General features: G+C 41.1%; 6 protein-coding genes across 9 annotated transcripts in view; 5 read left to right on the top strand and 1 right to left on the bottom strand.

Annotated features, from left to right (window-relative positions):
• Nucleotides 1–9619, top strand: part of zmp:0000001301 (rab9 effector protein with kelch motifs) — a 21826-nt gene extending 12207 nt beyond the window's left edge. Inside the window, exons 16-19 of the mRNA XM_068652817.1 lie at nt 6119–6219; nt 6427–6511; nt 6676–6780; nt 8324–9619. Coding sequence (XP_068508918.1) covers nt 6119–6219; nt 6427–6511; nt 6676–6780; nt 8324–8428 — 396 coding nt within the window. The 3' untranslated portion in view covers nt 8429–9619. The remainder of the gene's footprint in view (nt 1–6118; nt 6220–6426; nt 6512–6675; nt 6781–8323) is intronic.
• A 3342-nt stretch (nt 9620–12961) lies between these two features.
• LOC125979223 (spindlin-Z) lies at nt 12962–26875 on the top strand. Of its 3 annotated transcripts, none has more exons than XM_049737234.1 (9): nt 12962–13112; nt 13212–13332; nt 19808–19888; nt 20620–20717; nt 20944–20992; nt 21082–21217; nt 21775–21892; nt 22820–23053; nt 24531–26875. In XM_049737234.1, exons 4-9 carry the CDS (start codon nt 20678–20680, stop codon nt 24728–24730), a joined length of 777 nt encoding a protein of 258 aa, XP_049593191.1. In that variant the 5' UTR covers nt 12962–13112; nt 13212–13332; nt 19808–19888; nt 20620–20677; the 3' UTR covers nt 24731–26875. The 3 variants fall into 3 exon arrangements, with proteins under 3 accessions (XP_049593191.1, XP_049593190.1, XP_049593192.1); XM_049737233.1 differs by having other exon boundaries at nt 13212–13336; XM_049737235.1 differs by having other exon boundaries at nt 13212–13355.
• Nucleotides 26876–27700: 825 nt separating this feature from the next.
• On the bottom strand, nt 27701–31784 carry dnajc25 (DnaJ (Hsp40) homolog, subfamily C, member 25). Of its 2 annotated transcripts, XM_049737220.1 has the most exons (6): nt 31395–31784; nt 30486–30638; nt 30202–30372; nt 30002–30117; nt 29814–29913; nt 27701–28535 (listed from the first exon to the last, which is right to left on the bottom strand). In XM_049737220.1, exons 1-6 carry the CDS (start codon nt 31713–31715, stop codon nt 28416–28418), a joined length of 981 nt encoding a protein of 326 aa, XP_049593177.1. In that variant the 5' UTR covers nt 31716–31784; the 3' UTR covers nt 27701–28415. The 2 variants fall into 2 exon arrangements, with proteins under 2 accessions (XP_049593177.1, XP_049593176.1); XM_049737219.1 differs by having other exon boundaries at nt 30002–30372.
• A 4298-nt stretch (nt 31785–36082) lies between these two features.
• Nucleotides 36083–39752, top strand: LOC137840835 (uncharacterized). Its single transcript, XM_068652670.1, has 2 exons — nt 36083–36365; nt 37568–39752. The coding sequence occupies exon 2, from the start codon at nt 38204–38206 to the stop codon at nt 39422–39424; it is 1221 nt and encodes a 406-aa protein (XP_068508771.1). The 5' UTR covers nt 36083–36365; nt 37568–38203; the 3' UTR covers nt 39425–39752.
• Nucleotides 39753–40215: 463 nt separating this feature from the next.
• Nucleotides 40216–50404, top strand: LOC125979193 (golgin subfamily A member 6-like protein 22). The gene is made up of 6 exons (XM_049737181.2): nt 40216–40470; nt 42982–43116; nt 43198–43621; nt 44410–44652; nt 44752–44966; nt 46250–50404. The coding sequence occupies exons 2-6, from the start codon at nt 42983–42985 to the stop codon at nt 48429–48431; spliced, it is 3198 nt and encodes a 1065-aa protein (XP_049593138.1). The 5' UTR covers nt 40216–40470; nt 42982; the 3' UTR covers nt 48432–50404.
• Nucleotides 50405–54845: 4441 nt separating this feature from the next.
• june (JunE proto-oncogene, AP-1 transcription factor subunit) lies at nt 54846–60201 on the top strand. Its single transcript, XM_049737221.2, has 3 exons — nt 54846–55012; nt 57477–57605; nt 58261–60201. The coding sequence occupies exon 3, from the start codon at nt 58397–58399 to the stop codon at nt 59426–59428; it is 1032 nt and encodes a 343-aa protein (XP_049593178.1). The 5' UTR covers nt 54846–55012; nt 57477–57605; nt 58261–58396; the 3' UTR covers nt 59429–60201.
• Nucleotides 60202–71400: the final 11199 nt, after the last annotated feature.

Raw genomic sequence — 71400 nt, 5'->3', positions numbered from 1 at the left:
AGAAGAATAGTAAAAATAAAAAACAAACAATGATAGCAACACTTTCCAGTGAAGATGAGGCATTACCTTAATACCCCTAGATCAAACTTATTGTGTAAGCGAAAAACCTGCCGGCCAGATGTTATTAGCAGGAAAATTCTTACACGGTCCCTTTGTCTAAGGCGACCAGAATGCTAACAATAAAAAACAAAACAAAAACACAGAAACAGTACATCATTGTATCCATCACTTGCGAAGCATTTTCGATGGTCAAATCATCAGGTTTCTGCAAAACATGCTCAACAGAACAGCATCTACGCAATCCACGTCTCATTAACATTATCACATCTGTCACGTCTAAGAAGTTGTATATGTGCTCGTGTTTTCGTCAGCTGATGATGTTCTAGTCTGTAGGTGTGGTCTGTCACCCACACTGGTGCACACACTCCTGTCCAGTTGGCAGGCAGCATCGGACAACTCTTGTGACCACAAAACCACGATCCGTTCTGAACAGGCACGTGCACTCATAGGATGCAGGTGAGGCAGTGCTTCCGAACTTCTGGACGAAGTAGGTCCTGTCCGATGGTGCAGCCATGTTGGTAGTAGAGCCCTTACACCTTGAAAACGGCTCTCTCATCCTGGCACACAGCGGCGATGTCCAAAGCTCCCATCCAGTCTCCTCTCCAGCTGGTCTCTCTGTGTAGGCCACTTGTGGTATTGTTCATCCTCTAACAGTCACATTGAGATTTGCCCAGAATAGCTGATCACAGGCACTGTCTGCAAGTCCAGGGCGGTAAGGGTCGGCATCTTTGACTGTGACAGCACGGTGTTGATATCCAACTCCTGGATGCCGTGTCCCTGTAAAACAATGCTCTAGACTTTCTTGCTACGTTTCACACAATAATAATGATGAGTAAATCATCAGATACCTCTCGTGCATACACTCCAACAAACGTTAAGCAGATGTGAGATAACTTGCATGAAGTCTACTTAACTAAACATTGAGTAAATATGGGATAACTTAAAAACTGTCCCAGTCAACAACAATTCGTAAATAGAAACTACAAGGCATAATAGATAAAGAACTTCTCTTTAGCTAGACAAAGAACAAAGGTGTTCTGTTCATAAATAGTGAGGGCCTCTCACAGATAAGACAAGGAAGGGAGTATAAGAACTCCCTAAAACCTGGCAGATGTGTTGGCCTTGAGCGAAGGTATGAGACCTCCGGTTCAGGCCGGCCAGTGGTTCTACAAAACTAATTATCCTGACATTTCCCCACTGTTTATTACATATTTGCTCAAATTCACACATCACCGTAAAAAACCCCTTTTCTCGACTCTCAGTCGTCGGATCACATTCATGAGGACAAATATGTTTACACCAAAGGATAAACGTTGCGACGTCATCATTCAGAATCCCATGGATCTGGGAAAAGTCTGGTAACACAGATGCAGGAATTTTGCCATCAACATCATCATGTTGCCGCTCAGACATTAGGTATATCTGAGCAATCTCGTCCTCCATGGGCGATATTACTGTAGTGGCGAGACAATTAAACAGAGCACGAAGACACGGTATGCAACATCCATACAAGGTGAGCATAGCAGCAACACTGCAACTGATGGTAAAATTGAGGACACAATGGCGTTATACTTCCCAAAAGCATTCATCTACTTGGAGTGCGCTTTCATCCTCGTTTTGAGGGATCGCAGGCCTCCAATCCGTCAGGCTCCCATCAGGGGCGGTGTTGTTGGGGATGAAGGTGCAGCATTGTTCTCCAAACATTGCGCAGACGCCTCCTTTCTCAGACAACAACATATCATGAGCATTGTGGTTCTGGATCGACATTAGGGAAGGCGTGGCTAGCTGTTCATGCACTGCCTCGAGCCCCGCTTGTGTCCGTTTGCCCAATTTCTGCATGTTGTAATGATGTAATTTATCCCGTCTACGTTCTTGTTCATCGTTCACCAGCAGCAAATGGAAGACTCCCATCCCGCTGCAATTTGGTCATTTAATTCTTATTGATCAGGAACTCCTCTAGGGACTCCAATTGCATCAATTTTGGTCAAATCATCGTTGCCTCTCAAATTTAAAGATATTTTGGTTTTTACCAGCTTTTTCCCCAGATCTTGGCATGTTGATGTATATACAATTTCGCTTGACTACATTCTCTGAAAGCAATGGCTTCTTTTTTTTCTTTTTTCTCTCAATGGATATTATATAGACTGCTCTGTCACACACTTCACAATCCAGTAGACGTGACAGATTTCACACAAATTGGATATGTCATATCCAATTTTTTTTTCTGTCTTTGCAGCTTGTTTTGCCATAAGCAATCAATTGTTTCTTTTTTCAGTTACTCTTATAGTTAGTTACTTGAAAAAAATTATCCACATTCATTCTAGATATTCATCCCATTCTTTAACATCTACAGAGGTTGTTGACAAAGTACACATATAAACATCATACTTTCATGGCAGTCCAGATCCGACACAGCAGATCATCCTGCAAAGGTCAAATTGATCTTTTAAATTGGAGGCATTCAGTGTTTTTGTTTTTGTTGAAACAAGCTCTACAAAAAAAAAATGTTTTGTTTTAAAAATGTTTTGAATAGGAATCAAATCCATATGTTGTATAAAGCTGACTGACCTGCCCCACTCACTATCCCTCCTCTTGAGCCATGTGACACGCACCATGGCTCAATATTGCTCACCATTTGCATAGGTTCTTTGGTGGGGTAGGTCATTTATAGATGCCATTCTCTAATCTTGCCCCTCTTTTCGTCCATAATTGAATTTCACTCTATGGACTTTGTCGCTGCACATCTTTAAAAATGTTTCAGTGATCTAATCTGCTTCTTGTGTGTATAAAATTTGAAGTGTCTTTTGCGCTGCAGCTTTGTGGTTCTGTCTGCAAGCTTGTTACCTCTTGACACCTTATCAGTCTCGTGTGCGTGTGTACTGCACACGTGCACATAGCTACTTTTCGTGGCAATTGGACTGTTTTGACAACTAGCTTAGCAAGTAAATGGATGCCCTCCCCGAATGGGGAGTGACTCAGCTAGCAAATGATTAGACATTTTCACTTTCTTGTAGTTTCTTTAGTTACTTTTCAATCGTTTTCTCCATTGTTTATCACAAGAATCTTAGAAATTTGAATACGAATCAAAACGTATGTTTTATTTTACTCAATTGTATGATTTAGAGAATCCATATGTAGTAAAGTGTTGTATTACTACGTATGATTTCATCATCATTTAATTTGACTTTCTTTCCAAAACGCTTCTTAATTTCTCAGTTCACACATCTTCTACATGTGTTACTGGTTCTCCAGTTTTTTCTCTAGTTAATTAGCAATCCAAAAGCTACGTTTTCTTTTTAGCATTCAACCTGCTCAAAATCACTCTTTCATCAAAGTCGCTCTACTAATTTTCTATAGTAGTCGCCAACGACTTCAACCATTCAACCTTTCATTGAGGCAATCATTCATCAATGCTTATCATATGCATCTCACAGTCTCCAAAAAGGAGTCTTCTTATCATATTGGTCCCATTTCATCCAAGCTCACCACACAACATTCATATATCTTTTTCAACTCAAGTTTCCTGGTAGAACAATCCACCAATTAAAAAAACTTAACTAGAACAAACAACTGGCAAATTAATCTGAATTTTTTCTTTGTTTTTAAATTTGAAGAACTCAATCTCTCAGATTTAGCTTGCATTTAGAATTTTGCATAATCTTATAACACAACCAATCAATTATTCCTATTAAATGTAGCATTGCAAAATCTTAAATTCACAATTTAGCTTCTCCCAATTCCTGAGAGCATGTTCTGTTGTTTTGTTAACTCCGAATTTCTCATGAGGGCTTGACACTAACATGCACTAGTGTGGATTAGTTTCTGTTCGCAAACAGATTTCTCTCTTTTTCTTTCATTTTTATCTGTCAAAGTTTTTTCTGTTCTGCGGTGTAAATTGAATAGACAACAGTCTAGCAAATTTCTTTATACTAAAAGTTTAGCGAATCTTCATTATTTTAACACATACGCACACACATGCACAGCTCTCGCGTGCGGAAGGTAGGTTCCAGCACCAATGATTCGTCACAGGCTGGCCATTTCCTGTGGTCGATCATGAGCTGGTTCCTCCCATGCACACGAGGACAGCACATTCTAATTTTATTTATTTATCTTCTAGAAGCAAGTTGTATTTCTTTACCACTTGATTTGCATATTTTAACTTTAGTGTAACACAATTTGATCTCTAGTCATTTGTAATTTGCCACCTCAAAAATATTATTATTATTATTATTATTATTATTATTATTATTATTATTATTATTATTATTATTATTAAACTCCTCTTGCCCCTCGCTTGAGCCGCGGCTTGAGCTGCGGCCTTGCACCTGCTCACAGGGGCCTTATTGTGTCCTGGTCTGACAAACACTTGTGACCTCATCAGTTTTCATCTTTCTAGCTTTTGTCTCTTGAATTCGTTCTCATCTCTTTGTGAAGATTTCAACCTCACTCTAGCACTTCTACCACTTCTTCCACATTTCAAATTTCCTTGTACTCCATACATTTTCTTCCACTTCAGCATGTATTGCATACAATTAAGAAATCTACTTGCCATGAACTTCTCATCTCAAAGAAGAGCAGAGCAAGAGATTTACCGTTCTTATTTCCCATCTTAATTTTAGTAGTTTAAGGTTTTACAATTTTTTTTTTTTCAAATTTTTTTCTTTGAGGATCCTCAATGCAGGTTTAATTTGACCTTTTAACAGATTACTAGCCTGTTTTATTGCCGTGGATCAACGATAGAACTGCTTTTTAGTCAATTTATCCTACCAGTCACACACTCAATCACACAAACTCCAGCGCTTTTTTTTTTTTTTAGGCCTCATAGCTCGGACAAACCAAAGCCGTATCTCATAGCTCGGACAAACCAAAGCCGTATCTCATAGCTCGGACAAACCAAAGCCGTATCTCATAGCTCGGACAAACCAAAGCCGTATCTCATAGCTCAGATAAACCGAAGCCGTATCTCTCGTGCACCTCTACATTTTACGCGTTTCACAACAACACAATCACACAACTTCAGGCCTTTAACTTACTTGTCCCCTGGTTCGTTGCACTGCCGGGTCCCGTCAATCCACCTCTGTCAGACGAAGGCAGACCTAAGATGCTGGCCCAGCAAAGAATTCTCTTCCCAGGACTTTCTCCTCCAGGTCCTCCTAATGGACGCTGGCTTGTCGACAATGCAAGCACGTCCTTCTTCGTCAGACAGATAGCGGGTATGAGGGTCCCGGGTTTCGGCACCAAAATGTTAGAGATTTGCTCACTCCAACTTATTTTGCAAGAACCACACGGGAGACAAGGAAGTTCTTTTAGACACCTGCAGGTGGAGAGTTCACTCGCTCCAGGAATGAAGTCTGAGAACCCTCCCAACTGCAAGGACATATTTATTAAGAGAAAGAGTGGCGACTGCTGTAGACTGAATAGGAAGCCCAAAACATATCAGGGGGAACTTTTACGACCTTGTGTAGGATGAGACAAGGTAGGTTATTTATTACCGGTTGCATTCCAACATAATCATACGATAAGGATAATCTGAAAAACCCTAACATATACTGTAATAACCTTTTTCTCCCAAGATGAATAATGTACAGCACAGGTGTCAAATTCAAGGCCCGGGGGCCAGATACGGCCCGCCACATCATTTTATGTGGCCTGCGAAGACAAATTGTGCATCAAATTCGTGTCATTACTAGAATTGCAAATTGTCTTCACTTTTAATAACATCTTTTTTTTTTTTTAATATTTGACCAGTTTTTACTCTGATTTGAAAACGAGTTATTTGTCAGTTTGTTTTGTAGCTTTTACTGTATATTATATGAGGTGCTCATACATTTATTTGGGTTGACAGTCATAATGGCCCTCCAAAAGAAGCTATGACTACAATGCGGCCCGCGAAAAAAATGAGTTTGACACCCCTGATGTACAGTATCGACTGAGAAACTAAGCTAAACCGAATGTAACCTAACAATAAACTTAACTCAACAATGTGTATACGTACGTTTCATTAATGTATGAAGTCTTGTGTATCGTGCAACTACACTTGTGCATTCTTCTGCATCAGATATTTGTCCATAGAGACTTCAGTGCAGTTCGAGACGAGGCCATGTCGATGATCCAGACTGCGTTCACTTTACTTGACCAGGAGTTCCAGAAGCTAGATCAGTACGTTAGTTAAGCTTTATAAAAGAGAAAAAAAAAAAAAACTTCTGTGCCAACAACAATCATTTCATTTAACTACATATCCATTTAAATACTAAGCGTAAAACAGTGATTTGTAAATTTGCTTTGACTTGTAATACAGCACAAGAAAAAAACCTTTTTTTAATCGCTTTTTTGTTCCTTATTTTAAATGTTTTTAAATTGTTTCAGGCAGAAGAGAATGTTGTCAAAATCTGCTGCTGCTCTGCAAATAGCCAGAGAAGGCCACGAGGCCCAGAAGCAACAACACCAACAGGTTTATGATTTTATAGAACTGTTTGAATCGAACACAACTTCCGTGTTTAATATGCTTCAGAATCCAAATCATCTTGTTAGTCCAATAAATGTTCAATCAATCAATCAATAATACTGTGTGGGATATGTTGCTCTTGTGTATCTCCGTGAATGTGTTTGTATTAGGAGTTGCAGGAAATGCTGGACAGACATCGTTCTCAAAACGAGGCATGGCTTCGCGCGAGAGCTGAGGAAAATGACAGAGAAAGGAGGGAGCTCTGCAGACTGCGGGTTAATACAAACACACAAATACATTGGATTGCATGCATTTCGCACAACACTGTAAGTCCTCATTGGGTCATTTTGTTTTGTCATTGGCATTTGTACACATACACATGCACACGCACACACACACGCGCAAACACAAACACTTATTTCTGTCGAGATTGGAAGGTACAAAAGGCATTTCTGTATACATAACATGTTGAAATCAGGAGTAAAGCATTTATTTGGGGTCTTCACGCTTTCATCACATGTTGAACAGTTTAAGAAAAGCTTCATTTAAAATTTAAAATAATATACACTTTTGAAAAACTAGAGAGTACATGGAGCACACTGAGGTGAATTCAAAGATAAGTAAAGCACCCAAGGACCTGTTTAATGATCTGCAAAGGAAACGATTGGGGTGGAGGTTAAAAATCAGTGGATGAAGGTACTTTAGAAGTTTTTAAAGTTGACAGAAAAGAACACGATTGAGGTGTCAGTATAGAGAGATGGAATATTTTTGATCATTTGTAAGAATAAGGAACAATGTGTGGAAAAAATATTACATTTAAAGCAAATAATAATACATTTGCATTCATTGACTTTAATTTTAAAAAAAATCTGCCTGGATCAGTAGATAAAGTGTGCATGAATTATGGTATACCATAACATTACCACACCACAACCACAGAACAGAATATATACTGCCAAATACAGTCACAGTATCTTAGTGTGAAGCAAGACGGACTGTGGAATATGCTGCGGTACTTATGGGAATGGTGCATATGATGACAAGGCAAAAAGTGCTCATAAAACATCCCAGTCTTTGATTACCGAGGAGGCCTGTAGGAAAATTCACCCGTGTTATTTTTAAGGTCACAGGGTCAAGACATAATGCAATTACCAACGTCTCCTGCGCTTTTCCAGGAGGTGATACTACCTCCATAGGGATCATAAATGTTTTACAGTCGTCAATGGAATGCAAATCTTTGTGTTTACAAAACGATTAAAATGTCCAAGGTATTACACCTGTAAAACCTCAGAGTTAAAAATAGCTGAGATAATGTTGGGCAACAAGTGCAGAAATAAAAAGCAGTTGTTAAAGAAATGCTCCAAAATATCTCAACATCAAAGTAACAAGCTGGGAACCAATATAAGAGGAATTGAGGAATACGTAGAGAAAAACAGAAAAAGAACTAGCAACTCCGTCTCGAAATCAACTGGAACACTAGAAGATTTTTTGTGAATTACAAAATTAGATTTATGAATACAATTAAGCAGTTAAAATATAGAAAAAAATAACTACTACTGCTACTGCAGTCCCAACCAAGCCGCTCACCCATCTTCTGGCTACGGTCATGTGATGTTCAAAAGCTGAGCTCATAAATTGTAACAAGTATCACACTTTGTGGGACAGAACCTTCGACATTGTTGTCCCAATCCGTCTAGAACTATTTTCCTGCAGATGTTTGCTGATTAATCCATTCATTTAAACCCCAATGAAAAACACATCTCTTCCTTAAAGTAGTCCTTGCTGTGACAGTGCAGTAATCCTATTTATTAATTTTAGGAAGAAGTGCTGCAAGAGCAAGAGAAGCTGAAGGAGGAGCACAGCAGCATCCAGAAACGGAGTGAACATCTTCTATCTATTATGCAGCAGTTTAAAGGGATGTAAATGTTTAGATATATTACAAGCAAGGTGGTATGAAAAGTGATTGTTGTTGGTAGTGAAGGAATGGGGTCAAAATACAAAAAGTCCTACCTAGATACAAAAACAGATATGCTCAAACCTCATTGAATAAAGTACATAAGCAGACAAGTATATTCACATATTAAATAAAAGAAACATTTTAAGCATATAATTATACCTACACACCAAATCAATAAAGAAGACATAACTAGACATTTTTGATAAGTGGTGATGAGAAAGGTTTTTATAACTTTATGATCTGATATATATTTCTGAGCACTTTGAAATAACAAATGACTTTGATATATTGCCTAAATAGCTTAATGACCCTTAAGGAACTGTGCAATGCATGCCTGATGTTTTTTCTCTAAATCATGGACACGGCCAGAGTCGTCTTGACCGTTCAGTACTTGATTGTATCTTATGTTTTGACTAATGCTAGACGCCAGTTTTTGATTACTACTGAACGCTCTGCACAGAGGGAAATATTTTGCCTAACAAAGAAAAGATACGGTTGGAAGCATGATTAAACTAAGAATAAGCAAAGACATGAAGTATCAAAAGAACAGCAATAGATTAATGATGTCACAGCCAAAAGCTAACATAATTTCGTACAAAATAACAAAATTGAAAGAATGAGGTACGACAGTCAGTGTATGTCCAAGATTGGAGAAGAATGTTCACAGGAAGGTCACGTGGAGATAAAACCAGCAGGTGCCAGAGGGAGCCAGCCAAGGACTCGGCCAAAGATGATCGCCAAGGCCGAAAGACAGGATGGAAGACAACAGCCCCCACACACACCGAATCGCCCATAACCAGCACCCACTCCCGTGGCGAACTTGCCCCACCCCAAAGAGTCATCACCCATCAAACTCGGCCCACACTGGCATGTGCAACTGATATAAGCTAACCAAAGAACCTTGAACGTTGCCTTTTCTGAATGGAGACTTTCCGCTCTTGAAGGGGCCAGCGCTGTATTGTACTTTCCTGAAAACAGAGCTGTCTGAACAAGAATTGTGATTGAACTCAACCAACCTGTGTAAGTCTAATTTGTGCTTCAGTGTCTTAGCATTTTCCTAAATCTGAAGAAATCAAACGAGCACGCAGTGAGTAAATTGGATAACAGGTGATTGGCAATGGCTTTTGCCATGAGGCGCAGATAACACGCTCCCTAAATTGTGGACAAAATCCAACAGTAGCTCTAGACATATTTTGCTTTGAGATACATGACTGCATTTCTGAAGCCATTTTGATAATTCTGTCTACACATTTGGCCATAAAACATTTTGGGCGCTGCTTTTTGGGTACGGCACTGATTCTGTTACTAGTTTGATACATACTTTTGAATTAATAAATGTGCTAAAATTACCTTTAATACCTTTACTTAAAATATAACTTGAATACCCTATGCAATTATTTCCCCCCCTGTAACTCTCCGCCGGTGTTTGAATCTCAAATGATCAGATCTTCAACATCGTATGTGGGCTGGTGGGCTACTTTCACTGCAAGGGACTCTCTCTCTCTCTCTCTCTCTCTCTCTCTCTCTCTCTCTCTCTCTCTCTCTCTCTCTCTCTCTCTCTCTCTTTCTGAACCGCTTAGTCCCCACGGGGGTCGCAGGTGTGCTGGAGCCTATCCCAGCCGTCAGACCTGTCGCACTGACATCTGTGGTCATGAAATCTTTCGAGAGGTTAGTGCTGTCAGCGGATCACCAGCTTCCTGACCCACAGGAGACATCGTGTGAGGCTGGGGAGGATCACATCTGACACCCAGACCACCAATACTGGAGCGCCTCAGGGGTGCGTCCTTTCCCTCTTCTCTCTCTACACCAACGATTTCTCCTCAGGTGACTGACTCTCCTGTGAAGCTCCTGAAGTATGCAGACGACACCACTCTTATCGGACTGATCCAGGACGGTGATGAGACTGCGTACAGACAGGAGGTGGAGCGGCTGGTCCACTGGTGCAGCCAAAATCACCTGGAGCTGAACCCGCTCAAGACCGTGGAGATGACAGTGGACTTCAGGTGAGACCCTTCACCACTTTCACCCCTCACTATCTGCAGTAATACTATTCTCTCCACAGACACCTTCAAGTTCCTGGGAACCACAATCTCTCGGGACCTGAAATGGACTGGCCACATAGACTGTCCAGAAGAAGGCCCAGCAGAGGCTGTACTTCCTGAGACAGCTCAAGAAGTTCAACCTGCCGCGGGAGCTGCTGAAGACCTTCTAGACTGCCATCATCCAGTCTGTCCTCTGCACCTCCATCACTGTCTGGTTTGGATCGGCCTCCAAACAAGACAAGCACAGACTGCAACGGACAATCAGGACTGCAGAAAAGATAACTGGAATCAACCTCCTATCTATCCAAGACTTGGACCTGTCCAGGACCAGGAAACGTGCAAGTAACATCTCTACAGACCCTTCTCACCCAGGTTGCAGTCTGTCTGAACTACTCCCCTCCGGACGGCGTTATAGAGCTCTGTATGCCAAAACCAGCAGACACAGAGACAGCTTCTTCCCCCAGGCTGTTGCTCTGATGAACTCACACCACTCTTAGAGTCTCAGGGTCATTACTGTGCAATAACATCCTGCTCTCCACACCTTTTTTGAATTGTCTACACTGTTTGTACTATGTGTCCTCTCTGCATCCATTGCAGCCTGGTCATCCTAGAAAAGGGACCCTCCCATCTGTGGTCTCTTCTCAAGGTTTCTCATTTCTCCTAGCTGGAGTTTTGAGTTTTTCCTTGCCCTCTTGGGAGTTTAAGATCAGGGGATGTTTAATAATATCTGCCATTTTTCACATGTCCTGCGTGTTGTTGTTAGTCACCTAAATGTTGAACAGAGGCTGTGATTTACCAAAGTCAAATTCCTTGTTTGGCACGCTCAAACATGGCGAATAAAAAAACAACAACTCTTATATATATATATATATATATAATGAACTAGAATTTGCAATTTCTGGAGAAATTGTGTGTGAAGGCAAAGAAGTTGAATAAATACTTGGGGAATGATACAGAATGATGTTTAAAGCTGGGATGGGTTGAATTAGTTGAAACACTTTGAAATTAGATGGGAAAAACGAAATTCGGGAAAATTTGGCGTGAATTTCAAAATCGAAAATTTTGAATTTTTGGTAAGTGGAAAGTTGTGGAATAGGTAGGCAAAAGATGAACATTTGAAAGTTGGAACGGGTTGAATCGATTGAAAAATATAGAAATTAGAAGTGAAAAACTACATTTTACGCAAATTTTAAACGTGAAAACGTGAAATTCTTTAACTTGGCAATTTTGAGAATGTTAAAAAACCTTCCCCAATGTGATTTGAATGTTCTGAATGATGAGAATTTCAAACTGAAATGACGCAAATGTGAAATGTTGAATGTGCCATTATGCTCATTAACCATTAAGATTTAATGAATGAGGATAAATTTGCTTTAAATTTGCGAATTTTGTGAAAACGGAACATTTTTTGAATGAGAAAAATGCAAGCGCTCATCGCGTGAATATTTGGATACGTCAAAAGTGGAATGGAGTGAATTGGATGGTTTATGTGGAAGGAAGGCGCGTCAAACAAGTGAGGAGAATAAAATAGAAGATGAATAAAGTGAATGATGTAGAATAAGATAAGTGTGAAGGCCTTCGCCTTCACATTAATTAATAAACTCCAAGCATAAATACACACGCACGCACACGCTCGCACGTTCGCACGCACGCGCACGTACGCAGTCACAGCCGCTCTCTTCTCTCCGCATTCTACAGAAGGCTGGAACACAATTAAGCAAGAATAAAAGCGTTATGCGCCAGGCTTTTCTTCCAGGTTGCACTATTTGGCAGAGGCTGCCTGGGCGGGGAGAGAAAGTGACATGCTGAAGCTGCGACTTTAAGGCCGGAACAGAGTTTGTAAAGAAAAATAAGAGCTAATTTTTATGGCAACATTTCAATTGTTTCAGTGGTTCCTTGATTTTAGAGTTGAATCATACTTTGTTTTTTTACACACGCACGCACGCACGCGCGCGCGCGCGCGCACACACACACACACATAAACACACACACACACACACACACGCACGCACGCACACACACACACACACACACACACACACACACACACACACACACACACACACACACACACACACACACACACACACACACACACACACCTTCTTTACAACCTGAAAACGTATTTGCACACAATGTTCAATCAATCAATCAATCAATCAATCAATCAATCAATCAATCAATCAATCAATCAATCAATCAATCAATCAATCAATCAATCAATCCAATGATTTTTTTTACGTTATGCCATAATCTACAGCGGTCATAAAAAGTAACAAGCCTATGTCAACAAAGTAAAGAGTACAAAGTATAAAATATGTATTTTTAAAGAGTTGTGCGAAAAATAAATACCAAAATCAATTTCAATATTTGTGCTTTTTAGCTCGTCTTTCATTGTGTTGTTGTACGATTCATTTTTGTTTTTATTTTGAAGGTCCTCACCGGAATTGTCACAACTGTATGAAAATGTCTTAACCTTCCATAGTGCGATGGCCGTGCAGTCCCAGCGCGTTCACGAGTATTCGAAACGGGTTCTGTTGACAGACAGCCGAGGGCGAGACAACTCACTGCAGTCATATTTTGGACACACTGGTGAAAAATAAAAACGGTAAGACAGAAGTGAACGCGCAACTGGCGTTCAACTTGCGTGTCATGCTGCAGGTAAACCGCCCAAAACAAAAACACTCTGCGTTCGTTTTGCCAAAAGGCGTCCTCACGCAGTCGGTTGGTGTGGCGGCTGGCGGGGGAGGGGCCGGGCAGCAGCAGCAGCAGCAGCCGCAGCAGCAGCAGCCGCCGCAGCAGACAGCCTGAGACATAATCTTCCTGCAGTATGTATGTCTTTCATCTTTTGGTCAGTCCTTACGTCATTTACACCTTTATCTGGCTGATCACTGTATGTGTGTTTAAACAATCGAGAGTAAATCAAGCGAGCAACATGGCTGACGCTGGCCCTGCAGAACCTGCTTACTCGTTTCTCAGTCACTGGGGATGATGTCTGTATATTTGCCATGTTCTCAACCAGCCTTTGCATTGGTCATATTAGCAAGCTTATTTCACACAGCAGACAGAAAAACAAGCTACTTTTGTCACAAAACCAACAACTATTTTTACTGCATGAGCAGAATGTCTTTGTCTGAGCATATCGTGCTGTTGCATTTTGTTTTCGTATAATGCATTTCAAACCTCCAATATTATTTGCTATGTTTGCTCATAGGCACCAATGTAACTAATTTAAAGCAAAGGTAAATTTAATCCCCCAGGTAAACCAATCCAGCTGCTGTCCTACAAGCACACCGGTGAAAATAATAGCATATCATCCATGCAGTATTTTGCAAGATCTACTTACCATATACTAGTTAATGACACAATGAGCTTCAGAATAGTCTTTGTCCATTTAAAGATATGTCTTTGCTTGCGTTCATGTTTCTTTTTAGCCATTCTCCATTATTATGTTCTGGGTCATCGTCATACTCTTCAGCAAGGTCATGAGGAATGCAGCAGCCTCTGAAAGCACAGTATGAAGAGTATTAGTGTATTTTTAATTTAAGTAAAGAAAAAACAGCACACTGAAATTCCAAAGTGATCATGAAAACTCTTCTAAGCATCAGCTGAACTTTAAATGTCACAGCCAGGGAACCTTGAGGGACCACCTATGTAGATTCAGTGTCAATGCTTAATAAGTCTATTGAAAATATTTTTTCTGAATTCATCCTGTTTCAACCCCTGTTTCAATCTCACGTTATGTCAGAAGGCCATATTGTTCGCCAAGATGGATTCAAATTCATGGTTTTGAGTATTTGTTAGTAAGATGTCTATCCCCCTGTCAACCCCTGTGGGGACAAGCGGTATAGTAAATGGATGGATGGATGTCTATCATTGTAAACTGTGGACCAGAAGCAATTTGAAAACCCTTTTTGAGTAGGGGCTATATAAATAAATTTGAATTGATTTGCAGATGACAAGTCGTGAGTTTTAGTGGCTCCTCTAATAATAGTTTGAATGTTCTCCTCGAGCCTGCATGGGGTTTCTCCTGGTGCTCTGGTTTCGTTTCACTTTCCCAAAACGTGCATGGTAGGCCCATTATTCACTCCAAATTGTCCATAGATGTGCTTGCGAGTATGAATGCTTGTTTGTCTGTGTGCACTGCGATTGGCAAAATACAAACAAAAATCAAGCAAATAAGAATTGCTAACAAAAACACATCAACACAACTGCAAATCAAAAATTAAGCAAAACAGGAAAAAGGAATTGCAAATGAAAAAAAGAAGTGGAATCAAGAAAGCAAATAAACGAACAAATTAACAAAAAAAGCAAGCAAACAAGAAAAAAGACAAACAAGTAAACACTACCGCGAGTGGTGAAGTGGTTAGTTTGGTTAGAATAATACAACACAAATCTGCAAATGGATCTCCTTTGAAAGCTGGCAAACCTTTGGGTGTGAAACAGGTGAGAATACAAATGTCATTTTGTTTTTATGGCAACAGCTGTTCAGAATGAGAAAACCAGCGTCTTCACTTATTCAGAACTGTGGAAAACATTGCTACCTAGTGGCGAGAAAGCGCAATGTGGTATTTTAAGGGGGAATGCAAAGACCCCTCCTGTCCACCCCCTCACTCAACAACCACTTCTGGTAGTGTCGTCACCTTTTTCTTGCCTATAATGGCTTGTTGACTCATCAATGGAAGGCACAAATCTGGATTTTCATGCCCTTCTGATGTAGTGACAAGTGTGTTGCCGCGACAGTTCTAATAAGGTTCTATTGTTTAGACCCTGGCATATGTTGTTATTTAAGGAATACTTGCAAACAAAAATCAGAAAAAGGGTTTTTCCAGTTGCTGTAAAATTAAAATGACATTTTCACCCAGTAATGATAAGCTTTCCTCGGATGTGCCATAAGTCTGTCAAGTTCATTCGTGAGGGCAAGAGTTTGACCTCAAGCCAAGATTTTCTGTGCACCCCTGTTTGTATATAAATAACCAAATTTGAACACCGATTCCCTTCTGTGGTAAAATCACAAAAAAGCTAAAGAAAAAGCACCACTCATTGCCTGCTTCCCCCCCCCCCCCCCCTTTCATCACTTGAAACAACAGAAGGACCTCAAGCCAAGATTTTCTGTGCACCCCTGTTTGTATATAAATAAACAAATTTGAACACTGATTCCCTTCTGTGGTAAAATCACAAAAAAGCTAAAGAAAAAACACCACTCATTTCCTGCTTATCCCCCCCCCCCCCCTTTCATCACTTGAAACAACAGAAGGAGCTGAGCTCTAGTGTAAGTAATATAAACGACTTTACACGACTGAGAAAATAGTGTTGAATGTTTTTTTCCCCCGGCCATATCAAGTTTATCAGAGGTCTTCATTCATAGTATTAGAAGAATTGGTGTTCGAAAATCAATTTCAGCAAACATATTTTCACATAATAATCCTACAACTTGATGAAATTCTGATGGTGTGGTGGTGAACAAAGATAGCTATTTATTTATTTATTTATTAGTTTGTTTAAACATGATTATTGAGGGCTGCTCCTTGTTACAATGGGACCACCCCTCTCTGGTTTCAATGCTGCACAAGATGACATTGAGCCGTTTCTGTCCAAAATAACTCTGCCCTATTACAACCGATGACTCATCATGTGTTGCCTGTGGCAACAGGGAAGAAATCACCACCAGCTGCAGGAAAATGATCTGTGTTTCTAGAAGGTTGGTTGCCTCTGCAGGTAACCAGCTGGGATAAGCATGTCAGTCTGCTTATGGCAAGATTCTGGTTCATTGCCGCTACTGTTGTTGCCGTGGTTGTTTGTCACGCTCAAAAGTCTTTGGTCATGAGTCAAGACTCTGAAGGTCATTGTGACTCCAGTTCAAAGTCGTATCCCGTTTTTGCTTCCCTGTCCAAATTTACATTCCTGCTGGCAGAAGAGCAACTTGGAGTCATTAATACGTGTCGTGTAATAGTACTTGTTTGTGATGACTTTTTAGTCTCCCAGCTTGCCATAAAACAACTTGACCATTCAACTTGAGCTAATCCTTTCCATGTGACATTTGCTCCTTGAATGGCTTTTCAAATCCTCTACAGCTGCTGGGGATACCTGAGAAGGGGGCATGTTTCTATTCTACTGGATTTAGATGTCACTGCCCATGTCTATCTTCTGCGTGTTCTCATTCTTTGCTCTTTTAGCTCCTTTTAAGAGCTAGATGTGTTATGTAAGACCCCTGCTTGTAGATAAATAATACACAGGGGACTCCCTCTCTGGCCCGAGTCTCATGTTTCCGAAATGAAAGCTTTACTGAGCAGTTGCAGGCTCAGCTAGTTCTTTTCACCGCTTTTGCTCTTCATGCTTGTTTATTTCCTGTACAGCACATATGTCAGAGTTACGGCCCGCGGGCCAGATCCGGCCCGCGAATTGATTATCTATGGCCCCCTGGATGATATTGAATTACTATTAGAACCGGCCCGTAGGCCACAGCCGCCCGCTGGTGTTTTGCACGCACCAACACTACATTTCCCACAATGCAACGGTAGCCCGCGATGTCCCTGCAGCTCGCACAAGCGGCTTCATTATTCATCAGTAGTCAGAGCAGAGTTCAACTTTCTGATACCCCCCTCCTCAAAAATGGCTAAACGTAAGGTGGACGCTGAGAACAGGGGGTTTCAGGCCAGGTGGGAGGCAGAGTACATGTTTACGGAGGTAAGAGGCAAACCTGTGTGTCTTCTGTGTGGAGAAAATGCGGCTGTAATGAAAGAATTAAATTTAAGAAGGCACTATCAAACGTCTAAGAAACACACAGACCAAGACAAGAATATGGAATATGAACAAAAGCTACAGAAGGTGGAAGAATTAAAACGAGGCCTTAAGTCCAGACAGGCTATGTTCACGTATGCTAAATCACAAAGCGAGGCTGCTGCCAAGGCTAGCTTTATTGTGGCAAAAGAGATCGCCAAATCAGCCCGGCCCTTTGCAGAAGGAGAGTTGATGAAAAACGGGTTTTGAGCCTCAGAGCCTAACCCCGAACATTGATGAACTTGTACAAACAATGAGACACCTCTAAGTATCAGGCTCAGCCTCAGACAAGTGAGCATCACAGAACAGTAACGTATTTTCCGTTTTTTAATTCGGTTACATTTTTACATTTGTTTCTACAAGACGTGATTTTTCTTTGAAGAAAGTATTGTTTTGTCTGTGTGCCGTAAATTTTTGAATTTTATTTATTTATATTTATTTTTCAGTTGAATGGACCAAGGGAAAATTGCAGATAAGAGCCATGAGAAAGAATACAACTGATTTGATTATTTTTTTATTTTACGATAGAGCAGCACAATAATACATTTTCAGCTTATAATGCATGCACTTTTACTTATGCATTTATGTTGATATTAAGAAACACATTTTGTTTTTAAAACAATTGAATTTTTTGCTGTTTGGCTGTTGAAAATGTTTTCCCTTGAAGTTACTGACAGAGCCATAACAAAATATTGCCATATTCATTTACCGTATTTGCCGGTGTACAGGTCGACTCGGTGTATAAGTCGACCCCCTAAAATTCGACGGAAATTTACGATTTTATGATATATCCTTTGTATAAGTCGAGCTCAATTGTTGCATTATATTAAACTTCAAAATTCAATATGCGAAATTTATTGACGAAATGTGTTCAAATTCCGCGCATGCGGCTGTTTATAAGCACCGCGGAGGAGATCGCGGCCGGCGAGCTCGCGCACGCCGCCCGGCACCAACGGGAGGCCGGAAATAGCTCCAAGCCGAGCGGATCGGCACTTTATAAGCACCGCGGAGGAGATCGCGGCCGGCGAGCTCGCGCACGCCGCCCGGCACCAGCGGGAGGTCGGAAATAGCTCCAAGCCGAGCGGATCGGCACTTTATAAGCACCGCGGAGGAGATCGCGGCCGGCGAGCTCGCGCACGCCGCCCGGCACCAACGGGAGGCCGGAAATAGCTCCAAGCCGAGCGGATCGGCACTTTATAAGCACCGCGGAGGAGATTGCGGCCGGCGAGCTCGCGCACGCCGCCCGGCACCAACGGGAGGCCGGAAATAGCTCCAAGCCGAGCGGATCGGCACTTTATAAGCACCGCGGAGGAGATCGCGGCCGGCGAGCTCGCGCACGCCGCCCGGCACCAACGGGAGGTCGGAAATAGCTCCAAGCCGAGCGGATCGGCACTTTATAAGCACCGCGGAGGAGATCGCGGCCGGCGAGCTCGCGCACGCCGCCCGGCACCAACGGGAGGCCGGAAATAGCTCCAAGCCGAGCGGATCGGCACTTTATAAGCACCGCGCAGGAGATCGCGGTGCCTCATTGGACTTCCAGCGGGCCGCGCACTCGCGCACGCCGCCCGGTTCAAATTTTCTAAGTGCAACGCACAATGAGATGCATGAGAAACGGCCTTGGTTACCATCACATTTGAAGCGATGAATACGAAGTTAAATTTTATGACTCGGTGTATAAGTCGAGGTCGATTTTTTTCGGTCGATTTTGGATCGAAAAAGGTCGACCAATACACCGGCAAATACGGTAATCATTAAATAATGTACACTGTGTTAGGTCTTAGTTCAAAAGGCTATGTGCAATCATTCCGATATATTTTAATAAACATTGATCCAGTCCGGCCCTCGGCTTGTAGCAAATTCGTTTTTTTGGCCCTCGGTGTGTTTGACTTTGACATCCCTGCTGTACAGGGTACAACGTAATTTCAGGTCAAGTTCGGTTTGATACACAGTGTAGAGTATGTGTTGCAGAATTTCCAAGAGTCGCTGTTCATACACTCAAACGTCATGTACAATGTTGTTTTAAGGTTGGATTATAAAGTTTTGTCTAACAATGAGTAATTGGGGGTGGTCACCGTTGAGAATCCAATCGACTGTGAAGAATTGACTTTCTATTTTTTGTTTTGCACCTATTTAGGCATGACAAATGAGTGTTTTTAGTTTTGTCACTCAAGTGCAAATGAATTTGACTGACATTAATAGCTTCCTAAAGGTAGGCACTTTGGATGGATGATGGATGGATCGTGCAATCATTTTCTGAATAAGGTTCTATGAAGATTTGGAAATTTAACAATTGAAAGAAAATAATTGATCATGGCAAAAAAAAAAAACAGGATCAGTACATATTTCTTTGTTTTGGTTGTATAAATTACAATGTATGATTTTTTTGCAAACCAACATCAAAATATATTTGATTTTAATTCATTGGCTTTGCTACTTTTTCTTTGTATTTTGTTTTACTGTTAATTTGTCAAATTTTTGGTGTTATCAACTTAAAGTTTTAATCACCAGCGGGGTTTTTTTCAGGTTTGGTTCAGATTTATGTGGAGCTGAAGAGCAGCCAGAATCCAAGAAACTCTTAATCTTAACATCTGATGTGAGAAGAATGTAAGTACAGACAAATCATTCAATCAATCTAGAGGTGTACCCGTTATCAATTAATCAATAACTAAATGTTTTTCAATAGTTATCTTTGATCAATTAATCATGCACTAGATACTTATTTTTTCATTTAAAATTAAAACCGTAAATATATTCTGGTTCCTGTAGTCTTCAATGAAAGCAGACTGATATTATTTGTGGCAAATCAAAATGAAAGATTTGGTTTTACTTTGTAAGACAGTGATCACCATGTTGCTAGTAACCAAACCAGTAATAGAATAATAATTTCTTTGTGCATTTTTTTATGTCAATTGGAAATAAAATCTTCTCTTTTTTTTTTTTATAGTGCTTTGGAAAATGAAGTTTGAAATTTGCTCTATGAATCAATTGTATTTTTTGACTCTTCCAAGTGACACTGTGTGTCTAACATCGTGCTGAACATACTGACTTGTCTTTTTTTATTTTTTAAAACATGTTTATTTAAACCAATAATGCCATCTAGTCAAATAATTTAGCAACTGGTTGAGAAGCAAATTTCATTAGTTTTAAAATAAAGGGATGGAAAGTAAAATGTGTTTAATGAATGAAAGGCATTGGTGAATAAAATGCCAACTCTTCAGTGAACAATTAAAACTAACCAAATTGGTTTTTCAAAGTAACATTGTAACTTTTTTTTGTGTGCGAGACAGTCCACTGTAAATAATGATTTATGATTTTTGTTTTTTTTTCCCCCCCAGCCTTTGAAAGTTTTGCATTGTAGCTGGGCAGCCTGACTGCCTCCCCGCCTCCAGATGAATGAAGAGCACTCCGGATCACAGAGACACTGCTGATACAGGTCCTACCTCGTAAAATATTCAATTTGTGTCACTGTCTCTTGATTTCTTATTTGAAATGGGAATAAGACATTCGATTTATCATCAATTATTTATGATACATTGCTGTAACAATGATGTTGCACATTGGGTGTAATGGGAGACCAAACAACCACCATGATTGCAAGTTCCTTGCAATTTTATTTTTTTCCCACTTGTTGACTCTGTTGTGATTTTGCTTCTCCTCAGGGCATGCAGGTGTTTCTGCAAATATGATGAAGAAAAAAAATCCCAATAAGTACGTCACCTTAATTTAGTTCCTACTTGAGTATTTACTACACCTGAAATGACTGTTCGTTGACAATTTTGTTTGGTATCTCCCCGAAGGAAACATAAGAGCAATCTGGGCCCAACCACCAAAGTTATGTCACAGCCACGACGCAACATTGTCGGCTGTAGGATCCAACACATCTGGAAGGACGGAAGTGGGCATGTAGTATGGAAAGGGACAGTTCTTGACCAGGTAAGAAATACTGGTTCCATTAGTTTTAACTATGAGGGTTTTTTTCCCATTCTGTCATGGTATACCGTATTTTCCGGACTATAAGTCACAGTTTTTTTCATACGGTATGCCTGCAACTAGTGTGATGATAGATGGAACAGTCACCAATGTGATGGAAAGGCAACTTTGAAAACACGAAGATCAGTTAATAATTTGAAATGTAAAAACATATCTGTGAAACTCAGTGCAGGTAATATCATGGCTTGGGTTTGCGTGGATTCTTTCGACGTGGCTCATTCTTCTTCATTAATGCAACACGTAATGACGGCACTGAAATTAACTCAGAAGTTCAACAGCAAACAAATTGAGTGCAAATATTGCCCCAAAACTTGCCGACCGGAAAAGGCAGTTCATCAAGGGGAAGAAGGAGAAGAAATGTTTTGTATATTTTTTATATATGCAGTGTTAAGATTTGACGTTTTTCCTCTTAATGTCTGTATTGTTGTTCTGACTTGACCCAATATTGAAGGGTGTTCAATCTTTTCACTTAGTGACTTCTTGCTTCTTGTCACAACCAGGTCCCAGTGAATCCGTCTCTTTATCTAATAAAGTATGATGGCTTTGACTGTGTGTACGGTTTGGAGCTTCACAAGGATGAGAGAGTTCAAGGACTGGAGGTGCTTCCTGACCGACTGGGTAAGTGTGAACTGAGATCAGGGTCTAATGTTGAGCGATGTGCTCAACAACATTTGACCCTGATCTATGTCCACACTGCTTTCCCATTTTCATGATCTTGACGAAAATATCGAATAATTGCCTCTTGGAATAGCAGTTTTTAATTTGAGAAAAACATGCCTTATGAAATATAGAATAGAATTAACAAACCATTTAAGACTACTTGGTGAAGAATATTTACGACATTCCTCTTTGAATGTATCCACAGTATTTTATCTAATCTTTGCCATGAAATGTCATTTGTGATCTGACAAATATTCAGTATACGTCCAGAATGACACATTTCATCATGCTCTCACTCACAGTGTGTGATGCATGTCACATGTGCTTAGGGCTGTGCAATTAATCGAAATTCAAATACGATTACTACACTCCACGATTACCAAATTGGCGTCATTGTAAGAAAAACGATTATTGATATGTATTAATATCCAATGTACAATGTTTGTTGATACAAGAAAACTATTTTTAAATTTATAGAGTACATCTGCTTTGTCATAAAAAATGTTTAGTCCATTAAGGACCTTACATAATTATCGAGTTTCACAGAAATTTGTCTTAATATTTTTTGACACATTTTATTGTTTTGTACCAAACAATCGCCTGACGACTTGTGATTTCAATTATTACCAAAATAATTGTGATTCATAGCTTTTTTCCATAATCGACCAGCCCTACATGTGCTCTTCACATTGCATTCACAGATTCAATTTGCAGCCTTTTGGGTTCGAAACTTTTCACTCATAACGAATTGTCTTCTCTAAATAAACACTGCTAAACTCTTAAGGTGTTTACTTTGGGAACATCCCAGTTTTACTGATGTGCAGCGCGCTGCATGATTTCCTGAAAAGTGGCTCATGCGTTGTTCTTATTCTTCCATTCATGCAGCTAAGTCCCGCCTGACAGACGTCAATCTAGCTGATACAATGATAGGCAAAGCGGTGGAACATATGTTTGAAACCGAGGAAGGTCCAAAGGAGGAATGGCGGGGAATGGTCCTGGCCCGGGCTCCCATCATGACCACCTGGTTTTATATTACTTACGAGAAAGATCCAGTCCTCTACATGTACCAATTGCTGGATGACTTTAAAGAAGGAGACCTACGCATCATGCCTGACTCAAGTGAGAGTGTGTGTGTGTGTGTGTGTGTGTGTGTGTGTGTGTGTGTGTGTGTGTGTGTGTGTGTGTGTGTGTGTGTGTGTGTGTGTGTGTGTGTGTGTGTGTGTGTGTGTGTGTGTGTGTGTGTGTGTGTGTGTGTGCTTGCGCGTGTGTGACTTACTGTCTCTGACTACCCAGCCCCCACCAGAAAAAAAGACATAACATTGTGTAATATAAAATTACAGTTTTCGATCATTTTGTGGCTGAGATGCACTCACCTGAAGGAGGCACAAGAAGTCATGTGTCACAAACTGTTTTTTTACATTACATTCAGTTCTATTTTTCTTTATTTCAAAAAACATTTGTGGTTGGGTTCATAGGGAACGCATATTGAAATTTTCATTCATTTCATTAAAAAAAAATCTAACTTCTATCCTATGTGAAAATGTGAATACCGTATTTATTGTAATTATAGCCCATATTCTAATAATCGCCCAGTATGTGTTAGTGATGACATAAATAAAAAACATTGATACCTCTAATTATCGCCCATGGTGCTAAAAATTCCCCCCGAAACATACGACATCATTGCGCAAGTTTAAATATGACTGATTTGACAGCACGTCAAATGTCCCTTTTAAATTGTTTTTCTCCATAAACTATGATACAATTACATTCATCACTGCTCTACAATATCCTCACACAATTACGTTATCGGGGCGTGCGCTCCAACAAGACGATCGTGATAACATGACGTGCGCAACATGTGATGTGCGATGGTAAAGTGTCGCATCGCTAGAGCGTCAATTGACGCACCCCGCTGTTAGAGGTAGATCAAAACAGCCACTGTTCTAGTGTTAAGAACACCAGCGAGATGCAGGTATTGCATACTACACAAGTGAAATATACATATCATCGCCCATATCAGTGCCCCTTAGCGATCAGACAAAAAGTTATTAATCGCCCACCCCCCTGTTGGACATACACCTTCTCTAATCATTACCCTGGGCGATAATTAGAATAAATACGGTAAATATAGGTCACAGTGCATCGTAATCCACATAGCGCTAAACCCCGATAAAGTGCCTCAAACATACCAGGAGAGTTAGTTACTGTATTTTCCGGACTATAAGCCGCTACTTTTTGCACAAGCTCTGTACGCTTGTAGTCCAGTGCGTCTTCTCTATAGATTGTTTGTGACTTTTATGATCTCGTATGATTTGTGCATGTTCTCTTATATATGACCAAAACAAAATTTTGACTTAATTTTAGCTGGTACGGTTTATATTCCAGAAATTATTGTACTAATTTGGAGAGCTAGCATTCCATTCCCATTGGGACACAAAAGTAACTGTTGTTTACAGCTCCACTGACACCTGCTTGACAAATGGATGTCAACTTCAAATCAAAATTGGATTTTGTCTGATAACAATTTCCGAAATATGACATATTTGCAGTTTGTTTGTCTTACCTTTTGTCTGTCATCCCTTCATTTTCGTAGATGACAGCGTCCCAGCTGAGAGGGAACCAGGCGAGGTGGTGGACAGTCTGGTGGGGAAACAGGTGGAGTATGCCAAAGAGGACGGAGGCAAACGAACAGGCATGGTCATCCACCAGGTGGAGGCCAAGCCGTCCGTATACTTCATCAAATTTGACGATGACCACCTCATTTATGTCTACGACCTGGTGAAAACTTCATAAGACTTTGCAGACACCCTGACCCCACTTCTCCTTGGACGGAAACCAAACAACAGACGCATACACGTTGACACATCACAAACGTCATCCTGTAACACGCTCGTAACGACTAAAGCCCCAGGGGATCTTTTAAAGGCGAAAAGTATACATGTTTGAGTTGGCAATTATGTCTGTTATTCAGACTTGGGAATATAGAAAGAACTCCAGGTAGTTAGGTAGGCAGCAATGTAGCAACAAGGTAGTTCTTTCTTTGTCAACTAACAAGCTACAAGAAACTCAATTTGACAGTGCTTGTTAGTGTAAATGGCATTTAAAGAAAAATCACACTACACATTCTGAGTATGAGGACATGAATGAAGCTGGACGCAGAGACATCCTCATCGTTTTCTGTTGACTCGTATTATGACCATTTGGATGCCCGTTTTTTTATTTTAAAGCCATGAAAAGAACATAAATGCCCAATACCAAGCCCAAACCATGTGAATCCAGTCTTTATTTTCAAAGTCCTTTGCACTTCCATGTTATCATTTTGACTCTTTTGAAAGCTCTTTATTTAATGAATACTGGTTTTATTTTCCTTTAGCTTTAGATATTCATGGAATTTCCTTTATTTGGGCCTATCATCCCACAATTTTCTTTGACTTTTGAACATGTTTGGCGCTTATCACTAACCAGTGATCCTTAAGTGGACCCATGGCCATTTTAGCAGTTTCACATTCATGAGGACAGGAATTTATTTGTTGATGAAAAATATCAATATCAAAACTGGATATATCCCATACAACAAAGCAGGGTTTTGTACAGAACAAAGCAGGAGACACATTGGATTTAAAAAAAAAGAAAGACTTAATTTCACAGATTTTATTCAAAATTAACGGAATCCTCAGACGTCTGCAGATGAAAACTGTGATTAAAAAAGGGATTTTTGTTTCCCCCTAATTTTCTATTGCCAAACTGCTAGTTGGTGTGGATTTTTTTTAAGTGTTGTTGACTGTTCGTTATGATTTCACTAAAGCCTTTGCATAATGCTTTTGTGTACTTGCTGAAACGTCGCTGGAGTTTAAAAACAAACAAAACAAAAAGTTGTAGTTGTGAAGTATAGTTTGTCTTATTATTACGATACTATAATGATTATTATCTGCGCTTCCTCCAGTTGAACTTGTTTGAAAACAGTTATGCATTCTTAGTGTTGAAGTTCAAGGCAAATGTTGCATTATGTTGCACCTTAAATCCCGAGGAAGGAGTTAAGAAGGTAGTAAAACAACCAATATTCTCTGGGCCAGTTGTCAGATGTTGAGTGAAAGAAACCTTACAGAAATACACTCGAGTGTAACCAATGTGACTTTTTTTGAGGAATGGAAGCGGGATTCCACCCATGTCTGCGTCGGTGATGTTGGTATATGTCGTGTTGGTCAGTTCCACACCATTGGATACACTAGATAGTTGGTTGTATTACTCTATGTATGTGACAATGATCCTCCAGAAAATGTTTCTTTTCATTTCATTGCCTTTACTCACAAGTGAAGGTTTACGATACACACAGACATTTTTGTGTTTCAGTCCATCATTCCTAAATCAATAATATCGTATAGCTGAATATGCGAAACAAAGACTCTGAAGTGTTGTTTGCGTCTGGAATTACTAAACAAGGTAACCTAACATGCTATGTATGGTTTGAAGATACATATGTTTTGAGGTCTAAAAAGATGATCTTGGTTTTCTAATCCAAAATGTACCCTAAAGAATCACGTAGGAGATAAAGAAAACTGTTGAAAGCCATTGAGGGTGTTTTGGTTTAGTCTATGTACTGATGAGATGCAAATGTCAAGCCTTCAGTTTGTGTACTTCCAGTGACGTAGATAGTCATTAGAACAGATAGATGACAACTATCATTCATAACTGCACAAAAATGGTCTTTGCCAGACTTGTATGCACATATAGTATGTTTTTCGATAGAGGTATTTCATCTCAACACGCACTGTTTTAGTTGACAACACAATTTACCTGCAAAGTTGTGTTCATAACAGTCTGTTTTCTTTTATCTTGCGGTTACTGATAATTGTTGTTGATGTCGGAATGACATGGCTTTTTCTATCACCCTGCCTTGTATTGTTTTTTTTTGTATGATTAAACATATGTTAATTTTTACTGTTCATGTAAACATGTGGTTTGTGTTCCTAGACTGTACTGAGGAATTGTTGCCTTTTATTAACCCCTACATTCAAATTTATATTATTTACTGATCATGTGGCCATCAATTAAATTGGCATCTTGGCATGGAATTGACTTCAAGAGAAATTGCAGTTCTTTTTTTGCAGGTTATAGTTATACTGCAAAGCCAACTAACTGCATAGAGGACTTAATTGTAAATATGTCACATCAAATAATAGCAATTTACCCACCAGAGACTAAACTAGTTTGTGGATCTGACTAGATGCTTGGTAATCATCATGACATCATATGTCTGCATTCCTGTATTAAGTCATTACAATAGAAAATGTTCAATTATGACTTACATGCTCAAGTATGACTTTAGTATTAATTCAGCAGTTCATTTGGCTTGCAGTGGGCTAGAATATTTTGTTTTAATAGCCGTTTCTAATATTTTGATTCTTTAAAATATTACGAACAATTCTGACCATGAAGCAATAGCTCTACACAATAATTAACATTGCTAAATAATACTAATACTTATTTCAATCACAACTGAACATAATATTTGTAAAGCGATTTGAGAGTCTGAGTCCTGTTTTCAAGAAAACCAGCTCAGAACGAGCCTAGATCCAAGATCACAGATTCTCCACAAAATTACTTAATTGTTACATCTTGTGGTGAGGAATGGCTACCAATGGAGATAGCATAGTGCTACCTCCACCCCCGCCCCAATTTAAAATGGTTGCTACTTCCCAGGTGGGGTCTCTTTGAAACAAACACCTGCTGTCTCAGTCATCTACCAGGTTCAGAACACAAGGATGAGAGTCAAAACCTCAAAACTTTATTTGAAAAATTCATCATAAAAAATGGTATGTTAAAAATGTAATAAAGGAGGAGGTTGTGCCTTCTACAAATACTGAAGATTCATAAAAACACTGATTAGAGCGCTCCCGAATGATGCATCTGCACTCCCGTGCAGACAGTGTGATGAGAAAGAACTGCCAATCACTATTTACAGAAATTTGGAGAGATGACTTTGGTTCATCATGTAAACAATTGTGTGAAGAAGCAGACCTAAGCCGTTACCACCATCCAATGCTGATGCAAAGACAAACTTGCAACGTTGGTTCAAGCGAATCCGCAACTGTTCAGGTGTTCAGCGTGCGCTCAAGAAAGAAGGACAGTGGGTAAGACGGGTGCAGTTCACTTGCAGCTGTGGCACACCTAGACTTCCTTTTGTAACACTTCTACAGTTTTTACATTTATTTCAGCTCTTATCTGCTATTGAGCAGGGTGACAAAAATGGGACAAGTGACATATGCCTTAAACACTGAAGTTAAATTACTGGTAATGAAATAAGATGTAAACATCTCCTTTGCAGCTTACACTTTATTCCACTTAATTGTCCTTGCATGAGGCCTCATTTCTATGAAAATATTTCTCAATATCAACAGTTTGTCTGTATGTATGTCCACACATGTCACTGGCATGATCCATGTATGTTGGCATTAAGGCACGTCACAACTTATGGCTGTCAGTCGTCGAAAGTCAGCCTCCCTGGTCCTTCGTTCTTCCTCCAGCGTCTGTACCTCTTCATCTTCGGGTCGGTGGCCATTTTCACCTTCATCTCCTCTTCCTGTTCTGCTCTGTAAAGCTGGAGAAGGCACCGGAGGAATGTTTACACTTCACAGTTTCATAATACAGGTAAAGGCCACAGAAGGTTTATCCCGGAATTATGTTTCTGAGAAAATTCATAATATACAGATACAATGATTAAACTGATCCCGAGTTTGCAAAAACCCTGGTCAGGTTTGACTTTTCAAATGCGCTGTATACATTTGCCATGCGTTGAGAGGGTGAGAGCAGTTTAAGAGGGGAACACTGCAGTGGATTAGGTGGATAGTAGTGATGGGTCCATTAGGCGTCGTGTGTCATCCCTACACATTGGCAAACTGTCTTGACACTGTCGATACTGTCGCTGACTGCTGACACCCGCTGGACCTTAAAAATACTACAGGCAACCGAGTTGACAGACACGACTGACACTGCTTTGATGACCTCGTATATACATTCATTAATTTAAGTAATTATATTTTATATTGTATTGTTTCACATATTCATTTAAATTGAAAATATATTTTATTTTTTAGTTACAGTCAATCACTAATGTGAACATGTATGTATCGTAACATGAAAATCTAAGTGAACGTGTTGTGAAAGAGGATGCTTGTGCACTGAGATTTGTTTTTTACTCATTTTTATTTAAAACTAAATTTTTCCAATGTTTTGAAACTGAGCCTGTTGCGCTTTTTGGACACAATTTCTCCCGCCGTTGAAAACACACTCACACGGCACAGATGAGGCCGGAGTGCTCTTTTGATTGTCCCAGTATTTGACTTGGGGCTGCTCCATAATTCTTGATAACTTCGAGGATGAACCGCAAAACATCAGAGATTGTTTTAGCAGATCCATCCCGTTGACAATGTGCTTCCTTTAACAGAGCTAAAGCGTGCCTCCTTGACAGACTACAATGCTGCTCGTTCGGTCACGTGGCTTTTTTAAAGCGATACGCGCACCGAGACGGGGCTTCGCTTTTGCCGGACATATCACTAGTGGATAGTGACTGTTCCGGCCCACAAAATCAAAAATTCCCCTTATATGTAATTGACACCTATTATAAAGTACCAGTGTATGTATGTGTTGGGTGGGGGGGACTCAAAAAAAACAAAAAAAAAAACACATGTATCGTATTTTCTTTTAACACGTTTTCCACAAAAAGAGAAGGGGCATTGGCTAACCACAAAAAACAATATTGGAGAAGTAAAAATCGATAAAGAAAACATCCACTTAAAAATCATTGAAAATGAGAAAAGGAAATTTGTCATCAAAGTTAAAATCGAAGGAGCTTTATCTGCTGAGGAGTGTCACCAACCTCAAAGTTTTCTTTGACCCAGAGGTGTTTTTCCAAGAAGGACTGCCTGGTGGCTTCATCCAGTCTGTCAAATTGAGACTGTGAGATCTTCATGTGCTTCCTGTTCAAACCAGTACACAGTGGGGTCAAAACAGAAGGCCATTTTTTTCCTTCAGAACCAAACACGACCCGTTCTATAAACAACCGACCTGATTATGTAAAGCTTCTCCTGGTCACCGTACTCCTCCCTGCAGATGGTGAAGTGGTAAACCCAGGAGACATACCAGGCCACATAGCTGATCAGGTAGTAGGGGAACAACACTATCTGACACAGCAGGATGTCTGACAGGTTGGGTTTCTGGTAGCCACCTTTGATGTCGATTTTTGTTTTGATTATGTCACGGATCACCTCCTCCTCCTGCTCCCGGATCTCCTCTTTGGCGCGCCGGTTCTTGCCCTTCTCCTTGGTCCGGTTCAGGAGGCCTTGCTCCTTGGCAATCAGGGTGGCCTGGATCCGATACTTGGGGACGTTCGCCAGGCAGTTTATGGCCTCATTGTAGCTGCTGTGCCAACTGTAATACTGGAGTCAGGAGAGGAGGACACAAGAGATTGATCATCAGGGTACCAAAGAACAATAGTTATTGCATGTTGTTGGTGATATTTATTCCATCATAATTCATGACTACACATTACCTGGAAAAGAGAGATGGCACATATGGTGACGAGGATTACGATCCTAACGTCCACTTTGGGAGTGAGCTGTCGGCGGTAGTAAGTGTAGTAGTGCTGGTAGTACTCCTCAGGGTGGTCGAGCATGTAGTCGTAGTCCCTACGAGTGTCCTCATCCTGCACACATTTGAGGGGTTATATTAACGGTTTAATTAGAACTGAACAAGTAATCAAATTTTAATTGACGTTGTAGTGTACTGTAGTTGAGTGCAATTTTCAAATTGTTGAGCCAGCCATTTGGAAAAATGCAATTCATTTTGGTTCTTAGAAAGGGAATTTATATTTCAAAGTTTGTGTGTGTAGTAGTATTATGTTTAGGTCACTGCCACATGTATGCTCGTCTGTCCATGTGGCACTTTTCCACTGGACAGGCAGTGAATTGAATCCAGGCCGGTCTTGCTAATAGTGGAGGTTGTGTTTGACGACTGTTTACTTTAGATTAGACTTTTCATTTCTGTCAGTCATGGCAAATGCTGTCTTCCTGCTTTCAGTGCACATTCAACATTCAAACAAACTGCCTCAGTCACTGTGGACCTACAGTAAAAGTTTCAGACAACGTTGATTGATGTCTAAAGTGGAGAAATACCAAATAAAAAACAATAGTCGACTCGACTTTCGCAATGCGATGCCACTTATGTGATAATGAAAAAGCAAGCACACCCACTGTTACTCGTACATCAACGAGATGCGATACCGCATAGATTCCCACAGTAAATTATTTGAGTATGAGGTGAGTTCCCAATGAAAATCGAGACCTCAAAATTAATCAAAATGAATGTGACGCAACACCGGTAACAATGCCTTTATTATTTTAAGCCCGTAAGCGAGGCGACTGAGCATGCGTTGGCAAAATAACCGGGGAACTGAGCCGACCTTTAAAGTCTCGTAGGCCGTAGCAACGAGCAGAAACTTTCTGTGGGCTGACTCCACAGTCTCTCCCTCCGACCCAGGCTCTCCTGGTCTGAACCGGTCCGGGTGGTAGCGGCGAGCCAGCTGCCGGTACGCTCGAGCGATCTCCGCCTTGGAGGCCTCCCGTGTGACCCCGAGCACGTCATAGCAGACCTCGGTACCGCAGTACAGACCCTCCACCAGCGCCCTTGCCACAGGCAGCGAGGACAACAATAGCGCGGAGAGCCACCACCAGGACCGCACTGCGGACCCACGTCCACAGCAGGACTCCGCTGGCATAGCCATCTCCACGACTACCGGTGGCTGTCAAGGCACTATAGCTGTGCCTCCGCGTTTACTGTACGCATGCGCATTGAGTCGGCCATCTTTGTTTACTACATACGGCAATTACACGAAGACAAAATACATAAATGCTGCCAGCGCGAGTTTTTAGTTTTAGAAAAACAGTTTTCTAAAAGAAAAAACAACCTCTAATTAACTTGTTACATTTGTCATCACAAAAATCAATCCCATTAACATGTATCCGTGGGATAGTAGGAAACGTAATTTCGATCTCTTTGTATGTCTTGACATGTGAAGAAATTGACAATAAAGCTGACTTTGACTTTATGTAACAGCCTTAAACATGGAGTTATCTTTGAATAAATTTATCTTGTTTAATCATGTTAGTCAGGGATAATGGGAATGTTTTCACCATCGTTCCAGTGGCCAAGAAGACCGCCATCACAGTTTTGAATGACCTGTCGCACTGACATCTGTGGTCATGAAATCTTTCGAGAGGTTAGTGCTGAACCACCTGAAGGATGTCACGGGCCCCCTGTTTGACCCCCTCCAGTTTGCCTACTGGGCAAACAAGTCGGTGGATGATGCGGTCAACATGGGGCTGCAGTACATCCTGCACCACCTGGACACCCCAGGAACGTACGCCAGGATCCTGTTTGTGGACTTCAGCTAGGCGTTCAACACACTGTTAAAAATGGCTGTGAAATCTACAGTTACTTACTGTATTAAACGCAGTAACCTTACTGTGTATGATTATTACAGTAGAATGCTGTAATTGTTACAGTTACACCTGGTAAACATGACAAAATCACAGTAGGGTTAAGCCCCATTCAGAGTACGGATGTTGATAATCTAGTTGATTGAACAGATACAGATAATGGTGTACTCACGCATCCCTAGTAGCCAACTCGTTTGTCATTGCTGCTATTTCAGCTTGCTTGCTATACATGTGTCACTTTTTGTTCATCTTTCACCAACTCAGTTACTATATCTGCTCCTTTTATCTGTTTTATGTACTGCTTGGAAAATATGTATACTCCCTGCCCTGTTTTTACAGTCATTCATCTGAAGCAGATCATTTATAAAATGGATTGCTGTGAAATATGATTTTTGTAATGTCTGACTTTAAGGAGAGACAATCCTGACTGCAAAAAAGTGGATGCTGTCGACCGAGGGGAGGGTCATAATCCCACCTGCTGCTCACCTGGTTGACTTCACCACTGCCTTGGCCACTCTCTTCGCCTGTTACTATGTTTTCAACCTAGAGTATCAGGTGGAAGCCCTGCACTCTCTTCGCCTGTTCCTATGTTTTCAACCTAAAGTATCAGGTGGAAGCCTGCACAACATTGGAGTTTATTCAGCGGTATTAACTGATGAAATTATATACCTAACTTTATTCCCACTGGCATTTTCTATAGCTCTCTTCTATAAGTGTTATTCAGGCAGTATTATCACCCCTCAATAGTAAAATAAATGTAATGCAAGTATAAAATACTGCAATATTTAATTTATTTAATTAAAACAATTTATTTTTATCGATTCTTTTAATTAATCCCCCCGCAATCACAGTTGTGATTTGCTAATTGATTACTCTTTAACATGTACATAATGTCTCAACCTTTAACTCCTATACTCATTTCATAGGTTTTTGGTCAGAACTAATCCTGACTCCGCCAAGGAGCAGATGAGCCGGAAGACTTCATACATGAACCCCCATGTGATCTCCTTCATCAGGGACTTCTTGGAGTTCGATTGGCTAACTGACTAGGTACAGGTGAGGTTCAGATAATAACTTTTGCATAGAAAGTTCAAGATGGTTTATTTAAAGAAGTCATGTGGTTGTTTTTTCCCCCCCATTCATTCTTAATGGCACATTCAACATTTCACATTTACGTCGTTCCAGTTTGAATTTTTTTTTCTCTGATTTAACTTGCGACATATTCCAATCGATTTTTAACCGTCTCACGAGTAATCGTTACATCCCACTAATAATATAACTCCAACCTTGCTAATTGCATGAGTGTTCCTGCAGCCAGTGACACACTTCCTATCAGAAACAAGTATCTTAACATGACACCGACATCACCATCATAATTCTTAATGTGTTTTCTTCTTTAATTTCAGGGCTCCTATTTTGTCCAAACCCAAGGAAGTTTTGTCTAAAAGGTTTGGTAATGTGCTTTATGTTCCTGTTCACCAAAAAGTACATAATCCCGTTAACACATTTTTTGTCTGTAGTTAATTGAAATATTTTAGAATATGGGTCATCCTATTAATGATTAATATTAAATCACTGATTCAGCATTTAAATTAAGCTGAAGAAGGAGTCCTATCGGGCTGTTTTGGCCTGCGGGACTCCGGAGGCAGCTGACAGGTACCGGATGGCCAAGCGGAACGCGGCTTCGGCAAAAACCCGGGCGTGGGAGGACTTTGGTGAGGCCATGGAGAATGACTTCCGGACGGCTTCGAGGAAATTCTGGTCCACCATCCGGCGTCTCAGGAAGGGGAAGCAGTGCAACGTCAACACTGTTTACAGTGGGGATGGCGTGCTGCTGACCTCGACTCGGGACGTCGTGAGTGGGTGGGGAGCCGCGTTCCGCTTGGCCATCCAAGTTTAACTGTTACAATTACAGCAAGCTAATGTAAAAATCATACACAATAAGGTCACTGTGTTTAATACAGTAAGTAACTGTAGATTTCACAGCCATTTTTAACAGTCGACATTGACAATAAAATTACAGTAAGTTTACTTTTCTATTTACAGTACTATACTGGCTATTGTGATTTTTTTACAGTAATGCTTCGACTACTGTGTTTTTCACTGTAATACTTATCTTACTGTGATTTTGTCATGTTTACGAGGTGTAACTAACAATTACAGCATTCTACTGTAATAATCATACACAGTAAGGTTACTGTGTTTAATACAGTAAGTAACTGTAGATTTCACAGCCATTTTTAACAGTGCACCTACACGACTAAATTGTACAGTGAGAAACTTAATTTACAATGATTACCTACTGTTAATAGTACTGCATTGCCATATACAATACTGTTGTATGTATTATATGTTACATTGTATGTTGTAATGACCACTTCATTTGTTTGTACAGTAAATAAACCAGTAATGTAAACGCAACTGAAATCGCAGTATTTCATTGATATTCATTCTGCAGTTAAACAACTAATACTGTAAATGCAACTGACATCACAGTATTTAACTGTTATGTAGCATACAGTTAAACTACCTAAAACTGTATATACAACCAAGACCACAGTATTTAACTGTTTTTTGCTTTACAGTAAATACACCAATACTGTAAAGTACATCTACTGTAATATGTATTTACAGTAAGGTACTGGTTAATTGCTGCCAGTTAATTACTGTAAAATGTTTTTACAGTAAGTTACTGGTTAATTGCTGCTAGTTAATTACTGTAAAATGATTTTACAATAAGTTACTGGTTAATTGCTGCCAGTTAATCACTGTAAAATGTTTTTACAATAAGTTGATGGTTAATTGCTGCCAGTTAATTACTGTAAAGTTTACAGGAATTTTTTTACAGTGCACTCTCTGTTTCCCCCTCACCATTCCAAATGAGCCGCCTCTGCTCGCCCACAACCACCACAAATGAGCATGCAACGTCATTTTTCTACACTATTAAATCTGTGTACAAATTTATGGACGTAGGCACGCAACAATTAAACTGAAATACACGTTTTGTACAACATGTACAAAAATCCTGGACATCTCAGTGTCATTCAACACATTTAAGATTCCTGCTTAAGGTTTTTTGGACAAGGACTGAACTTGATGAACCCACATTGGGTTGTATCAAATGTCTCATCTGCTAGAGGAGACATGAGTACGGACTGTACACATCTATTTGTATCCCACCACAACATGTACTACCTGTATGTCTGCCAGTAACACCTAAATCAAATGCAAACCACAATTCAAGATTAAGGATATAATTGCAAGTGGCTACGTCATTTGGTGCAATAGTAATTACTATTGCTTTAAAGCAATTTGTACAGCCCTTAATTGCTCGTAGCAGGCAGGACTTCACGGTGAATCACCATCTTGATTAATCCATTGTTATTTTTTTTAATGTTATTATAGTCCTTCATCATTGCACAACTGAAAGAATGACTCAACACTGAGTACCATATCTTTACAAGATGTCAAACTCAACATGATATTATCTATAGGCAATTTCACTTAATGTCTGTTGCTCATATATTTAGCCACTTAAACATGCATGCATGCATGCATGAATGCAGCAATGATAGTGGAGTCTCAGAGCGACAGTATAAATAGCTGGAGAGCAGTGTGTCCATACAGAGCTGAGATTCATCAGATAAGGTACAACCTCTCCTCTACAATTTCAAAATCAATTTGTGTCAACATACATAGAAATATGTATATAATAGTCAAAGTATGCAATTGTGTAGATAATGTATGGTAACGGACACATTTTCTTGACATTTCCAGGGACTTTGAAGCAATTACAAAATGTCCAGTGAGAAGAACGCACAAGTGGATGGCCTTGATACATCCCTATTGAAGAACATCTGGGAAATCAGAGCACGAAATTATGAACAGAAGCTGGACCAGGAGCAGAAACGGCTACAGAACAGTGCCCTGCCTGCGTAAGAACCACGCAGGTTGTGTTTGCAAATATGTACTGTGCCTGTTAAAAAGAACAATTCAAATACAAACTTTTTGGTGTGTAATAAAACTATAAATCAAATATTTTGTTGGGATTTATAGTAAAAACTATTAATAATGATCAAATAAAATAATTTCATTATGTTAAATATGTGGACTACATAAAGCAAAGGAGCAAGTATTATATTACAGTGACCTTTTATGGTGGGTGATGTTGACACCTATTGGCTTTCAGAATGGCCCTGCTCCCAAAATATTTGCTATTGTAAAGTACATGATCATTCATTCACTATTCATTTTGAATTTCAGATTAATTTTGAAAAATTTTGAAAACTACATTTACAAAAGCTTTAGTCACAAAACTGGATTGAGGTTTGAGGAGCAGAAAACTGTGTGTAAGAACATAATACCACTACTATTTTTTGAAACAAATATTGTTTTATTTTTCTTCTCATTTTGGTGTTGATTATTTAATTAATTGTTTTATGTGTGACATCCCCAAAAGTTCAAAATTACACTTGAATAATTGGTCTTATAATGTAACAAGAGATCAATGATAAATACTTACGTAGCAAGCAGCAGTTAAAACAAAAAGCACTTAACGCTGACAATCGGCGTATTATATTGTATAGGGACTTGTTAGCAGAGCCGTGCTTTACCATTAGGCAGACCAGGCAACTGCCTGAGGCCCCCACTGACCAGGCCACTAGGGGGGCCCCGAAGGCCGACAAACTTTACTCCACAGCAATGTCTCAATGTGGCAAAGACGCAAATGCAATGACCGCAGCAACCCGCCCTTTGCAATGACATCAGAGTCGGAAAACACTCTAAAGGAGCCCCAGTCTTGTGCAGCAGCCAATCAGAAGATGGAACGGTTTCTGCCCGTTTCAAACCTTTTTTTGTATTTCTTTTTTTTTTTTACTTAACTACACGATATATGCCTGCCATATAGTCTATTCTACTCTAATTTTGTCAGCTCTCTTTTGTCCCCTAAATAAACTATGCCAAGAGCGCTTCTGGTGCCAGCAGGGGCACGCTTTGTTAGCGAACCAGGGGGCCCCAATAAATTTGTTTGCCTAGGGCCCCCAAAAGTCTAGACACACCCCTGCTTGTTAGTTATAGGAAATGCTGTCCTAAACCTTTCTTTGTTAACCCTGTCTTGCCTGCCTACTTATTTTCACAGAATTAATTTGGAGTGGGAAAACCGTTTGAAAAACCAAAAGGGAGACAAGAAAAAGTTAGAAATGAAGTCGAAAACAGCAGATGAGACTCAAAGAGACAGGAGTAATATCTGGAAGAGCAAACAAGTCCTCATTAGACCTACTATTCAAGATTCATATCCTCTAGTGAGGCGTGATAACAAAAATAAAGGCTCGACCACACCTGCTCTGGACAACAAGAATTACGGAAATTCGATGATGCTCATCCCAGAGAATCAACACCCAACTTTGGACTGGGACAAGGCATGGAATTACACTAAGGATTTGTCATCACCGCTAGAGGGCAATGTTGCATCAGCCTGGCATCAATGTTGGGGCTTTCCAACTGGGCAAGACTCCTCTGAGATTTCTGAGTCCTATCCTTATGACTTTGGCGGGATGAATCGCCCTAGCTTTCATCGACTTGGGATGCCGTCCTACAAAGTGATGGAGTCAGCAACTCTGGATTCCTATCACTCTGCAAATGGCTGAGAAACACAAATGAAGGGAAGAATAAGGAAGATCCATTTCCTCATCTGAAACGCAATGAGCCCAAATCCAAACTCTTAGTATCAGTTGGAAAGCAACAACACAACAGAGAGTTGTGCTTTTCCGAGTGGATGGACTCATGGAAATTCACCAAGCCTGGAAATTGTCCCAAAAATGCTAGCTTCAATTATTCTGCAGCATACACATCGGTTAATATAAATCAACAGTATGGAGGAGAAGCAAGCTACAAGTTCAATGAAGGGAGGATCATTTACAAAAATGGTTATTCATCTCAAGAACAAGATTATGATATGGATGATTGGGACTATGAAAAAGACTTCGATTCCAACAAAGTGATCTTTATAGCTCCTAAAATGAAGTCCAAGTTGATGCCCATTCAACACTGCAAAGAAATGCAAGACTGTTCTCTGTGGAAGAACGGGTCCTGGCGGATGCTTAGGAACAACTCAAAGTCATGTAAAAAGCTGAGGGAGATTTTGCCACCAGAGAAGGAGATCTATCAGCCAAAGGCTAATATTCCTCATTTGAGATTTCTTCTGAAACAACTTCAGAATAACAAAGCTCATCCAACTGAGTGGAAAGAATCCTTGAAGGTAGTGAAACATAAAATTGGGATGGACAATGGGAGAATGAGAAGAGACATGTCAAGTCTCTTTGGAGATTCTTTGATTAAACCCGTTGGCTTGGAGTGGAAAAGCTCATGGAAACTCCAATGCCTATGTCAGGAGCCTGAGATGTGGAAGCAGGCTTGGCTTTCAACACCACAATTAAGAGTACCTCCTTTGAGGGCCCAGAATTATTCTGTACCTGTGCCTCCCACCAAGAACGGACCAACAGCGGCCCAAAATTGGCTTGACTCCTGGAGGTCTTCAAGGCAACGCCATTATCCGCAAACTGGACATGGTCATGCACAAACCATCCGCAGTAGAGCAACGGAAACTTCATACCGCCCTGCAGATTTACACACACGCCGTAAGAAAGTTAATTCAGATTCTGACTGGCAGGCAGCCTGGATGCTCTCAGAAACTCAATTTCATCACAATACACCGTCTCTTAATGAGTGGCTGGAGGCCTGGAGGTTCCACACACTCTATCGGCCAGAGCAGTATCCTCATGAGAAGGCCTCATCTGGGTTCATGGAGCTCCAACCCCAGAGAGAGATCGGTTCCTCGCAGGAAGCCGAAGCTAAATTCTGTCTGTTTTTTAAAGCTCATAATGTCGGTGGAATGGCTATGAAGATCTGGACTGCTGCATGGAAAGCTGGGCCATATCTGAACCATGCCTCAGAAAAAAACAGGGCTGCTAGCGTCCCAAATGTCTATGAATTTTAATCATGAGAACATTTTCAACAAATGAGATCTGGAGACAAAATCTTGAATCTTCCCAGTCATCTTATTTTGAAGACGAGCTCTTCCAAAAAAGGAAATAGGAGTTATTAGAGAAATTCAGGACTAAAGCACAAAAAAGAACTAAACTAAAAAAACGTTTTTTTGTACTCCAGTATTAGGAAGGAGGAACCAGCAGTAATGAATTGTGAAGTTGACACCTGTTAGGCAAAACTCAACCATGTTTCATGAAAAAGGTTTTCTTAACAATAAAAAAATATATATCGTGAGCTGAAATTTAACAGTGAGCACATTATCCTCCGCAACATCATAAAACAATTCTCAATAAAGTTGAATCCAATCAGCAATGTGTTCAGTGGGTTTGTGTCACTGTCATCATAGTTACCATGTTATTCTTTTTCATTTTTATTGCTTCTGTTTAGAATTTCAAGCATGAAAAAAAAAATTGTAGACGTTTGATGATTTCATTGTCCTGGTATTCAAAACAAAACTCTCAGAATGTGCATCTGTCATTTTGTTTCTTTTTCCAATAAGGGTTTCAAATTTGTAAGAGCAAATTTGTAATTGTAAAATATTCATTTTTTATGACTTTGTTACCACCTAATTAGTTTTTGCTACACACCATTTTCAGTACCATATTTCATTGATTTCATATTTCTTGTCTGCATCTCAATGGAACGCTGGGCTCCTCGTGTTTGGCATTGCATCCCTCTCACACTAAATTTAGAGCTGTAGCTCAGAATCTACTCACATACAATGTAAAAATAGCAAGGAGGTGGACTTGGTTTCCACACAGCTAACACGCGACACAGACTACATGTAAGTCTAGACTTGTTTAAGCTGATAGCAAAACGCCGAAAACAGACTGAAGACAATCATGTGGCCAACAGGCCCTGAAATACTGTAGCGACAGACAGACCAACATCTTGGATACATACGAGATTGGAACTTTATGAATCATTGTGTTGGAAGCAAGGCTTGAAGACAAACATCAAAAGATCATCAACAAACTTCATCTGAGTGGACATCAGGTAAGTTATGACTTTTCTCTAAGTTTGTACTTACTGTGGGTTATTTTAAACAGTATGGGATTGTAAGCTATGGCAGAGTCAGTCCAGCGGCTACTGTGGTGAAAATAAGACGTCAAAGCATTCTTGTCAAATGAAATAAATAAATAAATTGATAGATAGATAGATAGATAGATAGATAGATAGATAGATAGATAGATAGATAGATAGATAGATAGATAGATAGATAGATAGATAGATAGATAGATAGATAGATAGATAGATAGATAGATAGATAGATAGATAGATAGATAGATAGATCATGAATGATGGGACAAAACCAGATAAATAAATACATAAATAAATAGATAGATAGATAGATAGATAGATAGATAGATAGATAGATAGATAGATAGACAGACAGACAGACAGACAGACAGACAGACAGACAGACAGAGACAGATAGATAGATAGATAGATAGATAGATAGATAGATAGATAGATAGATAGATAGATAGATAGATAGATAGATAGATAGATAGATAGATAGATAGATAGATAGATAGATAGATAGATAGATAGATAGATAGATAGATAGATAGATCATGAATGACAGGACAAAACAAGATAGTGTCATTTGTTTGTGAATTACTCATGTTACTTATAGCACAGGACAAACCTGTATGTATGTGTGTGTGTATGTGTGTGTGTTCAAATAAGTCATGATTACAACACGCAAGAGGATGTAGTGTTTTATCAACACGCCAATTTGTCTCAAACAGAAGATAGAAATACATAAAATAAATCTAGTTTCTACAATCTTTGAGTGTGCTGTCATTGTTGTGTGATGTCAAACTTGGGCATGTTGACCATGATTTGCAGAAGATCTGACATTTCTGACTTTATAGAGTCCTGAATTTCTTTGCTGTTTTTTCCCCTTCTAAAATATCGCTAGGAGTGGTGGGATACAATTATCTGAACCCCTTTTAAGGTGGGAATGCGTCATCTTACTATACTGAGATCACTGTAATTGCATTTTCAGTGGTTTGAATAAGGGGACTTCAGAGCAGTGGGGCTGTGACATCTAAGATCATTCCCTAATTTTAGATAATAGTTATTGCATTAGTCAGCTTTTCTTATCACCGGAGACACTGTTGAGCCCTGAGATTCATCCTGCTGTCAGACAAGGATTAAAGACTCTGGTCTTCAATTTACACATCAGTAGAACGTCTCAAATTTTGATTTATAGTCTTTAAAATTCTCGATTGCTGGGCATCTTGGTTTCAATTCATTTGTGTCTTTCCAAAGCCGTCCAATGGGGGTCATCAAGTATTTGCCAACATTTGCCTTGATGCATTTTAACTGATTTGGGAGTATCTTATGTTGTTTGGTCGTCAAGTTGATAATGCATCACAAGTTGTGTTGTCTTGCTGTTTGTTGATTTCAGTTGCTTGTAACAACTGTGTGTGCGTGGGTGTCTGTGTGGGTGTGAGAGAGTGATAGAGAGAGAGAGCGAGAGAGAGATGGCATCTCATGTCACAGTTTGCAGAGTCATACATCAATGTGCAATTCATAGGAACTCAGCCAAATACTTGACCCTGACACTCAATATTAGACCATGTGGTATACTCTATCTGTGGCAATACTATTAATCCAAGATTCAAGGATATACACTTACAGGTAGCTCTAATCCATGTTTTATTTTAAAGTATCCAATGACTGTGTGGACCATTCGAGAGGTTGCACATCCTTAGGAAATGTGGTATTTGGTTTCCTCCCTTGGCTGGAGAGTCAAAATAGGATAGGAACAACTCTGGAGCTCTATCTACGTCGACAGCGTGTGCGCTCTTGCGTAAAAACTAGTGCGTCTGGATATTTGTGCAGGTGCAAGACTGCTGTTTGGGCATTTTATTTTAAACACCTATCAATGTGGTGGCAGAAAGAGGACTAATCTTTGCACTAGTGGTGGACAGGTTGATCTACATATCAATATCGATCTCAATTTTATCCAATTTCTGAAGGATTTTGAAATGTGGGAGAAAACCGGGGCAACTTGGGGAAACCCACGCAGTCATGGAGTGAACATGCAAACTACAAACAGGAAATCCAGAGCTGGAATTGAACTCTGCACCTCTGAACTGTGAGGTTGACGTGCCCGATTTTGATTCACTATCAATATTAGGGCTGGCATGATCAAATATTTTTAGAACAAATTATTCTATCAATTATTCCATCGATTAATTGAATAATTAACAAAAAATATATTTTACATGAAAGCGTATTACAAACCCATTTTACCAATCTATAAGTAGATGTGGGTGTGTACGCATACAATAGTTATGGATATGGCCATGATGCACTTTTAAAAAAAAAAGAAAGAAAGATTTATTTTTGTAAACTAATTTGTAAAAAAAAAAAAAAAAGCCTTTAAATTATTTATTATATAGTGCAAATTATTTGTTGTGTTTTGTATTGCTTTGATGATTATAACCTTTCATCAGATCAAATGTTTACCGAATTTTCTCTTGGAAACAGGATGTTGTCAAACAAAGGTGAGCAGAGGTCTTTCAGCAATGGGCGGCTAAGAGACCAATGGGAGAAGAGAGCGCAGACAATAGCGGATCAGTGCAAAAAGGAAGTGCAATTGAAGGAGAAAAGTTCCCTCAAATTGTGAGCATTTCATGTCATGAACAATTCAAATTTGTAACTGTCGTGGGAGTAGATTTGAATTTCATTTTTAATTGCCTACAGGCTTTGCTCAAAGTGGAACTATCACTGGGCTCTGGCCGCCAATGAAGATGTCACAAAAGGTGAAACCTCCGACTTCCAGAAGCTCACTTCAGAGGAGGCAGAAAAAAACAAGCCAAAAATCAAATTCAAAATTGTCCCTCCCCCTCCTCCTAAACCCAAAAGTAAAAGGCCACCACCACCTCCATCTAGGAGAGCATCACCTCAACCTCTAATTGTGAAGCGCAAAGTTGAAGTGGACATATTCCGGTTACACTGGAGAGAGTCCTGGATGAGTGTGAAACCACCCAAGTATCTTTTTCTTAAGGCCAATGAGAGAAAAACCAAAATACAAGGGTTTACAACTATAGATGTGGTCAGAGACAAGAACTGCAAACAAAAGCCTGAATGGATATCTACTATTGACTGGAGCCAATCCTGGAAGCAGGTAAATGGATGAAAGTGGATTATCAATCTAGTTTGTCTGTGATCATCATATCTAAACTGCTAGAAATATTTCTGGATGAAATTTAAATCGTGATAGCAATTGATAAGATATTGGACAGGACCTCATCAACGAGGCAAAATAGGAGGAAGAATATCATTTTATACCAGTAGAAAATGGATGGCAGTTTGCCCCCCTCTTGGGACACCATAGCAAAATTGTCTCTTGGTGTAAACGTCACACAAATAAAACAATGAAAGATATTTTCAACCTGAATAGGATTTCTCCACCACTGCTCAACCAATGACAAAAATATATACTAAGTCATATGAATTTACATTGTTAAAATCCATAGTAAATAAAGTGACATTCAAGCATGCAGTAACAGATATTACATCACAAAAAATAAAAAACATCGTAGGGCATAGGTATCAAACCCAAGGCCCAGGGGCCAGACGAGGCCCGCCATATCATTTTATGTGGCCCGCGAAGACAGATTTTGCATCAACTTTGTGTCATTACTAAAACTACAAATTGTCTTTACATTAAAAAAAAATAGAGATATTACTTGCAATTCGCCTTTTTAAAATATTTGAACAGTTTTTACTAGTCTCTGATTTCAAAACTAGTTCTTCATCACTTTGTTTTATAGCCTATATAGAAGACGTTGACAATCATAATGGCCCTCCGAGGGAAACTATGACTACGATGCGGCCCGAGACAAAAATTTGTTTGACGCCCCTGTCGTAGGGTTTGTAGTTGGCGTATGTAATAACTGCTTTGTGTTACAGGTAAAAGGAACAACCCTGTCAGAGTGTTCCGGGCAGAAATCATTCCAATGGGAGATTTTGTTTCATAGAGATGAGATCCCCATTCCAATAGTAGGAGTGTATCAACTTCCTGTATGGGCTGGAACCTGGAAGATTATGAACTTTGCCTTCAGACAACAGAAGCAAATGTGGGATTGTGAATGGTTTGTTTTACGACAAAGTTTCAGTAACAAGTTTGACAAAGTGCAACAACTCTTGGAGCAGGTGGGGCTTATTGACAACAGAGACTTGATTTTCACTAAATTCCAAAATTATTTTATTTGATTTAAAAAAGGTAAACTATTCAACTTCTGTCTCAAATAGGATGAGCTCCCAGGGTTGGAAGATTCATGGAGGCTTTCAAAACCCACAATTAGTACTGAAGACTGTACACTATCTGAGCTCACACTTGAAATTATGAAGATAAATGATGTGCTACTGACTGGGTGGAACAAGTCCTGGCTGATCTCTGCACCTGTGTTGGAGGAAGAAAATCACAATGACTGGAATTCTTGTTGTCATTTCAGGCTGCAGCTCAGGTAGGTTTATGCAAGGTGACATCCGCATACCAAGAGTTACCACACTACATGTGAATGAAATGTTTCATGTTTTGCTTAATGCAGGGGTGTCAAACTAATTTTTTTCGCGGGCCGCATTGTAGTCATAGCTTCTTTTGGAGGGCCATTATGACTGTCAACCCAAATAAATATATGAGCACCTCATATTATATACAGTAAAAGCTACAAAACAAACTGACAAATAACTCATTTTCAAATCAGACGAGTAAAGACTGGTCAAATATTTAAAAAAATATATTACTAAAAATGAAGATAATTTGCAATTCTAGTAATGACACACGAATTTGGTGCACAATTTGTCTTCGCGGGCCACATAAAATGATGTGGCGGGCCGTATCTGGTCCCCGGGCCTTGAGTTTGACATCTGTGGCTTGATGGATGATTAATTAAAAATCAAGAATACATTTGGACTGCTTATTTTTTACCGCTGATCTGCAAGCATTTACTACTGTCCGTCCCTCTGTCCATATACTGCCCGTCCATCCGTCTGTCCCTCCCTCACTCCTCTTCTGTCTGTCTGTGTGTGTGTGCGTGCGTGCGTGCGTGCGTGCGTGCGTGCGTGCGTGCGTGCGTGCGTGCGTGCGTGCGTGCATGCGTGCGTGTGTGTGTGTGAGTGTGTGTGTGTGTGTGTGTGTGTGTGTGTGTGTCTGTCTGTCAGCCTGCCTACCTTCCTTGCCTGCCTGTCCGTCCGTCCATATGTCCATCTTCCTGCCAGTCTGTCTGTCTGTCTCTCTAGCAAAAGAAACACTCTGAAATTACTTCAAAAGACTGTTGGGGATGAATTCATACAATTTCATTGAACAAATGTTGGAATTTTAGGTTTTATGATAATGTAGGTCAGAGCTTCTGACTGTGTTTAAACCAGCAGAGACCTAACACTGCCAGATACTATTTCTTCCTGAATTCTATGTACGTGCCCAGCAAATACCTTATGGTTGATGTCAGCCCGTGCTGGGTTTTCACTGCTTACGAAGATATGTCATCAACATTTCAAGTTTGTAACATTTGAGGATGACAAAAATAAGCCCATGCGGTAAAGTTATCTTACGCTACTGCTGTTCCTTAGCTCGGGTCGCAGCAGCCATGTACTCCGGAGTCTTTTGCTTTTTGCTAGCTGTCTTTTTTCTCTCTTCTTTCCAACTAATAATAAACTAATAAATAAGACAATGGCCGGCATCTACTTGTTTATTTTTCTTCCAGTATCAAAACATACAGAAATAAGTTACTGTATTTTGCACCCACAGGTGGGGTAGGCCTTCTCTACAATCCCATCAAAGGCACAGCAACATGATGAAAAGGAAGCGTAATATTCTCAACACCTTCCTTACATCACAACTGAATGATGGTAGTCCTGATATCAGCGAGTGGTGGGATTCTTGGAGGATTGTGAAAAAATGGAACCCACCGGAAGAAAGTGGCCAAGGTGAGGAAGAAGACAGTGACGATTATGAATTGTTTAATGACACAGAAGAAGAGGATGAAGGAGTGGACAATACTGAGGAAAATGACGGGTTGGATGAGGAGGAAACTGAGGATGAAGAAGAGGATAGTGAAGATGAGAAAGAGGAGGATGAAGGAGTCGATGAGGAAGAGAAAGCAGAGGATACAGGGATTGAAAACAATGAAGAGGATATAGACATAATGACAGAACACCATAATGCACAAAATGATCAAAGTGACACTACATGTAATGAGAAAGAAGATACAGAAAATGAAGAGGAGAGCAAAGAAGTTGAGGAGTTTGATGAGGAGGATGATGATCATGAAGAGGAGAGCAAAGAAGATGATGAGTTTGATGAGGAGGAAGATGATCGTGAAGAGGACATCGTCGCACATGAGATCAAACTGCAGAACAATAATGACGTTCAAAACCCTGAGGAGGAGGATGACGATGGAGACAATGGGATGACTGACGATGGAGAAGAAGAGAAAGCAAATAAATGGCCTAACGACAATACAGTGGACGTGATGCAAGAAAAAGGAGTTCATGAGCTGGACAGAGTCAAGGGAACTACTGAGCAGAAGGAGGAGGAGGAGGAGAAGGAGGAGGAAGAGGAGGAAGAGGAGGAGGAGGAGGAGGAGGAGAAAGAGGAGGAGGGGGAGAAAGAGGAGGAGGAGGAGGAGGAGGAGGAGGAGGAGGAGGAGGAGGAGGAGGAAGTAGTTGAGTGGGATAGGAAAAATGAGCACATGAATGAGGATGTGAAGGTAAGGGAGGAGCGTAGAAATGCAGTCAAAGAAGAGCAAAAGTACAGGAACGTCACACTGCAGCTCAAAGAGATATTGAGACTGATTGCAAATGAAAAAGAGGAACATGAAGAGGAAAAGGATGAAGGGGCACACAGAGATTGTACAAAAGGTCAAGCAGAGCAAGCAGCCAGAGAAAAAGAGTCGGACGTGATAGAGAGACGACATGATATTAATGAAGAGGAGGATGTTCTGGAGGAGGAGGAGGAGGAGGAAGAGGAGGGTGGGTGTGATGAGGTTGAGGAGGAGCAAAATAGGAAAGAGATTGAGGAGGAGGTCAAGCAGACGGAGGAAAGAGATGAAGAGAAGGATGAGGTGGAGGAGAAAGACTTGAGAAAGGATATCATGGAGGAGGAAGAAGAGGAAGTTGAAACTGGTGAAGATAAGCAGACCAATGACAATGAAGGCAGAGAGAACACAGATGGAGACGAAGATGACAGTGATGACGGAGGGGACAATGAAACTCACGCCTGGGCCAACAATGCTACAGATAAGAAAAATTATGATAGAGGAAAAGATCAGAAAGAACCAATCCAAAAAGCAAATACGGAAAAATTACAAGATGCAAAAGATGAAGATGGGGTTGATGATATGGAAGAATTTGTCTCTTTTGACCAGGAGGATAAGAGAAATGAAATCCCCATAAGGGAACAAGAAGAAGAAGAAGAAGAGGAAGAAGAGGAAGAGGAAGAGGAAGAGGAAGAGGAAGAGGAAGTGGAGGAAGAACAAGAAGAAGATATTGAAGAGAGATCTCTTAGCAAAGCCGAGGAAATAATGCTGAAGACAGATAAAGAGGCAGCAATTAAAAAAGAAGATGACAGTAAGAGGAAGGAAAAGAAGGAGCAGAAGTCCCGCAAGCCGAACGTCCCGCTTCACCTGCAATTCCACAGACTGAACTCCTCCTTCTCCTCGTGGAAACAGTCTTGGAGGGTGGCAGTGGCTCACAGGTTAAGCGATGAAGCTGATGAAGACGACGACAGCGAGGCAGAACAAGAGGAGGTGAAGGCTTGGCGCGAATCTTGGAGGATCTGTCGCTGGAGAAATCCACAGGAGGATGAAGTTGCGTGTTTCTCGACAGAGCACCAGAGGGTGAAACAGAAAAGACTGGTGGATGAAGACAGCCTGCGTAAGAAAAAATGGACTCACAGCTGGAAGATGACCAAGAAGGGCGAAGACACATAAAAGTGTCTGGGGAAGTAGCTCTGGGAGTAGCTCTGGTATGAGACGTTAGGTTTAAATATATATATATAGTTAAAAAAAGAGTAACTGACTGATCTGAATACAATCATCTTAGCAGTTTTAACAGAATGGATCCTTGTAATTAGTGATGGGGAATGAAGCTTCAAATTTGCTTCATGAACCATTTGTACTTTTACTCTGTTTAACACTGGGCTATAGACCCCTTTATTTAAACCAACAGTGCCATCTAGAGGAATCAAAATTTACAACTGGTTCATGAAGCAAATTTGAAGCTTAATTTTGCTTATTGAGTTATTGTAAGGGGCGGCTCGGTGATGCACTGGTTAGCACGTCCGCCTCACAGTTAGGAGGGTGCGGGGTCGATACCACCTCCGGCCCTCTCTGTGTGGAGTTTGCATGTTCTTCCCGTGCCTGCGTGTTTTTTTTCCAGGCACTCCAGTTTCCTCCCACATCCCAAAAAACATGCTTAGTAGGCCGATTGAGCAGTCCAAATTGCCCATAGGTGTGAGTGCAAGTGCGGATGGTTGTTCGTTTCTGTGTGCCCTGCAATTTGGATGGCAACCAGTTCAGGGTGTCCCCCGCCTACTGCCCGATGGCTGCTGGGATAGGCTCCAGCACGCCCGCGACCCCGTGGGGACAAGCAGTATAGAAAATGGATGGATGGATGGATGGATGGATGGATGGATGGATGGATGGATGGATGGATGGATGGATGGATGGATGGATGGATGGATGGATGGATGGATGGATGGATGGATGGATGGATGGATGGATGGATGGATGGATGGATGGATGGATGGATGGATGGATGGATGGATGGATGGATGGATGGATGGATGGATGGATGGATGGAGTTATTGTATGTGTATCAATTCCAAGATTTTAACCAAATTTCCAGCGAGCACTACAGTTTAAGGATTTCAGTTTTCTCCATGTTGTAAAAGATGAAGACCCAAGAGTGAAAACGAGATGTTGGTTAACAAATTAATTTACAGACCAGTTAAAAATATAACATGGATAGAAGGGAACATGGCAGTGAATGAGTTTTAAGAAGTCCAGTTTGTGTTTAATGACAACAACATGTGACCAGGTTCAAGAACTGGCAAAGTTGGCAGCAAGTTGGTTCATTTCTGGGCGCGTCTGGGAAACTAATAATGAGGCAGACGAACAGTCTCATGGATCCGTGCAGAAATGAGAGACTCATGGAGGGAATGTGGCGCAAGGCTTGGCAATAGGCACTGATAAAGAGATAAAGAGACAAAGAGGTGTCGCTTAACAAATGCACAATACAACATGATATAATAACAGTTCATATTGAAAACCATACAAATTTTTAGAAATATTGACTCTAGAGATGACCAAAGTTCAATTTTGGTTCTCACCCTGACAGAAACTCATACTCTTCATAATTGTTCTACTGTCCTACTTGGCGTGCTTTATAAATTGTTTATTGTATTTATTTTTTTTTTTTTTTAGAAAACAATGATTCATCACAATATTGAATTTTATTGCACCCGAATCCGTCATACCTCAAATCATTGTCCATGAATTTTCTTTCTATATTTCATGAGATTTATCAGCGCATTGATATTCTAAATATGTGTGGGGAATATGAAGCGCAATGATTAGAATATTAAATGTATATGTGCATAATTGGATTTGTAAATGTGTAAAATAAGGTCTGAATGCACACACACCAGATTTGTAAATGTGTACAGGAATGACAAAATATTCAGTAAACTGTGTCTGGTTTGATTTGTAAATAAATCTACGGGAAATATTGCAGTATCTACTGATATTGAGTAAATGTATAATTGTATCTGGTATACTCATAAGTCATTTTACAATTGTCTTTCTAGTAAGATCAAAGAGAATACTTGTAAAGAAAAAAATACCATTGTCTAGAAAGTTTGTGACTAAAAAGGCAAGGATTAAAAATGAATATGGCAACTCTATTGATGCGTCGTTAATGCTTATGTTGCAATGGCAATTTGTGTCCACCAGAGAACAGCATGCAGCCGCTGCATTCACTCCGATATGACTGACCTGCCTGTGGAAGGAATAGTGAATGTGACTCAGATGTCATTTATGAACAAAACAAAGCTCCCTGACTTTTAGCATTTGCTGAAAATACATTGAAGCGCAAAAACAATACAGTTCCAACTTTCAACTGTTAAGCCAGACACTATGAAGGGCTGGGAGATATATGAAAATATTATCAGAATGTAAGTAATCAGCCGATATTGATGAATATTGATTATTTTACTATTCAAAATAAGACAGATATTAAATGGATTGAAAATAAAGTGCAACAATTCATATAGTAAAATAAGTACACGGAGGTACAAAAAGGTCGGCAACCTTAACTTTCTGTATGATACACAGGAGTAAGTAAAGGTGCTGTTGCCTGTACTGCTTTCAAGAGTAAAATTAGACCATATTCAAGCTCAATGATAATGTTCTATTTTTCTCTTTTGAAGAAAGCAGGTGTTGATGATTAATGTGTTAATATTAACATTAAAAAGAGACATAATATACTTATGGATATTGCATCTTAATGGGCATACCAGTGGATGGACATTGATGGAATTCAAAAGAGAAAAATGCAGCCATGGAGAAATTTAAAAGGCACTTCATGCAAGAGTATGAAGTTCATAAACATGAACTGCATCTCATTGAGCATTTGAGGGGATTGATATGGATGTTCTGTCAGCCATGCATGCCATTTTCTTCCTGAGTGTAAAAAGGCCGCCAGAGGGCGCCAATGACTAGTATCCGCAGCCTTTGAGAATACTCAGTACCTTGAAATAAATTCGTTTTTTTCCCCTTGTGTTTTTGACTTTCACAATTAGCTCATTTCATCCATACTGACTACCATTTCCAGGAAATGTCTACGTATTCACCAAATTCAAATTGTGCGCATGAAAATTCGCTGTTTGATTTGAGTGTTTTTCTTGGTATTCCTATTAAACGTTGATAAACCAATTTCACTTCAAATTCCATCCATCCATCCATCCATCTTCTTCCGCTTATCCGGGGTCGGGTCGCGGGGGCAACAGCTTCAGGAGGGACTCCCAGACTTCCCTCTCCCCAGCCACTTCATCCAGCTCATCCCGGGGGATCCCAAGGCGTTCCCAGGCCAGCTGAGAGACATAGTCTCTCCAGCGCGTCCTGGGTCGTCCCCGGGGTCTCCTACCGGTGGGACATGCCCGGAACACCTCCCCAGGGAGGCGTCCAGGAGGCATCCTAATAAGATGCCCGAGCCACCTCATCTGGCTCCTCTCAACGTGGAGGAGTAGCGACTCTACTCCGAGTCTCTCCCGGATGACCGAGCTTCTCACCCTATCTCTAAGGGAGAGCCCGGACATCCTGCGGAGAAAACTCATTTCGGCCGCTTGTATCCGAGATCTCGTTCTTTCGGTCACGACCCATAGCTCGTGACCATAGGTGAGGGTAGGAGCGTAAATCGACCGGTAAATTGAGAGCTTTGCCTTTTGGCTCAGCTCTCTCTTCACCACAACGGACCGGTACAGGGTCCGCATTACTGCCGACGCTGCACCGATCCGCCTGTCGATCTCACGCTCCATCCTCCCCTCACTCGTGAACAAGACTCCAAGATACTTGAACTCCTCCACTTGGGGCAGGATCTCATCCCCGATCCGGAGAGGGCATTCCACCCTTTTCCGATCGAGGACCATGGACTCGGATTTGGAGGTGCTGACCCTCATCCCGACCGCTTCGCACTCGGCTGCGAACCGTTCCAGCGAGAGCTGGAGATCACGGCCTGAAGAAGCCAACAGCACCACGTCATCTGCAAAAAGCAGAGACGCGATGCTGAGGTCCCCAAACCGGACCCCCTCAACGCCTCGGCTGCGCCTAGAAATTCTGTCCATAAAAATTATGAACAGAATCGGTGACAAAGGGCAGCCTTGGCGGAGTCCAACCCTCACTGGGAACGAATCCGACTTACTGCCGGAAATGCGGACCAGACTCTGGCATCGGTGATACAGGGACCGAACCGCCCTTATCAGTTGGCTCGGCACCCCGTACTCCCGAAGCACCCTCCACAGAACCTCCCGAGGGACACGGTCGAACGCCTTCTCCAAGTCCACAAAACACATGTGGACTGGTTGGGCAAACTCCCATGCACCCTCGAGGATCCTGCCGAGGGTGTAGAGCTGGTCCACTGTTCCACGGCCTGGACGAAAGCCACACTGCTCCTCCTGAATCCGAGGTTCGACCTCCCGACGGACCCTCCTCTCCAGCACCCCTGAATAGACCTTACCAGGGAGGCTGAGGAGTGTGATTCCCCTGTAATTGGAACACACCCTCCGGTCCCCCTTCTTAAAGAGGGGAACCACCACCCCAGTCTGCCAATCCAGAGGCACTGTCCCCGATGTCCACGCAACGTTGTAGAGGCGTGTCAGCCATGACAGCCCCACAACATCCAGAGCCTTTAAGAACTCTGGGCGGATCTCATCCACCCCCGGGGCCTTGCCACCGAGGAGTTTTTTAACTACCTCAGTGACTTCGACCCCAGAGATTGGAGAATCCGCCTCAGAGTCTCTAGGCCCTGCTTCCTCAATGGAAGGCGTGTAGGTGGAATTGAGGAGGTCTTCGAAGTATTCTCCCCACCGACTCACGACGTCCCGAGTCGAGGTCAGCAGCACGCCATCCCCACTGTAAACAGTGTTGACGTTGCACTGCTTCCCCCTCCTGAGACGCCGGATGGTGGACCAGAATTTCCTCGAAGCCGTCCGAAAGTCATTCTCCATGGCCTCACCGAACTCCTCCCACGCCCGGGTTTTTGCCTCAGCAACCGCCGAAGCCGCGTTCCGCTTGGCCATCCGGTACCTGTCAGCTGCCTCCGGAGTCCCGCAGGCCAAAACGGCCCGATAGGACTCCTTCTTCAGCTTGACGGCATCCCTTACCGCCGGAGTCCACCAGCGGGTTCGGGGGTTGCCGCCACGACAGGCACCAACGACCTTACGGCCACAGCTCCGGTCGGCCGCCTCAACAATGGAGGCGCGGAACATGGTCCACTCAGACTCAATGTCCCCCGCCTCCCCCGGGACGTGGGAAAAGCTCTGCCGGAGGTGGGAGTTGAAGCTCTTCCTGACAGGAGATTCTGCCAGACGTTCCCAGCAGACCCTCACAGAGCGTTTGGGTCTGCCAGGTCGGACCGGCATCTTCCCCCACCATCGGAGCCAACCCACCACCAGGTGGTGATCAGTTGACAGCTCCGCCCCTCTCTTCACCCGAGTGTCCAAAACATGCGGCCGCAAATCCGATGACACGACTACAAAGTCGATCATCGAACTGCGGCCTAGGGTGTCCTGGTGCCAAGTGCACACATGGACACCCTTATGTTTGAACATGGTGTTCATTATTGAAAATCCGTGTCGAGCACAGAAGTCCAACAATAGAACACCGCTCGGGTTCAGATCAGGGGGGCCGTTCCTCCCAATCACGCCCTTCCAGGTCTCACTGTCATTGCCCACGTGAGCATTGAAGTCACCCAGTAGAACGATAGAGTCCCCAGAAGGAGCGCTCTCCAGCACTTCCTCCAGGGACCCCAAGAAGGGTGGGTACTCTGAGCTGCTGTTTGGTGCATAGACACAAACAACAGTCAGGACCCGTCCCCCCACCCGAAGGCGGAGGGAGGCTACCCTCTCGTTCACCGGGGTGAACCCCAATGTGCAGGCGCCCAGCCGGGGGGCAATAAGTATACCCACACCTGCTCGACGCCTCTCACCGTGGGCAACTCCAGAGTGGAAGAGAGTCCAGCCCCTCTCGAGAGGGCTTGTACCGGAACCCAAACTGTGTGTGGAGGCTAGTCCGACTATATCTAGTCGGAATCTTTCTGCCTCGCACACCAGCTCGGGCTCCTTTCCAGCCAGAGAGGTGACATTCCATGTCCCAAGAGCCAGCTTCTGCAGCCGGGGATCAGACCGCCAAGGTCCCCGCCTTTGGCTGCCGCCCAGCTCACAGTGCACCCGACCCCTTCGGCCCCTCCCACAGGTGGTGAGCCCATGGGAAGGGGGACCCACGTTTCCATTTCGGGCTATGCCCGGCCGGGCCCCATGGGCGAAGGCCCGGCCACCAGACGCTCGCCTTCGAGCCCCGCCTCCAGGCCTGGCTCCAGAGGGAGGCCCCGGTGACCCGCGTCCGGGCGAGGGAAAACTAAGTCCATTTATGTTACTCATCATAAGGGGCTTGTGAGCCGTGCTTTGTCTGGCCCCTCACCTAGGACCCGTTTGCCATGGGTGACCCTACCAGGGGCATGAAGCCCCCGACAACATGGCTCCTAGGATCATAGGGGCACGCAAACCCCTCCACCACGATAAGGTGACGACTCGCGGAGGGGTTCACTTCAAATTGATGATATCAAAACAAATATAACAGGGAGAATAAAGCAGAAGAAAAACGTCAGCGTGTGAGTCACTTGACGGTCGGAGAGCGAGGAGTTCGTTTGTGTGTTTATGCGCGCATGTGTATGCGCGTGTGCTGCCTGACTCACTCTGTCTGCTCTCAGATGCTTCGACATCGCTCTGCCTTCTTCTGTGAGTATTCACGATTTTTTATCCTCCATATTCGCAAGCCGACCTGCTGTTTTGCATGTGTGAGTTTTAGAGGAGAACACTGTTTGTTTGTGTGGACGAGGAGGTTTGGTCTTGTTCGGACCGGGAAAACGGTGATTTTTTAAGTTCGTGGCAGTAGTTAAAACTTGATGAGCCCGGGGATAAATCGAAATATGATAGAGCACATTAAAATATTACACCTAATGGTTTTTTTTTATATGCAACTTGTTTGTTTGTCACGTGGTGATAGTAGGTGAATAAGAAAAGCAGAGCTGTGTGATCGCATGTTGAGCGTCTTTATTGAGCGTTGCATTGAACTGAATATTGTCAGGATTATGGTAATTGTCGATAGTTTCTGTCAAAGTAGTATAGCAACTAAAAAGTGAGAGCCTTGTAAAACGGTGTTGTTTGTTTTTATATGGGACAGGCATGGGTTTTGCCAAAATTGAAATCAATCAGCACCCCAAACACTTTTTTTGTGTGTAACTCCAGTATAGTGAAGAAGTGGAAATTGGGTGTGCCTCACAATCATGAGGTTCAGTGATCGAACGTCAGCTCTGGCCTTGGAGTTGAACTGGCATGTTGTCCTCGTTCTTAAGAGTTGTTTTTCCCTCAGCTTCCTCCCACTATCCTAAAATGATGTCCATGTTGGGTTGATTGAACACTGGACATTATCCTTATGTCTGAATTTCCGTTTGTCTATAGTATAGACAGGGGTGTCAAACTCATTTCACATTGTGGGCCACATACGGCCCCGGTAGATGTCAAGTGGGCCGGACCATTAAAACTATACCATACTATGCTATAAATAACCAAAATATCATGTCTTTCCTTTTTTGGGGGGTGTCGCACATCATCCATTCATCATCCTGCCAATTTGTCATTTTGTAAGGATTTACGTGAACTTTTGGGTGTGACATAAACCATGGGTGTCAAACTCATTTTTTCTTGCGGGCCGCATTGTAGTCATAGCTTCTTTTGGAGGGCCATTATGACTGTCAACCCAAATAAATGTATGAGCACCTCATATTACATACAGTAAAAGCTGCAAAACAAACTGACAAATAACTCGTTTTCAAATCAGACGAGTAAGAACTGGTCAAATACTTTAAGAAAAAGATATTATTAAAAGTGAAGACAATTTGCAATTCTAGTAATGACACACAAATTTGATGCACAATTAGTCTTCGCGGGCCACATAAAATGATGTGGTGGGCCGTATCTGGCCCCTGGGCCTTGAGTTTGACACCTGTGGTCTATACCATGGATACGCGACTCCGGTCCTCGAGGGCAAATGGTCAAATAATTAGCAAAGTATGTAGAAGCTGGATAACAATCCTGATCATCTGAATAAGCTGTGTTGCAACAGGGAGACCTAGAAACCATGTAAGGCACCAGCCCTTGAAGACCGAAGTTGCCTACCCATGCTTTACACTGTATTTGCTCCTGCCCTCCAGAGTGCAAACTGCATCTCACCGAGGCTCAAGCTTACCCACAAACCTGTCGATAAGTGGTATTAAAAATTATTATTAAATCAAAACAATACATTTGCAAGCCTCTGCTTGTACTTTGGAAAACAATAATTGCACCAAAAACTGAATCAGTTTGAAAAAAATTGGTGAGTACAACATTAATCCCTCATGTGTGATATTGTTTGTCGTTAATTGTTTTTAATCACTAAACATTAACCAAATAAACAGTAAATTGGGGAATATATGGTTTTATAATACAGTTTTATGTAAAATAAAAATGCATCCGATTATTCAATTAATCGATGGAATAATCAGCTGAATAATTGATTCTAAAAATATTTTTAGTTAGTAACTTTTTAAGGGTTAGGGTCAGAAGCAGGTGGATTTTTTTAAAAACTGTATAATACAGAAACTCTCGCTGAAATTTACTGACCAGTTTAATTTACACATAAGCTACATTGAACCTGGGTTGCACTAAAGTATGGGCAGAAGCTGCTGGTTGATTGATTTTGTCAGTTTTTTTAACTATTGTGGAGGAGGCAGTTCAATCAATGCATCCCAATCCATCCATACGTTTTGTCCACCGCATGACCTCAATAGGGTCAGGAGTGAGCCAAGTTTTTGTGAGAGGTGTCCGCCAGACAGCCCTTATTGACAAATCATCTTCAAGTAACCTAGCTTTTTTTTTTTTTTATCAAGTCCGAGGGTTCCAGAGAGAACCTATGCAAGCACACCTTGATCTTATTTCTTCTACCACAGCCCATAGCACAGTAGCTAGCCTGCTAGCTAACATAGTATACAACAAACACATGCTCTGCTTTTTTTTCTGTCTTTCCTTGAGGGCATTGGTTTTCTGTTCAGAACATTATGGGGATGTTCCTCTTGTCCTTTTGCTACATTTTCAAGATAGGCTATGCTTTTTTTTGTTGACTTCTATGACACTTTCATGACAAGATTTGTGTTTGTTGTACCAGGAATCAACTGGCTGGTAACAGCACAGGGCTCAACAGTCACACAATATGACAGCATTCTCTGGATGGTATAGCAGTAGAAACTGACCAGGCGCTCCTGCAACAAGCTTGCCCTCAGGAGTTTTCTTTTAGGTAATGTATGAATTGCTTGTCTTTTTGTGGATTTGGTGTTTATAATCAATGTCAGGTTACCCAGCAACTTGAAATTTGCGGCCTTCTGTGCAGCCAAAACACCTAAAGAAGGTGCTGCTTAATTTTGCCGTCCAAAGTCATTTACTTGTTTATAATGTACTAGAATAGTATGGGGGTGTGACTGTTATACTAAATTAATTAAAAAAATATTTATTACCTCTATTAGGAATATTTATTGTTTGAGCCATTTACTCTCATTATCCTGGCTTTGCAATGGTGAAACAAGCCCTCCATTTCAGGTACAATGAAAGAAGATCAGTGTTGGCATACCCTGACGTTTTAGTTAATTTGGCTCTTACGACTCCAAGAGCACTTTTCTGCTCCAGCAAAGTCTATAAAAGGCATGCTTGCGTTAGTTTGGCATCAATGATGGATTTGAGAGACTTGTACAACCTCAAACAACTTTGGTAAAGTACAGTTGTGTGCCAGGTCCTCACTTTTAACATCAGTGAGCTCCCTCCTCACAAATGTGGATGGATAAAAAAAAATAAAAAATCCACATAGTTTGAAAAATTGTAATATATTCTCATTAACGTTGCATCTTTTTTGTTCTTTGTCTCATTTTGACTTCTGGACCTGCTTGTTCTCCTGCCAGTACTTGGATTCTACAGTCTTCTTGTCGTTCCTCATTCTTCATCCTCCACTCACCGACGTCAGAGGAACATTTCAATCTCTTATGTTATTGAGGTTAATCTGATTATGAAGATTACCTCTCAGAGAATTCCTCATCAATGACAGCCAAGATGGAGACTCCTTTCTACCATGACGACTCCCCCGCCATCCACAGCTTCAGTCAATTTTCAGAATACGAACGCTACGCTGGAAACAAGATGTTAATGTGTAAGAAGGCCATGTCTGTAGGAAGCCATCATTTCCCAGGCAGTGGTAGTATTGTAGCAGGAGGAAGAGGTACCAACCCCAATAACCTGGGACTGGCCAACAATACCTCCTTAATGACTTCATCGGCATCCTCGGCTGACATGAACATGCTGAAGCTAGCCTCCCCTGACCTGGAGCATCTGATCATCCAGTCCAACCAGGGACTGGTCACCACCAGCCCTCTGTCCAACTCCGCCAATCCGTTCATGTATCGGAACCAGGCCACCAACGAGCAAGAAGGCTTCGCCGATGGCTTTGTCAAAGCGCTTGCAGACCTTCACAAGCAGAACCAGCTGGTGGGAGGGCACATGTCACCATCCTCCTCCTCCAATGTCTCCTTACAAGCATCCTACCAGAGGAACTTGATGTCCACGAGCGATGTGCCCATCTACACTAACCTCAGCAGCTACAACCAGGGACAGCTGGCATATTCTGGAGCACAGATGACTTACAGTGCTAGCTCAGGCCATAACGGCGGTGGAACCCCTCAACCACATATCAGAGGTTTGGATGCCCCTCAAACTGTCCCAGAAGTCCCTCACCTACCTGGAGACCCCACATCACCTCCTTCCCTCTCCCCCATTGATTTAGAGACACAAGAGAGAATCAAAGCTGAGCGTAAGAAACTCCGTAACCGCATCGCGGCATCCAAATGCCGTAAACGTAAACTTGAGCGAATCTCCCGATTAGAGGAGAAAGTGAAGATCCTGAAGAGTCAGAACTCAGACCTGGCTTCCACCGCCTCTATGTTGCGGGAGCAGGTCTCTCAGCTCAAACAGAAGGTCATGAGTCATGTGACCAACGGTTGCCAGATTGCCGTGAGCTCTCCCAACAAATCTGGAGGAAGAGGCGGCAGTGCTGGCAGCGAGGACTCCAGTTGCTGAGGGGGGGTGGGGGGGCACCTCAGAAGAACAAAGGAAGGAGATAAACCAAATGGTAAAATTTGGGAATTTCACTCATGCTCGATGCTGTCAAACAGAGCTTAGTGAAAGTGGCTCAGGGTCAGTTAATGCTCCGTGGATGGTTTGACATTTAGCCAGAGATCACACACTGCTGACTGTGAAAGGCTTTAATAGCAGACATATGAGGTTCCTGGCCACCAAGAAAGTTACATGGAACAGTTTGCATTTCTTTGAATCATGTTATTTAAAGAGAACATTTTTCAGGATTTGACACGACTTTGAAACACTTTAAATGGTGGAACTATTATTTATTAATTTTGATTATTATTACATCTCATCATACTTCAAGTAGAACTCAAACTCTTTTTCACATGTTAAATGGACTTTTTTCGAATAATTAAATCAGCCAGTGTGAGGGCATACAGACATGTATGAATACGTCATTAAAATCAATAAAGTAACAAGCAACTTGTTGAATGCTTTTGATTCGATTGTCACTGTATTTCTGAATTCAAATTTTAAAAACGTGTTTACCAATATGTTGATGGATTTTGGTATTCTGTTATGTTACTGTGTTTGGTTTGTGTTTTTATTTTCATTAAATGTAGTATACGGATCAACTCTGGTTCAAGGTACAATTTTCAAATGTAAATTTGGGGATTATTCATGTGTTGCTGCTGAAACTTTAAAATGTTTATTGCCACGTCATGTTAAAAATAAAGTCTAGTGATCGGTTGGTACCGGTCAGTACTTTTTGTCTTTTGTCTGACAGAAGCTTTCTTTGATAGAATATTTTTTTGAAATTTATTTATTAAATTAGAAAATATATATTTTGGTTTAGAACTTTTTTTAAGCTCTGATTTATTCATTAATATTTTTATGAATAAAAATATACATCAAATATCAGGATGAAAATGAATACGTAGCACATTTCCGTTTCAGAGGGAATCTTTTTTTTCCCAGGCTTTCATGTTAGTGTGCCAAAACCGTCCGTTGGATGGACTGAGAGGTTTGTTGGCACTTGACCTGGATATGTACGATTACACGGATGTACGAAAAACCACTTCCGTCCCTCATCTGTGCATTATTCATTTATTTATTTCAATTTATTTCATCCCTCACCCTTTGGACCACTCTGTCCCTGGGAGGAAAATACCCACATATTGGATTGAATAAGAAAATTGATATAAATCACAAACTCAAGTACTAAATTGAAAACTAAATTGGGGTATCCAGAGTCGTACATGAAAAACAAGATGGTGGCCTTCAAGGACATGCCTGATTTTAAGTAATCATTATTATATTGTTTTTTTTTCCCTCTGTTTACATGCAGGGGAGGGGACAGGGCAACACTGCCTGCCTGCCCTAACAGCCCGTCCCTGCTATGTGCACTATATGTATGAATACTGCTATGTGACCCATTGGGTTATCTCACCTGCTACACAGAAAGAAGGTTTTCATTTTAGACCTTCATGTTTAGTTTGCATATTTTCCCTGTGTTTGCACTGGTTTTCTCCGGGTACTCTGCCTTCCGCCCACATTCCAAAAGCATGTTAGTTAATATAGCATTCCTTTAGTCATTCCCAGAGGGGGAAATTGAAGTGTTACAGAAATCCAGGGTAATGCAACAAACAGCTGAATATTGTTTAAAAGAAATAATATTGAAATGTGTAATGCATACAACAACTTTTCGGTGAGAGTAAAGACAGACATTGAGTATGGATGACGCAAACTTGATCGAGTTTAGTGGTGATGAGGGTGCAGTGACAAATCGAGGCCCACACAGCCATTAGAAAGTCTAACGGTACCTGAAGAGCTTAGTTGTACCCCTGAGTAGTATGATGATGATGCGATGGAACTGCCAGTCTGCCAGCTCATCGTAGAGAGGGTGAGAGGAGTGGCTCAACATGGTTTACCCTTTGTTCTTCGTCCTCCTCTCAGTCACAGCTTCTATGTTATCCAGCTCTGATTCATTCAAAGAGCGGGTCGTTATCACCCTACTGAGCCTGTTCGTGTTTTGAAGAGCAAATTATGAAAATATGTCAAGTCAAAGCTGAGAGAAATGTGAATCATATACAATGTGGCCAGTTAGTCTACTAATAAATTGATTTTAAAAGTAACTAAGTTAGTTTACAAGTTAATTTATTAATTCCTTTAGGCAGAGGCCAACATCACCGCTTAACATAAAAATGACAACTAGTTTTCTAATACTTTATTACAAGTGCATTTTTTAACAGTAATGTTTATGTGGGGCTAAAGTTTTTTATTTAAAAGATAAAATAAAGACTGGACACTGCTGTAGTGCTTGGAATGTGAGTCTGCTTTCTTGATAAGTTCTGTAAATTTTCCATTTGTGCTTTTCACGTTGCTGTTAATGTTTTAGCACTGTTGTCCCATCAGAACAAAAAGTCGCGAAAAAGCAAAAAGGAAAGAGTGAAAAAAAACAAGATTCAATCATTTGACGCTATCATAAATTAGGTCGACTGAGATGTCTTCAGTTGTTGTCGTCTTTAGTGAAGATAAAAGATGAAGCAGACATCATCTCTCAACGGTAGAATACATACATGTTTATTATGGTGAAATGAAAGTGATTGGAACAAAATATTTAAAATTTTGATGAAAAAATAATTCACTAACAAAATATGTCCAAGTTGCTAATAATTGGGGGGGTTAAATGTATATACTGATTCGGTGTTGTCGCTTGTTCTTTTTCCACAGCACTAACAAGCTCCCCAAATTGTTTATGACCAACAGGCCACTCACAACTGCCAATTGAATCTTCAAAAAAGTAACACGCAGTGGCACAGTACAGATCGTACATCACCAAAAGGTTCACTTGTAGGTATGGCTAAAGAATAACTATTTCTCAGAATGATTTATCGAAAAGGTTACAAAAATCCTTCATTAAGAAACACTTTGCAGCATTTTAAATTGATACTTAGAATCAGCAGACATTATTAAAGCATGCAAAGCATGTTTACAGCATGTGCCATGTAGTGTGTTACGTACAACCCAAATGCACAACACAATGCAGGGAACGGATTACAAGTTATTTATATAAGAGTTTAGGTTGTAGGTGGTGTTGCCAGAGGGGGAGACTCAGCTGACGCAGAGTGGCGGAGGGGGACTTAAAAGGCCTTGAGTATTTTCAAACAGATGGAGACTGGGTTGGAACGTTGGATATGGGAAACGGACCAACAAATCTGGCACAAATTTGTAAGCTTAAGAAGTTGCTAGCAAAATCTTTTAGCTCGAGCGATAACAGGATGACAAATCTGACAAGATTTATGACAACACTTCCAGGAGCATTTGAACGAGATTTTCAGGAGCAGCGAGATTTTTGAGGGGGCATGAAAGTCTACTTTTTAAGGTACAGCTGGGTGGAAGCAACTAGATTTGTGGCATTTTCATGACCGCAGTCACTCATCTTTCATTTCATGTGGTTTGGTGTTAAGGTGATCAAGCTTGTTCAGAATTTTGTTTTTGGGCGTCTTGAGGAACTCCAATTTCTTGCAGTCTGACTATACGAAGAAAGGCTCTGTACCTTCAAGATGACAATGCCACTCTTACATCAGAGACATGAAAACAAGAAGTGTCAATGAAGAAAAAGCAGGGGAAAGCATTCTGTATGTAACTTATGTATATCTTTACACTGGCAATTTGTAAACAAATAGTAGGGGCGGAGCTAACAGTGGCCAGGGGTGGCCATGGCCACACCACCCTTATTTATTTTTTCTAATTTGATACTTGTGACTTTCCCACCATTTTCACATGGTTGTAATGTTGTTCACAATGCAGACTTAATTTTTATTTTTAGTTTGGTGAGGTTTGTATGCACACTGTACTGTTTGCAAGTAAACTATGTTGTGTAAACACGTGCGACAATTGGTGCTCCCGTTGGACAGAAATGAAGAGGGCAGCATTCGGAGCACAAACCCGGAAGTAGAGGAAAATATGCCATTTCTGCATGACGCATTCTTGCTCTGCATACTTGTGCAGTGTTAGAGCTGCAAAATAAATTGATGTGTCAAGAGCAGCCCATTCAGTGCAGATTTTGCGACACTATGTTTCTAAATTTTGTGTAGAGTAACCCACAGGAGCTTGTGTCTCAAAAGACGAGGGATGATCAGATACAATCGCGATTCACTATGGTGGCTTGTTAAGCCCAAAAAGTTGTAAAATCTTCTATTTTATAACGATCAGCAGTGGTTTGTATTAATTTGGAGACGCATCAAGACCACCACGTAAAGTGGGTCACGGTCCAGATGTTTGATTAGTTTGTGTATATTCACACCTGCATAAAAAACCTGGACCAGCATTGAAAATGACACGTCCATTCAAAGTGAACCAAACTGGAGGTGTGCAAACACAGTTTCAGAACAAAATTGTCATGAAGTGAGTGGAGCTGGGCGACCAAATGCAGCTTGGACCAGGTTTTATTGAACAAACTCAAAAGACAAATTATAGCTGCTCGACTAGGGACGTGAATAACTGAACAGAAGGACAAAACAAGGCGAGAACAGACAAACAACTAGAAGAAACAAGAAGACATAAGACGCAAACAATCCGACAGGGAGTGACACGCAGACAGGAATTAAATACAAGACAGTTAACGAGAGGCAGGTGACGGTAATTACACTGATCAGCGCACAGGAGGGGAGGGGCGAGCACACAGACACGCGAACCGAAACTATGACAATAAAACAAGGAAACAAACTGTGACAGAACCTGACAAAAATTACAATTAATCTGGTCATAAACTATACTGGCAAAGACTATTGCAGAGATGGGACCAAGTCACACATGTGCAAGTCTCAAGTAACTCTCAAGTCTTAACCTTCAAGTCTCAAGTAAGTCCCAAGTCATTTTTTTCTTGGTCAAGTCAAGTCAAGTTAAGTCCTTAAATAGGTCAAGTCAAGTCCAAGTCAAGTCACCTTATTATTGCAATTTTACCCGCAGAATCTGATTTTAGTAGTGAAAAGATAAGATATCAGTAACTTTAAGTAACCATCATTGTCCAATGTGTCTAACCTGTTTAAAAAATATGACAATAATTTGGATTTGCACTGTAATTACTGATATTCAGTAAAATACACCATGGAATCAAACAAAAAAGAAATTACCTCATACAATGATTTATTGACAGCTCAATCTAAACAAATGAATGTCTGCCGAAGGTGATGACTCGCGGTACCGCTCCCGCTGACATGTTTGCGCATGTCTGATATTAAGGGGCGTGATTCTCCAATAAACACGTTCGGTCGGTAGAGAGGGCACGACTGATTGATTGACAGGGTAGTGATCCAATCATGACAACGCCATTCTCAGCCTGCGCTCCTACCGTGTTATCGATATTCCATCCATCCATCCATTTTCTGAACCGCTTAGTCCCCACGGGGGTCGCGGGCGTGCTGGAGCCTATCCCAGCCGTCATCGGGCAGCAGGCGGGGGACACCCTGAACCGGTTGCCACAGAGACAAACAACCATTCGCACTCGCACTCACACCTAGGGACAATTTGGAGTGATCAATCGGCCTACCAAGCATGTTTTTGGGATGTGGGAGGAAACCGGAGTGCCCGGAGAAAACCCATGCGGGCTCGGGGAGAACATGCAAACTCCGCACAGGGAGGGCCGGAGGTGAAATCGAACCCGCACCCTCCTAACTGTGAGGCGGACGTGCTACCCAGTGCGCCACCGAGCCGCCTATGTTATCGATATTATTTTTTTAAATGTATTATTAATTTTATAATCAAACTGAAAACATAAACTAAATAACACTGAAGTCATTCAAGTCATCGTGTCTCAAGTCAAGTCAAGTCCCGAGTCTTTAACTTCCAAGTCCAAGTTGAGTCTCAAGTTTTTTCATTTTTTGTTAAGTCAAGTCACAAGTCATCAAAACAGCGACTCGAGTCGACTCGAGTCCAAGTCACAGTGACTCGAGTCCCCATCTCTGGACTATTGGATTCGTGCATTCAATTTCAATCAAAACCATCGCTTTCACACAATAATAAGCAAGCAACATGGCTGAGAAGACATTATTTATCATATCATTTGACAGTCACGATTTCATTAAATAAAATGCACACATAGACCAATCATCTATGTTGTCCATCCCCAAAATGGACTATGAGAAAGCAAATCGACTCAAGTTAAAATGGCATTCTCTAGTAAATTAAGATGAGCACATTAATTTTTTACTTAGACTTGATTCTGCTTGTATAACGAGTGCGTGGATCAAGTTTCAGGATATATGTGCAGTTTATTGAAAAAAGAAACCATCACCATGATAGACAATTACTTTTCAGTTACGTACTCGGTGGTTATGAGTATGCAAATGTATATGTGCGAATATTTGCGCATGCTTAAGTCCACCCATCAGTGAAATGCCGTGACATGCTGGCTACACGGCTGAAAATGTTCTGGCACCGCCCCTGCAAATGACTGCTCACGAATATGCGTAAAAGAGGGTGCTTTTGAAATCATTTTTCCATTCAATTTTCCGCTGAAACAGTCTGCGAGAGTTTTCCTGCTACGTGTTAATGACATCCTTCCTGATGATTAGCTATGAGTCAATATGACTCACAAGTGAAACTGTGTTTGACCGAGTATTGACGTGCTACTGCCTCTGTTGATTATGATGATGATAGCTGTTGCCATGTGTCAAGTATCTGTCTAAAGAGAGTTCCCACTTATTACTGGATTGTGCCAAACCACACAACCTTCATTAATAGTTATTAAGAAAAAGAGCATCATGTCAAATACACATGACTTCAATGGGATTTTTGAAGTAGAGCCAAAGTGAGTCACCTAGTATGTGACAACAGATTACAAACAGGCCATATTCTACACTGTGACAACTATTTTAACCATACTCTACTCTACACGACAACCATAATAGCTTGAAAATCAAACAGACAGACAGTATTTCTTGTGGTCTATGGAAGCTCGGACGATTGTGTACAGCAAAATGTTGGTGATCAACCAGTTTGCAAGTGGGAGGGCTATCTATTTTGCTGTTGCGTGCTCGGGGAAAAGCATCGGCTCCACGGATGCAAAAAGAATCGATAAAGACATTAACCAGACGGGTGACACTGCAGGACAGAAGATTGAGATGCTTGAGTCACTGAGAGATCACTGAGTAAACTTATCTTCATCATTCACCTACTCCTCATGACACTTTGTAGCAGAGGGGGCGCTCTTTTGCCAACAGACTAACTCAACTTTGACGCCAGAAACAGCACTTTAGTTTAGATCATCTTTTATAACATTCAAGATAGTTGTTAGAGAATCTGCAAATCTGTTTTTAGTAACAGCTTTTTTCCTTGCCTTCTTTGTTTCTTTCTGTTTTGTTGTTCTATTGTAGTGATTGATGAAAATGCTGTGTAACAATTACTCTCACATTAAGACTACCAACAATTTTGTTTTTCTTCAAGTCGAGAGAAAAGTTGTTTCTATAATCTACAACTGTATCCAAAATATGGAAGACCAGTCAAGATTTTCTTTGTCTGACAGTTAGGTTAAGATTTTTTTTGTGTCTGTGCAGTTTTTCCATATTCTGCTCCAGATGGAGTGACCCACTTACAGAGAGGGGGGGACAGAGAGAAAGAGAGAGAGAGAGAGCGCGAGAGAGAGAGAGAGAGAGAGAGAGAGAGAGAGAGAGAGAGAGAGAGAGAGAGAGAGAGAGAGAGAGAGGCTATGTGCCATTTCTCGTGACTAATACCCCCTCCACCCACACCTCAACACACAAACACACGTACACATACGTGCACTCACACAAACGCATGCAAACACAACCGCCCGTAAGTAACCTCCAACAAAAAAAACTCAAAGTTTGGCGATTTTCTAAGTAAAAATAATGACATATTTGAATAAAAATGTGTTGACTGGACATCAGTGTGTGTTGTACTTAAAATAGGCTTCCATTTAATAAGCCTTTCAGTTAGTACTGTCTTGTGACTCTGACATCAAAACTCAGTAAAATAAAATGAATGTAATTTGTTTTTAGTACACAAGTAGCAAAATGCACCTACTGGAGTCTGGTGTAATTATGGAAATGTAATAAAAATGAGAGTTCAAGTTATAACTTGATTAGAAGGGACTTCTATGAATGTAATTCAGCCTTTTTAATCTTCACCTTTCTTCACTGCGTCTTCCTTTGCCTCCAATATACTTGATCTTTACACTGTGTTGAAAACTCAATCCATCTCAAATTTGGGAGATAAGAAGAGCTCAGGGACAATTATGTAAATCAGATTAATTTCATTCCCTGATCTGGTGTTGACCTCAAGTCAGATCTCTGGAACACATCGGCCTGTACTCCTGCGTTCTTACCTAGAGGGAAGTCTGCATCTTCCTTCATTCTATCTTTCTGCCACATTAAATATTCATGAGGCTCACCTGAGGCGTCACAGAGCCCCCACCCAGTGACACTGCCTAAAGCTGTGATGTCACACTGAGGTGATAGTGGTTATCTTGATGGGAGTGGGTCTCTGGGGGGGGAAGCGACACAACATGGTAGATGTCAGCGGGGATACGATGCAAGAGGAGACTTGAGTGACTGACAGCTGCTGACTGGCAGCAGAGTCACATTCACTTCCTTTGTCAAAGACGATAGTCTCCATCAATCTCTTCCAATGGACTCGCATGGGGACAGAATAAAGTTTTACGTTGACAGCTCAGCCGAAATGGGAGGCAAGATGTGACACTATTGGGGGGAAAAACATAAGTGATGTTAGACTGAAAGTAATGCGTCAAACAGTTGTGTTTTGATTACTATACTCATTATATCATTATATTAGGGCTGTCACTATCAAATATTTTTAGAATGAATTATTTTATTAATTAGTTAACTCATTGTATTTGTTTACTCTGTGCTATTTATTGATAATTAAAAGAACTAAACAACAGCTAAGCAATATCACAGAGAAGGAGAAGGATTGATGGTCATTGTTTTCCAAAGCAAAAGCAGATCTTGTTTAATATTTTGACTGAACACAAAAGCTATATCAATTTGCTCTCATGAAAAAATACAGAAATAAGAGAATTGTTACTTTTTAGAGCCAGAAATCCAAAGATTTGGACCATCTCTAAAATACAAGGCGATAAACTTGATAATCGATTTGTTGTCGATTGATCGATCAATTTTGACACATACACATACATATTGGTAAACGTTTTAGGATCGCATGCCAGTACACCAACAAAAAATCACCACTATTCTGCAGATGTGACAATAACAGATTCTACTTTAAAAAAGGATTGAATACTCACAAGTGCTCAAACACTTACTATTGTGAAGGTCCAAATTTACTAACACTTAATTTCCACTGGAGTTGAGGAGCAATAGTAGCATTGTCAGCGCTCAAAAGAACTGTCAGCAGCATGATGGATGAGCTAATGAAACCTGGTCGACCTTTTATCTTCTAATTTCCCACCACTCTTTCTATGCCTCCTCACTAGTGAGGTTGTTGGCTTACTATAAGACTGACTGCATATTGCATAAACCAGACACATACACACACAAGATGAATGTTTTCGGCTGTGTTTGGGTTTGATGTTGCTACGGTGAAGCAGAAACAAAAAAGTGTCATTGAAATGAAAAGGACCGAGTGTCACAGGGATATAAAATGTAAGCGAAAATATTCATGAGATGAAATCATTTGCTGATTCAGAGATTACTTTTATTTCCACATGGTCACAATTATTGGCTATTCTCTTTTTGGTTCAACAAATGCTTCAAGAATATTAACTGCGAGGATAAACTTTTCCTCTCCAGTCAATGATAACTAGTTTATGAGGAGACCAGTACAATTTTACAGCAATCTATGCATACTAAAAAAACACGACTGAAGCTGAAACAGGTTGATGGCCAGAATCGGTGATGAAGGTGTTCAGGGATGGAGGAATGTTATACTGGCGTGGTAGTTGTTGAAGAGTGACTCAGATGCTCCGCCCACACACGTACTGAGTCATCATAAACTGCCAAGCACTCAGTGTGTGCGCGCGTGTGTGTGTGCGTGTGTGCGTGTGCGTGTGCGTGTGTGTGTGTGTGTGTGTGTGTGTGTGTGTGTGTGTGTGTGTGTGTGTGTGTGTGTGTGTGTGTGTGTGTGTGAGTACCTGATTTAAATGTCAGGAAAGTGAGAATCTGACTCAATGTTATTTCTTCTTCTGATTGGATGATTGTAACTTTGAGAGGTTAACGCAGGAACCCACACTCCCAGGCCAGCTAAGAGTTTTGATTAGCTCCAAACAGCACCACATCACACCACTCAGCCTGGCCTGGCACCACACCACTCAGCCTCTGTTGCTTTTCCATTACAACAGGCATGGGGCGGGATCACCTGAACTGTGCAAGCCTGCATGCACACTTGCAACGTTGTGGAGTTTTGCTGTAACATTTGGGAGTGACACACGCACACACCCGCACGCACACACACACACACACACGCGCATGCAAGCACACACACACGCACAAACACACGCACACAAACACACGCAAACACACACATTCACACACACACACATGTTCACACACGTGCACACGCACACGCACACACACACATGCACACACACACACACACACATTCTGTATATATACAGTAAATACAGTACACATCTGTGTGCCTGTGTAATTTTGGAGGAAAAAAAAAACATTGTTTCAAATGAAACAATACAAAAGCACCAGTGAACAAGACCAAGTGCTGTTTTTTTAAGTGTCATGTCTTCATACTGATACCAAGAAGGAGGTGAGGAGGTTACTTGACTGGAACACTGTTGCCCCAACTCCTCCTCATCTTCAGCTTTCTCTTCCTCACGCTGTCTATATGAATCACCTCCTGCAGGCATTCGCTTTAGTTCTTCCTTCCCCAACCAACAACAGCAGCTCGTTCTTTTGTCTGGGAAGCCTATTTGTCCGCCGGGACGTCAGCCTGGATTATACTGAGTTGTGGTCCAATCTTGTTTTAGCTCTGACCTCCGGGCACCTGCACGAATCAGACATGCTGCTTCCAAAATGCTGTGCATCCATGTTGGAGAATGTTAGCAGACTTCACCCTCAGGCAAACATAATTGTCTCTGTCCTGGAATCCTATGAAAAACTAATGAGATAAAAAGTGACATTTTATTTAAAGCCACTGCCTCGGAGAATCTCACCTGCAAACTACAAAAAAATGACTGAAAAATTCGGAATAAATTGCATTATAAATACAAAGGGGTAAATCATTATTTCAAACCTGTTCACTTAAAAATAAATTAATTCAATGTTTATTTATTGGTTACAGTAATTGACAGCACAATAATCAAAATCCAGAAAAACACGCAACATAAAAGTTATACAATGTGCATTTTATTCATCGGGGGAAAAAAACTTTCCCAAAAGAAAACATGTTAGTACTTAATTGAGGCACTGCTCTTGACCATTCTTTGTTGTTTTTTTTTAGCTCCCATTGTAAACTCAAAGCTTCAGATGCCTTCACAGGTTTTATATTGGGTTTAGTATGTCTGGTGACTGACCAGGCCATTCCATGAGCTGAAGGTGTTTCATCTTGAGGCGCCTCTTTGTTACTCCTCTGTTGTGATCATTTTCATGCTGAAAGACTCATCCACAACCCAGGAAAGGAAGGTTTTCATCTGACAGTTTACAGTCAAACCTCTACATACAAATTTAATTCATTCGGGGACCTACTTCATACGTATGTTGAAATAGTCGTATGTTCGATCAAATATTCTCGTAAGAATACACTGTAATTCGTTTAATTGGTTCCACGGCCAAAAAATAGATAACGCCTTAATAAATACTGCAGATAATTACACATAACAATAAAACAAATGCATTATATCAGCGAGATGTAAAAATAAATAATTTACAAAGAAATAATCAAGAAAAGGGTTTTTTATTGTCACTGTAGCTTAGAGACACATAGAGATACTACATATGTTCCGTAACTTACTGTAA

This window comes from Syngnathus scovelli, chromosome 13 (assembly GCF_024217435.2).
Source record: "Syngnathus scovelli strain Florida chromosome 13, RoL_Ssco_1.2, whole genome shotgun sequence".
Taxonomy (NCBI): domain Eukaryota; kingdom Metazoa; phylum Chordata; class Actinopteri; order Syngnathiformes; family Syngnathidae; genus Syngnathus; species Syngnathus scovelli.
Note: the sequence above shows the minus strand (reverse complement) of the source record. Positions and strands in the feature narration are given on the sequence as shown.

Bases quoted from the DNA above. Each gene is read 5' to 3' on its own strand.
- LOC125979223 (XM_049737234.1), top strand. From the start codon at position 20,678: ATGAAGAGCACTCCGGATCACAGAGACACTGCTGATACAG. The intron at 20,718-20,943 runs GTCCTACCTCGT...GCTTCTCCTCAG, and splicing joins CAGAGACACTGCTGATACAG to GGCATGCAGGTGTTTCTGCA. The intron at 20,993-21,081 runs GTACGTCACCTT...ATCTCCCCGAAG, and splicing joins AAGAAAAAAAATCCCAATAA to GAAACATAAGAGCAATCTGG.
- dnajc25 (XM_049737219.1), bottom strand. From the start codon at position 31,715: ATGGCTATGCCAGCGGAGTCCTGCTGTGGACGTGGGTCCGCAGTGCGG. The intron at 30,639-31,394 runs GTCGGCTCAGTT...AAATGTGTGCAG, and splicing joins CGGCCTACGAGACTTTAAAG to GATGAGGACACTCGTAGGGA. The intron at 30,373-30,485 runs GTAATGTGTAGT...TCCTGACTCCAG, and splicing joins GTGCCATCTCTCTTTTCCAG to TATTACAGTTGGCACAGCAG.
- LOC137840835 (XM_068652670.1), top strand. From the start codon at position 38,204: ATGGACTCATGGAAATTCACCAAGCCTGGAAATTGTCCCAAAAATGCT.
- LOC125979193 (XM_049737181.2), top strand. From the start codon at position 42,983: ATGTTGTCAAACAAAGGTGAGCAGAGGTCTTTCAGCAATGGGCGGCTA. The intron at 43,117-43,197 runs GTGAGCATTTCA...AATTGCCTACAG, and splicing joins GAGAAAAGTTCCCTCAAATT to GCTTTGCTCAAAGTGGAACT. The intron at 43,622-44,409 runs GTAAATGGATGA...TTTGTGTTACAG, and splicing joins GGAGCCAATCCTGGAAGCAG to GTAAAAGGAACAACCCTGTC.
- june (XM_049737221.2), top strand. From the start codon at position 58,397: ATGACAGCCAAGATGGAGACTCCTTTCTACCATGACGACTCCCCCGCC.